This window comes from Panicum virgatum, chromosome 5K (genome assembly GCF_016808335.1).
Source record: "Panicum virgatum strain AP13 chromosome 5K, P.virgatum_v5, whole genome shotgun sequence".
In the NCBI taxonomy this organism is placed as follows: Eukaryota; Viridiplantae; Streptophyta; class Magnoliopsida; order Poales; family Poaceae; genus Panicum; species Panicum virgatum.
Genome location: NC_053140.1, coordinates 35214886 through 35286974, shown reverse-complemented (window position 1 = coordinate 35286974; position 72089 = coordinate 35214886). Strand labels below are relative to the sequence as shown.

At 44.6% G+C, this 72089-nt stretch overlaps 3 protein-coding genes and 1 pseudogene across 5 annotated transcripts; 3 read left to right on the top strand and 1 right to left on the bottom strand.

Annotated features, from left to right (window-relative positions):
* The first annotated feature begins 28863 nt into the window (after positions 1-28863).
* Positions 28864-34602, top strand: LOC120709588 (ELF3-like protein 2). 3 transcript variants are annotated; one of them, XR_005689757.1, is made up of 5 exons: positions 28900-29432; positions 31590-32527; positions 32901-32952; positions 33073-34102; positions 34193-34602. XR_005689757.1 is itself a non-coding variant. In XM_039995251.1 (4 exons), exons 1-4 carry the CDS (start codon positions 29220-29222, stop codon positions 34039-34041), a joined length of 2172 nt encoding a protein of 723 aa, XP_039851185.1. In that variant the 5' UTR covers positions 28864-29219; the 3' UTR covers positions 34042-34602. The 3 variants fall into 3 exon arrangements, 1 of the variants encoding a protein (XP_039851185.1); XR_005689758.1 differs by lacking the exon at positions 28900-29432 and adding an exon at positions 30503-30642; XM_039995251.1 differs by having other exon boundaries at positions 28864-29432; positions 33073-34602.
* A 2010-nt stretch (positions 34603-36612) lies between these two features.
* Positions 36613-48180, top strand: LOC120709587 (annotated as a pseudogene).
* A 2641-nt stretch (positions 48181-50821) lies between these two features.
* On the top strand, positions 50822-53567 carry LOC120709874. The gene is made up of 2 exons (XM_039995510.1): positions 50822-50846; positions 52759-53567. The coding sequence occupies exons 1-2, from the start codon at positions 50822-50824 to the stop codon at positions 53565-53567; spliced, it is 834 nt and encodes a 277-aa protein (XP_039851444.1).
* A 10252-nt stretch (positions 53568-63819) lies between these two features.
* On the bottom strand, positions 63820-66173 carry LOC120709586 (protein PHOTOSYSTEM I ASSEMBLY 2, chloroplastic-like). The gene is made up of 5 exons (XM_039995250.1): positions 66013-66173; positions 65817-65879; positions 65714-65727; positions 64307-64339; positions 63820-64210 (listed from the first exon to the last, which is right to left on the bottom strand). The coding sequence occupies exons 1-5, from the start codon at positions 66163-66165 to the stop codon at positions 64123-64125; spliced, it is 351 nt and encodes a 116-aa protein (XP_039851184.1). The 5' UTR covers positions 66166-66173; the 3' UTR covers positions 63820-64122.
* Positions 66174-72089: the final 5916 nt, after the last annotated feature.

The following is a 72089-nucleotide window of genomic DNA, read 5'->3' as shown; positions in this document are numbered from 1 at the left end:
GGTCAAAGTAGACTTTAAAGATAAATACTTTATGTATCTTCCAATAGGAGCCCTGCCATCCATCCAGTCAGACTGTCATCACCTTTGACTGTCAAACGAGGTGCCCACGTACTGATGACAGACTGATCGGCGCAGCAGGAGGGGCTGCAGGCGGGCGGGTGTCGTGATTTTTTAGGTTTAATTCCGGCGTGTCAGCAAAGTATGCCTGCTTTTTTAGGGTTTAAACGCCCATTATATTACTAAGTAAGCAAAGAATAGGTAGAAACGACAAGGCGCATAAAAAACCAAGCATGCCGGCCGATAGAGCTGGATAGCGTTCGCATGCGACGCGAACGCAGCTGAGAGACTGCAGGTAGATCCGATCCTTTGCGTCTCCGAACTTGTGACGGCGATGGGTGCCCAGGTCGCTCCGCCGTCAGCCAGCAGGGCTGGGCTGCATGCTCGCTGCTATTGGGCTGTGATGAACTTATGGCCTGGCACACGACGCGCACGTACGCAGCAGCCTGGCCCTTGCACGCCCGCATCGCATCCCAGGACAGATCGAGAGGCAGAGTCTAACGGAGGAACCATTTAACGAAGCAGCTGTACCGGTTGCCGACGGCCGTCGATCGAGTCGACTGGTCCCAATGCAAGTCCCACCACCACCACCCCCCTCTCTCTCCCCGTGACTCTTCTCTCCCCTGCTACAGTTGCAGCGGAGGCGAAAAGAGGGCGTGCGTCTCCGGGCGTCGATCTGGCCGGCCCAAATCCTCTGACGTCTTCACCGGCGTTGGGGGAGGCGGGCGGGCTGGCCTCCGGCGGCCTGACTTTGTACAGGGGTAGCTAGGTTTCTAGTTTCGCCTAGATTTTAGCTCGTTGTCAGTTACGGCGGTTGTCAGACCCGGGGCAGCAGGACTGCTCACGGGCGGAGAATATTATAGAGTAGGGGGTACTGCATGGGTACACCCTGCCTCTACTGTAACTACTCGCATAGCAGTAGGACTAGTCGGAGTATAAGAAAACTACCCGACCCACTCGGAATAGGACTCTGAACGTACCCGGCTAGGACTTTCCATGTAACCCTGCTCCCCCGGATCATAAAACGGCGAGCAGGGACCCCTCCAGAACATCGAACAATATCTGAGGGAATACAAACCACCACACAGGACGTAGAGTATTACGCTCCGGCGGCCCGAACCTATCTAAATCCTTGTGTTTCTTGCACCATCGCGTTCTAATCTCGGTGAGTCCCTACTCATAACCACTCTCCTCGGGATACCCCTCGGAGAACCCGACGATAAAACACCGACAGCTGGCGCCCACTGTGGGGCCTCTCGCCAAAGAACAACAGAAGAATTCAATAGCATCCTTCGAATTCAGCTTCCCGGCGAACAACGCCGGAATCACCTTCGTGTTCGGCTCGTGGGTCTGCATCGCCAACGGATCAGGAGATTTTTCGAGCCATCTGATCAACCCCGCGAGCACGGAGACACCCCGGCGAGAACAACTCGGCGAAATCACTTCCACCGAAATCCTTCTCCCCGGATTCGCTAAGGAAATCGAGAACTTGTCCTTATCGGACCCTACACTAACCCGCTTTCCCTTCGGACTGAAGAATTCAGCCACGTCGTACTCCGCACTCCTTCACCAAAGGGACCAGACTAGGACTCGGACTTCTCCCTTGTTCGACTCCTACCCGAACTCAGACGACAACTTCGACTTAGACTCAGATTTACTCGGCTTCCGGAACTTGTCCATACTGGCCACACCGCAAAGCCGGGTTGTCTTCTGGAAGGATTCAGAACTTACCAGCACGACTAATAATACATGGATTGTAGCCTGCCTATAGGATTTACCCTTCCAGTCCGGTAGACCTCTTTCTCCAGTCAGAGGAGAAGAAGTTGGCGATACTGCTTTGGCCGATTACAGCACGACAGACCTCTTTCTCCAGTCAGAGGAGAAGAAGTTGGCGATACTGCTTTGGCCGATTACAGCACGACTCATTCGACCCCAGACAGACATGTCTATGTTTCGCTTCACGGAGAAGGGAGTGTACTTGGTTCTCGGGCTGACCAGTATGCCAACGAAAACCTGGACCAAATACCAGACGATGAGCTATCAGTCAATGCGCCGCAAGATGAATCCCAGCAAGATAGAGAAAGCCGGCGACAACGCAACCGCCGCCGCGCTACTCGCAGAAAAAACGCGACTGCTCGAGCTCAGTGTGCACCAGCTCCACATGGACCGTGAAATCTGCAACAAGACCTAGACGAAGTAGCCGACAATGCTTTTGACAGTCCTCTGATCAACCTGGCTGAAGGCTACATTGATGCAAGCCTTGCCAGACACTCCTCAAATTCGTGAAATTTAGTGCTTGACCAGAGATGCCTTGCGTCAGATTTGGAGACAGAACCCGGCTCCATCTGTTTCCCACAACAGCCGGACCCCTGCTAAACAGAAGGGCCATCAGGAAGCAAATCAAGACAACCACCCGTGTGGCCAGCCCCGGCCTAGGTACCAGGATGAGAGCTGTCATGCTGGTCCTTCGTGAAGCCATGACAGATATCCTAACGACGCATGGGACATCATCAACGCCAAGCGTCATGGACGACCTGTGGATGAAACTGATCGATTCCCAGCCTTCAGCCAGAACATAAATTATGCCGAGTACCCAACTGGTTTCAAGCCAGTAAACATGCAGAATCTGAAGTAGTACGATGGCAAACAGGATCCCAAACAATGGCTACGAATCTACTCGACCGCTATCAAAGTAGCAGGAGGCACAAACTCTACTAAAGTCATATATATTTCCCTATGGCTCTGGAATCCGCCTCCCTGACATGGCTCGGGAGCTTAAGACACGACTCGATCCACTCGTGGGAGGATTTGAAAAAGATCTCCATTGACAACTTTCAAGGCTCAATTCATCGCCCAGCCACTCGCCATGACCTGCGACTGTGCAAACAGGAGCGAGGTGAAGCCCTGAGATCATACATAAAGAGATTTTTCGATACTCGAGCCACCGTCGCCAACATAGCAGACGACGATGTGATTGACTGCTTCTACAATGGCCTCGCTGCGCAACAACTATACCGAGACTTCGGGAGAAACAGACCCCGCTGTAGGGTCGAGATGCCAGACTAGAGGGGGGTGAATAGTCCTTTCTAAAACTAATCGCGTTGCCAGCTAACCGAAACAAATGCGGAATTAAACTAATCGGTCTAGCCAAGACTACACCCCTCTAACTAAAACTTGCACCTTACGAAAAGATTCTAATTGAGCAACTACGGTGCCGAGTTAGGTAGAGCTCACCTACACAATTCGAATTTGCAAGGTCACACAAACCTATGCACTAGTACTTCACACACCGGGGGAGTTTCTACACAATTCTAATGAGCAAAAGCACAAAACCAACCTAAACTCACTAGATGCATAATGGACAAGGATACACAATCCAAATCCAAAGGCTCAAACTTACTTAGCTACACAAACTAGGCACAACAACTAATTAAGCTACACAAGCTAATTAAACACTAGAACGATTACACAAGTATAAGATATATATGAATATAAATACATGGCTTGTGATTTGGAGAATGCAAACCACCGAGAAGAGTAGACAAAGTTGACACGGTGGTTTTTATCCAGAGGTTCACTTGGTTGCCACCAAGCTAATCCCCATTGAGACAAGCTCCAAGGTTGCCGCCAATCCTCTTGCTAGTGGTGACTCTCAAGTCACACTCTCCCACGTGGAGTGCTCACACCGAGCTCTAGCACATGATCCGGCCGGACCACTTGTTGCTCTTCAAGTCTCGCTCAACTAGAGTTGCTCTTCGCGGCTCCCGCAGGATGAGCACAATACCCCTCACAATCACTTCTTCGGAGCACCGCACAATCTTATTGCGGGCTTCACGACGGAGACACGCCACTAAGCCGTCTAGGAGGTGGCAACCTCCAAGAGTAACAAGCACCACGAGCTTGCAACTCGATCACCTAGTGCCAATCTCTTGCAATCTCTCAATGCAACGTACTAGAATCGCGCTCTCACTTAGCGAATTTGATTTGCTCTAATCTCAAGTGAGTTGGAGGGCTCTCAAGCACTCCCCAAGCATTGACACTAAGTCCCAAGGGTGCTCAACACCTCAAATGGCCGGCCACACCCGCTATTTATAGAGGGAGGCCCCAAACTAGCCGTTACACTCAAATCCCGTGAAAACAAAGCTTTAGCGGACTGTCCGCCTCACAGAGACCGGACCGTCCGCCATTCAAAACCAATGGCTAGAAACGCAATTAATACGTGTCAGAGTCGACCGTTACAGCTTCTCGCGGACTATCCGTGCCCTAGAGGCGGACTGTCCGCGGTTCAAACACCCTGAACACTCAGAGAAACAACGTCTCTAACTAAATCTAGAAGTGACTAGCAGACCGTCCGCTCCCCAGGGGTGGAATGTCCGCCGTTCAACCCATGCGCCACACCAGAAACCACAGAGTTTCTGTCCAAGAATTTTCATCAGGTGGCGGACCGTCCGCCCCCAAGGGCCGGACCGTCCGCAGGTGAAAGGCCCTTGTTTGGTTTTGGTAATTGAGTGACAACTTAGGTGGACTAATTAGTGTTTATGTTGAGATACACAGGAGATTAGTCCACACAAAGACACTAGTATGAGCAACATGAGCCATGGAGGAGAAATGGCTAAGGGTTGATGCTATGCTCATATAGTGTGATCGAGGAGCTCATTGCATATGAGACATGACATGGAGTTATGTGACCAAAGTGGAGAAGATCAAGACAAGGCTTTGCTTGATGGACCGGTTGCAATGGAGAAGGGCAAGTCAAGGCTTTGAAGCGAGGGACCGCAAGGCGGTGAAGCTTGGGCAAGATTTGGCGCCGATGGACCGAGGCAACGGTGAAGAGCGAGCAAGTTCAAGATCGATGGACCAAAGAGGTCATGTGATGATATGGAGTGGATCATATCATTTAAGAAAGATCAAGCCAAGTGTTGACTCATGATGATGATCAAAAGGTTTGATGGAGTTTGGTGCTTGTGTGGCATCAACATTTGGGAAGATGAAATGGAATGTGCAAGGCAAAGGTATGACTTGTAGGGCATTTCATTTCACCGGTCAAAGGTTGTGTAGAGAAGTGCATGACTGGATTTAGGATAGATGGCCGTACTATCAAGAGGGGCCAACTTGTTTGCATATCGGTCATCTAGTGCCACTTGAGCGATCTAACATTGCGATGTTGCTAGGATCGAGTGGCGTGGTGAGATCAAGTGAAAGTTCTTTGAAAATGATTGTGAAATGCTAACACACATGCACATGGTGTTGTTCATGTGGTGGTGTTGGCACATTTGCAAAGGAGAAAGAGTTGGAGTTGATGTTTATCAACTTGGGGAAGCAAGAAAGGCTTTTCGGTGTTCTTCGGAGTTTAGGTTGGCTCTTGTAGTGAAATACTGCTTTGATCCATTATGTTTTGGATCCAATATTCAGTTGGGTTGTGTAGCCCTCTGAATAAGCTTTCCATAGAGTCCAAGATCACCAAATTTGGACATTGGAGCTAAGAGTTATGTTAGTTTTACCGAGGTACATTTCTGCTGGAAATAGACCTACGGACAGTCCGCTCCTAAGGGGCGGACGGTCCGCCGTTATCTCAGATGAGCTCAAACAGAACCGTTTTTTGGCTCTGTTGGTGGTCCAAAACGAACTGCGGACCGTCCGGTCCATGGGGACGGACGGTCCGCCTTTAAAAGCTGAAACGGGCGCAGAAACACGGTAGTTCTGTCTTGGGTGTCCAAATTGTACTGTGGACGGTCCGGCCCTTGGGTGCGGACGGTCCGCCTCCTACTGAAATTTCTGGGATAGAAACACTGCGGTTTCTGTGTGTGCTAACTTTTTGAACTGCAGACGGTCCGCCCCTGGGGAGCGGACAGTCCGCCGGTCACTTCCAGATTTAGTCAGAGACGTGTGCAAATCGGTTGGTTCGAAGTTTTGAACCGCGGACGGTCCGCCCCAGGGGTGCGGACAGTCCGCCCGGGGCTCTAACGGTCAACTCTGACACATAATCATTGCAGTTCTAGCTGTTGGTTTTGAATGGCGGACGGTCCGGTCTCTGTGAGGCGGACAGTCCGCGAAAACTATGTTTTCACGTGATTTGAGTGTAACGGCTAGTTTGGGGCCTCCCTCTATAAATAGAGGGTGTGGCCAGCCATTTGAGGGTGCTGAGCACCTTGGGGACTTGGTGTCCATGTGTGAGAGTGCTTGAGAGCCCTCTACTCACTCTAACTTGATAGTAATCATCCGATCGAGTGAGAGAGCGATTCTAGTGCGATTGCTTTGAGAGATTGCATCGAGTGCACTAGGTGATCGTGTTGCAAGCCGGTGTGCTTGCTACTCTTGGAGGTTGCCACCTCCTAGACGGCTTGGTGGCAAGAGGCTCCATTGAAGCCGGCAAGAAGATTGTGCGGTGCTCCGGAGAAGAGATTGTGAGGGGTATTGTGCTCACCCCGCGGGAGCCGCGAAGAGCAACTCTAGTTGAGCGAGACATGAAGAGCAACAAGTGGTCCAGCCGGATCATGTGCTAGAGCTCGGTGTGAGCACTCCACGTGGGAGAGTGTGACTTGAGAGTCACCACTAGCAAGAGGATCGGCGGCAACCTTGGAGCTTATCTCAATGGGGATTAGCTTGGTGGCAACCAAGTGAACCTCGGGATAAAAATCACTGTGTCAATTTTGTCTACTCTTCTCGGTGGTTTGCATTCTCCAAATCATAAGCCTTGTATTTACATTCATCTATATCTTGTGCTTGTGTAGTTGCTCTCTAGTGATTAGTGAGCTTGTGTAGCTTGCTAATCATCTTCTTGCTTGTGTAGCTAGAAGTAGAGATCCTAGTGTAACTAGATAGCTTTGGTAGCTTAATTAGTTGCTCGTGCTTAGATTGTGTAGCTAAGCAAGTTGAGCTCTTGGATTTGGATTGTGTATCCTTGTCCTTGAGCATCTAGTGAGCTTAGGTTTGATTTTGTGCTTTTGCTCATTAGATTTGTGTAGTAGCTCCCCCGGTTTGTGAAGTACTAGTGCTTAGACTTGTGTGACTTGGCATTAGAATTGTTAGGAGAGCTCTTACTAGCTTGGCACTCCATTTGCTTTGTGTAGGATCTTTTTGGAGGTGCCTTAGAGTAATAGTTAGAGGGGTGAAGTCTTGGCTAAGCGAATAGTTTCAATTCCGTATAAGTTTCGGTTAGCTGGCACAATTAGTTTTAGAAAGGAATATTCACCCCCCTCTAGTCCGCCATCTCGACCCTACAGCAGGTCAATTGGAACAACACCCAGTGACCAGAATGGTTCAGTTCGAGCTCAAATCAGGAACCGGCAGACCGTCCGTCCCCCAGTAGCGGACCGTCCACAGGTCTATTTCCAGCAAAACTGACCATCGGTAAAACGCTCATAACTTTTAGCTCCGAACTCCGATTTCGATGATCTTGGACATTTTGGAAAGCTTACTCAGAGGGCTACACAACCCACATGAATACTTGATCCAAAGCACAATGGATCAAAGCAGTATTCCACTCAAAGATTCATCCTAGTGTCCGGAGAACACCGAAACGCCTTTCTTCTTTTCCAAGTTGATCAACATCAACTCCAACACCTTCTCCTTTGCAAATGTGCCAACACCACCAAGTGTACACCACCATGTACATGTCTGTTAGCATTTGCACAAATATTTTTCAAAGGATTTTCACTTGTTCTCACGGCGCCACTCAATCCTAACACATCGCAAAGTTAGATCGCTCAAGAGGCACTGGATGACCGATATGCAAATAAGTTTGCCCCTCTTGATAGGACGGCCATCTATCCTAAATCCGGTCAAGCACTTCTCTACTCAACCTTAGACCGGTGAAATGAAATGCCCTAGGTTATACCTTTGCCTTGCGCATTTCCATTTTATCTCCATTTTTATCTCCATTCTCAAATTGTTGATGCAACCAATGCACCAACACAATCATGAATGATATGATCCACTCCATATCATCACATGACCTCTTTGGTCCATCGATCTTGACCTTGCTCGCTCTTCACCGTTGTCTCGATCCATCGGTGCCAAGTCTTGCCCAAGCTTCACTGCCTCGCGGTCCGTCACTTCAAAGCCTTGACTTGCTCTTCACCATTGCAACCGGTCCATCAAGCCAAGCCTTGTCTTGATCTTCTCCACCTTGGTCACATGACTCCATGTCATGTCTCATATGCAATGAGCTCCTTCTCATCATTAACTGTGGACTAATCACATGTGTATCTCCATATGCCACATTATTAGTCCACCTAATGTTGTCACTCAATTACCAAAACCAAACAAGGACCTTTCAATCTCCCCCTTTTTGGTAATTGATGATAACACTACAAAGATATGGAATTTAAGCAATAATTCCAAGTTAGAACTTCATACAAGTATAAATTGCTAACTTGGTTTGGATTTTATGTCACTTATCCAACACTTATGCTCAATGTTATGATTTGGATAAGCATCACAAAATTTGGCTTGGTAGTGATAACACCCCCTACACGTGTGCTCAAATAGTTTGGTTTCAAGCTTGCACACATGCATAAATATGAAATTTGTAGGAGGGTTAGCACTACTAAGTGATGCTAAGGTATATAGGATAAACCTTTGAAGCGTGATAGCAATTGGAGTTGCATCCTTGAAGTTCATCCTTAGCAGCGATGAGTAACTAGACATGTATCAAAAACTCAAGATACCTCATGAGATCAACATTATTAGCAAGGCTCTTGATCCACTTGTAAAAAACAACATGTCTAGTTACAATCTATGCATGCTAGATATCAAATCATCATTCAAGTTATATGACTAGCATACATCACACAAGCATTGCATATATGAATTTTTTTTAAAAACACTTATGCAAATGCAAGCAAGCACATGAATATGCACAAATCAAATGCAATCAACCAAGTTCATGAGCTTGCTCCCCCTACTTGTGTGCCTCTCTTGTCCAAGAATTTTGATCCTCCTCTATTCTTCAATGTTGCTCCCTCTTGATCCAAGTTCATGCTTGCACTCTCATCTCCCTTATATCTCTTTGTCCAAACAATTCATATCTTTGTCCAAATTTCTCCCACTTTGTCATCAATGACCATAAAAGGCCCAATACCATATGAAATTTGTGCCATGTGAAGATTAATGGATACCGCTTGAAGATTTTGACAATTATAACCAATTCTTGAACTGGATTATTTCCATGAGCTTCTTTCTGTTTGACTTGATCTAGATTACTTGCCTAAGTAATATAACTCGGTTTGATCTAATGACAAGCTTCTTCACACCTTGTTCTAAGGGTTATCTTGACAATGTTGAGTTAAATACTTGAATGCTCATGTTCTAGATCAAATACTGGGTTTACTAGCTCATGAACTATGTCATATGCTACCACTAGATCATATCAAGCATAGAAGCAATAGTGGTACCATATAAACATTAAAAATCATTTTATTTTTTATGAATGATCACTATATATGACTATATGCACTAATCATGTCCGTAGCAATGTATGTATGCATATGTCAATCAATTTTACCTTGCTATGTTGGAGTAGAGGGTAGTCATTAGATTCCAATTTCGCTCTCCAAATAGCAATATGAAGTCCAATTTATAAGCTTGGTGAAGACTAATGAATACCAATATGAATTCCATGCTTCACCCATATGAAATGAGAACCACTTATGATGAAGTGCACTTTTCTTGTTGTGGTTGGCTTGCTTCATCTTTTGATCTTTTTCTTGTATGAGAGAATATCATTTGAATATCACTTGAATTGTCATGAATCTCTCTATTTTGGGTGTTGCTTGCTTTTCTTGATCAACCCATTTGATGTCTTCAACTAAGCATCTCCAATGATCACTAGAACTTAGACCTCATCTGCATCTTGAGCTTGATTTTGATCTTCAACTTGAGTACCCAATGTGTGCCAAATATACACTTCAATCAAATGACCTTGTACCCCTTCATGCCATGTTTCTTTCTCAATTCAAAACCAAACTTATGACTCTCAATCAGTTGCAAACATATTTCCAACTTGAGAGCCTTTCAATCATAGTGACTCCTTATAATTCTAGTGTTTGTCAAATTTCTGGCAGATTCTGTATTTCTGAATATAAAATCCATAACTCCCAAACCATAGATCGAATGACCATGAAATTTGGTGTAAATGTGCTTCACTAAGTCTTCTAGCAGCTTGTAAAATTTGAGATTCATTCGACTTCATATGAACTGCCAGCAATTAAATCTTCCACTCTGCTACATGCTGAAAACTTTGAAGTTCATGATCTGATTTTGATAGAGCTAAAATTGTTTTTGGGCGGATTCAACTTATCTCATGCGGACCGTCCGCGGACTACTGGCGGACTGTCCACGCTTGCCCAGCTGGCACCTCATCGGTGTAACCAAAGCTGACCGGTGTTTCCGATGCCTGGCGGATCGTCCGCGTCATTCGAGCGGACCGTCCGCTATACACTTCTCTTGCTGAATTTGTCTCTACAGAGCCTCTGGTGGAAAAATTTACTGACTGGCAGACCGTCCGCCTCTTACCCACGGACCGTCCGCGCTCCAATTATCAGACTGTCCAGAATTCCAATGAAGTACCACAAATTGAATTTAATTTGGGGACCATTGCTCATAGATATTTCCAAAAATTGTAAAATCAGCATGAAAGTATTCCAAAAGACATTAAAAACATGTGGGATCAAGAAAATAGGATAAAACTTGCAAGATCAAGGGAAAATAAAAAATAACCCAAAAATACACAAAAAATGCTAGAAATGCAAACCAAAAGATGCATAAGAGAGTCAAATAGCAAATGCACTAGATTTCAAGCCACGTTTGAGAAATCAATGACATTTAGCTCATTTCTCAACTTGCAAAACTGATTTTCATCCAAAAGCAAGATTCAACTCAAATAAGTTTGCAAGCCATTAAATATTTCCAATGAATTTCCCACAACTAGAATAAGACACTTGTATGTTGTTGCACTTGGACTTCATTATTTTGACTTGGCATTAGGATGAGAATAGCACTAGGCTTAAATTACTTGACTCAATCACATGATGAACAAGATAAATCCAATTGAATCAAGCCTTCAATACCATGGTACCTAGACACATTCATCCACGTTTTGATGGTACCCAAACAAGTTTGGGTCCTCTTAAGTTAGGAGCAATATACTTAGGCAATGCCTTAGTATGAATAGCGGGATGTTTTGCAATATTAACAAATGAGGTACCATTACCATCCTTTCTAAGTATAATATTTGCATCAATTGAAATTGGCTTAGAATTGTTACCTAGGGAACATGAATTTGCCATGTGTCCCCTTTCCCGGCATAAGTAGCATCTTCTCTTTTGTTGAGCCTTTTCTTATTTGTTCATTTGATTCTTTTTATTGCCTCACTCCTCATTATTTACTTGAACCTTCTTCTCAAGCTTGTTTGGGCAACCCGAAGCTAGGTGACCCAATGTTGCACAACTATGGCACTTGATGTGATCAACCTCAGCCATCTTCTCTTGAATCTTATTCTTGCTCAATATCTTGGCATCTTGGATATGCATTGGATGCCTAGCTCTTTTTCCACCCCTTCTTGTTCTCTTCTTCTTCATCTTCAAGTCATCAATTTGATCTTCATGATTGATCTTGACTTGATCTTGGGGTGTCTTTTCTTTCTCAACTTGTGGCTTTGGTTGAGACTTCTCTTGTTGCTTCACCAATTGCTTGGTTGGGCACATTGAGGTGAGGTGACCCCAAGTGCGACACTTGAAGCATTTCACATGTTTAAGCATCTCTTCTTCTTTCTTCAACTTGAGCTTTTCTTTATTGGGGCAACCATGTGCAAGATGTCCCATCTCATGACATTGGAAGCACATGAAATGAGAGAACTCCATTTCTTCTCACTTTTTTATCTTCCTATTGTATTTCTTCTTGCCCTATTTCTTGCCTTTGATTTTGCTCTTGTTGGAACCAATGCCACTCATGTCACCGAAACTTCTTTGATTTTTTATTATGCTTTCAAGGGTGACTTTTGATTTTGTCCACCTCTCTATCTTGTTGCTCAAATACTTCACTTGACTTTTGAGCTCTTTGTTTTCTTCTACAAGGTTAGTCTCATATTGCATAGTAGAAGAAGAACAAGCATCTATATGTGAAGAACATGGCATAGATAATAAATCATCACATGAGGTGGATACATGCTTCTTGCCTACATCACAAGGGTTAGTAATATTTTGCAATTGATCATTTGACCCATGTGATGAGCTCTCACTAGTTTTAATTTCTTTATTAGAAAGCTTGTTAGTGAGTAAAGCATGGTCTTGTACCAAGTTCTCATGAGCAACACTAAGCTCCTCATAAGTCAATTTTAGCTCCTCACGTGAACAAGTCATAACATAAAGTAGATGCTTTTGTTGTTCACATGTGTCTTTGAGAAAAGAGTTTTTTTTTCCAATTTAGTTGTTTTAGCTAACTCTTTCTCAAATAGTTTGGTCATGCTAGCAAATTTATTCAAGAGCTCTTCATATGAAAGATCAATCACATTGTAATTTGATACCTTTGTGTCACCTTGTGACATGAAGCAATGTGGTGATAGAGATGAGCTTGAAGTAGCAATATCATCCATGCATAAATCAATTTGATCATTATCACCATCAACCTTGTCAAGTGAGCTAGTTGAAGATTGATCATCATCTTCATCACTTGATCATGAGATGGAGCAATCTTCCACAACCACCATGTTGTGGATGTGCTTATCATCCTCATGCACTTCCTCCTTGAGCTCATCCTCATCATTTGGTACCATCCCATATTTGTTGTTGAGATAAATCCAAATCTCATGGGCGGTTTTCATCTCCATAATCTCACCAAGTATGCAATCATGCAAAGATCTAAACAAAATGTTAGTAGCTTGGATGTCTAGATCTAGACATTTCTCTTGTGCTTGAGTTATATTTTTTTTCATCCAACACATGAGAAAAGCTTACATCTACCATCCACCACATTTAAGCGTGAATAAACATAAAATTACATATCATCCAATTTTTCCACCGTGCAAAGTGTGTACCATCAAAAATGTGTGGACACTCAATATCTAGCCCATAAGTGGCCATCCTCTCGGATCGGTGAGGACCACAAATGAGAGACCTCGGCTCTGATACCACTTGTAGGGTCGAGATGGCGGACTAGAGGGGGGTGAATAGTCCTTTCTAAAACTAATCGCGTTGCCGGCTAACCGAAACAAATGCGGAATTAAACTAATCGGTCTAGCCAAGACTACACCCCTCTAACTAAAACTTGCACCTTACAAAAAGATCCTAATTGAGCAACTACGGTGCCGAGCTAGGTAGAGCTCACCTACACAATTCGAATTTGCAAGGTCACACAAACCTATGCACAAGTACTTCACACACCGGGGGTGCTCCTACACAATTCTAATGAGCAAAAGCACAAAACCAACCTAACCTCACTAGATGCACAATGGACAAGGATACACAATCCAAATCCAAAGGCTCAAACTTACTTAGCTACACAAACTAGGCATGGCAACTAATTAAGCTACACAAGCTAATTAAACACTAGAGCGACTACACAAGCACAAGATATATATGAATGTAAATACACGGCTTGTGATTTGGAGAATGCAAACCACCGAGAAGAGTAGACAAAGTTGACACGGTGATTTTTATCCCGAGGTTCACTTGGTTGCCACCAAGCTAATCCCCGTTGAGACAAGCTCCAAGGTTGCCACCGATCCTCTTGCTAATGGTGACTCTCAAGTCACACTCTCCCACGTGGAGTGCTCACACCGAGCTCTAGCATATGATTCAGCCAGACCACTTGTTGCTCTTCAAGTCTCGCTCAACTAGAGTTGCTCTTCGCGGCTCCCGCGGGGTGGGCACAATACCTCTGACAATTACTTCTCCGTAGCACCGCACAATCTTATTGCGGGCTTCACGACGGAGACACGCCACCAAGCCATCTAGGAGGTGGCAACCTCCAAGAGTAACAAGCACCACGAGCTTGCAACTCGATCACCTAGTGCCAATCTCTTGCAATCTCTCAATGCAACGCACTAGAATCGCTCTCTCACTTAGCGAATTTGATTTGCTCTAATCTCAAGTGAGTTGGAGGGCTCTCAAGCACTCCCCAAGAATGGACACTAACTCCCAAAGGTGCTCAACCCCTCAAATGGCCGGCCACACCCTCTATTTATAGTGGGAGGCCACAAACTAGCCGTTACAATCAAATCCCATGAAAACAAAGCTTTCGCGGACTGTCCGCCTCACAGAGACCGGACCGTCCGCCATTCAAAACCAATGGCTAGAAACGCAATTAATACGTGTCAGAGTCGACCGTTACAGCTTCTCGCGGACTATCCCTGCCCTAGGGGCGGACCGTCCGCGGTTCAATCACCCCGAACACTCAGAGAAACAACGTCTCTGACTAAATCTAAAAGTGACCGGTGGACCGTCCGCTCCCCAGGGGCGGACTGTCCGCCGTTCAACCCGTGCGCCACACCAGAAACCGCAGAGTTTCTGTCCAAGAATTTTCATTAGGTTGCGGACCGTCCGCCCCCAAGGGCCGGGCCGTCCGCAGGTCAATTGGAACAACACCCAGTGACCAGAATGGTTCAGTTCGAGCTCAAATCAAGAACCGGCGGGCCATCCGTCCCCCTGTAGTGGACCGTCCACAGGTCTATTTCCAGCAAAACCGACCATCGGTAAAACGCTCATAACTTTTAGCTCCGAACTCCGATTTCGATGATCTTGGACATTTTGGAAAGCTTACTCAGAGGGCTACACAACCCACATGAATACTTGATCCAAAGCACAATGGATCAAAGCAGTATTCCACTCCAAGAGGCATCCTAGTGTCCAGAGAACACTGAAACGCCTTTCTTCTTTTCCAAGTTGATCAACATCAACTCCAACACCTTCTCCTTTGCAAATGTGCTAACACCACCAAGTGTACACCACCATGTACATGTCTATTAGCATTTTCACAAATATTTTTCAAAGGATTTTCATTTGCTCTCACGGCGCCACTCAATCCTAACACATTGCAAAGTTAGATCGCTCAAGAGGCACTAGATGACCGATATGCAAACAAGTTTGCCCCTCTTGATAGTATGACCATCTATCCTAAATCCGGTCAAGCACTTCTCTACTCAACCTTAGACCGGTGAAATGAAATGCCCTAAGTTATACCTTTACCTTGCGCATTTCCATTTCATCTCCATTTTCATCTCAACCTTAGAAGAAACCTTCAACAGTTTGCGAAGCTTAAGGTGGAAATTGAACCCAACTAGTTGTGTTTTCGGCGTACCGTCCTGAAAACTACTAGGCTTTATTGTCAGCCACAGAGGAATTGAAGCAAATCTAGAATAGATCAACGCCATCATAAACATGGAAGCTCCGACCTCTGTCAAAGACATTCAGAAGCTCACCGGATGCATGGCTGTCCTGAACAGATTTCTATCGAGACTCGGCGAAAGAGGACTCCCTTTCTTCAAACTGCTGAAGAAACAAGACAAATTCAAATGGTCACAAGAAGCAGCCGATGCTCTCAAAGACCTGAAAGAGCACCTCCAGTCACTTTCTATACTAACGGCTCCAATGCCGGGAGAAGACATGCTCCTTTACATCGCAGCTACCACACACGTTGTCAGTGCAGCAATTGTGGTGGAACGAAAAGAAGAAGGCCACGCCTACGGCGTCCTAAGACCAGTTTACTTCAAAGGTGAAGTACTTTCTGAATTGAAAGTGAGATACCCACCGATTCAGAAACTACTCTACGCAATACTGATCACAACAAGGAAGCTGCGACATTACTTCGATGAGTACAAGATATCAGTTGTCACGGATTTCCCACTGGGAGATATCTTACACAACCGAGACGCAACTGGTCGAATCTCAAAGTGGGCAGTCGAACTAGGGGCACTCAAGCTGAAATTCACGCCAAGAACAGCAATCAAGTCCCAGGCTCTAGTCGACTTCCTGGCTGAATGGAGAGAAAACCAAGTACCTACTCCACCATCCATATCAGATCACTGGACCATGTACTTCGACAGCTCACTGAAATTGGGTGGAGGAGGAGGAGGCGTACTTTTCATCTCTCCAAAAGGCGAGCAACTCAAATATGTTTTCCAAATTCTCTTTGAAGTATCCAACAACGAAGCCGAATATGAAGCCCTCCTACACAGCCTCCGACTGGCCATCTCACTCGGCATCAAGCAGCTACTTGTCTACGGAGACTCCATCCTGGTGGTCCAACAAGTAAACAAGAAGTGGAACATCAACAAAGAAACCATGGACGCTTACGTTGCAGAAATCAGGAAACTTGAAAACAAGTTTTCAGGACTGGAAATCCACCACGTCGTCCACGACAACAATGTGGCGGCAGATATCCTTTCTAAACTCGGCTCCGACCGACCAGAAGTTCCTCCTAGAATTTTCGTTCATGAGCTTCATCACCCCTCAATCAATATCTCCACCCCAATAGAAGTCGACTCAGTTCCTCATGAAACCAATCGAGAGGTAATGATGATTGAAATCGATTGGCGCACAGAGTTATTCAACTACATCAAGGACAAAGTACTCCCACTGGGAATCAAAAAAGACGACACAGAAGCTGTACGCATCATGCGTCGCAGCAAGAATTACGTCCTTATTGACAACAAACTCTACAAGCGAGGCGCAGGATCAGGAATCCTCATGAAATGCGTCACAACAGAAGAAGGAAAAGGAATCCTACAAGAAGCTCATGAAGGCACATGTGGAAACCACGCGACTTCACGCACGCTGGTCGGCAAAGTCTTCAAATCAGGATTCTACTGGCCCACAACATTATCAGATGCAGTACTAGTCGTCAAGCGATGCCCAGGATGCCAGTACTTCGCCAAACAGAGTCACTTGCCTGCTCACAACTTGATAACCATACCTCCATCGTGGCCGTTCGCTTGCTGGAGCCTTGACATGATAGGACCACTCCCAACACCGCCAGGAAGCTTCACACACGTTCTAGTGGCAGTCGACAAGTCTACCAAATGGATTGAAGTCAAGCCAGTCAAGAAGATCTCATCAGAACGTGCAGTCGAATTCATCAGTGAAATACTCCACAGATTTGGTTTCCCCAACACAATCATAACCGATCTTGGATCAAACTTCACCTCACAAGAATTCTGGGATTACTGCGAGAACTCCAGCATTGAGATCAAGTACGTATCTGTTGCACAACCAAGAGCCAATGGCCAAGTGGAACGCATCAACGAACTAAAAATTGATGGCTTAAAGAAAAGAATCTTCGATTCTACAAACAAGAAGGGAGGTAAATGGCTAGCAGAACTACCAATGGTAATCTGGGGGCTACGCACCCAACCTAGCAAGGCCACAGGTCAAACATCTTTCTTCCTGGTATACGGCTCCGAAGCAATATTGCCAGCAGACATCATGTGGAAATCACCTCGACTAGAGATGTATGATTCAGCACAAGCCGATGGAAGCCGACAGCTAGAACTGGACTCACTCGATGAGATGAGATGCAATACACTGCTACGATCAACTCGATATCTCCAAAACATGTGAAGATATCACGATCGCAACATCCAGACTAGATCTTTCAACGTTGGAGACATGGCCCTCCGCAGAATCCAAGATGAGACAGGCCTCCACAAACTCAACTCAAGATGGAAATGACCTTTCATCGTCACCAAAGTCACAGGACCAGGATCCTATCGACTAATCTACGCGGACGGACTAGAAGTACCCAACTCTTGGAACATCGAGCATCTTCGAAAGTTCTACCCATAAGCTGTCAAGTGGCCACCTCCCGAATTTCAAATTTCAATAAAGAAACATGGTCTTTCGGAGCTCAATTCAAGCACCCAAGACAACTTCGGGAGTCGTAACTCCATCGGCTACCTCGAATACCAACCTTTCTTTGTTCACTCAAAGTCAAAGGCACGGCGAATCGAGTAGTCGGGGCTAAGGGCCATGAGCATTGCGGCCCTAGAGACAAGTTCTCTAACATCTTCAGGAGTCGTAACTCCATCGGCTACCTCGAATACCAACCTTTCTTTGTTCACTCAAAGTCAAAGGCACGGCGAATCGAGTAGTCGGGGCTAAGGGTCATGAGCCTTACGGCCCTAGAGACAAGTTCTCTAACATCTTCAGGAGTCGAAACTCCATCGGCTACCTCGAATACCAACCTTTCTTTGTTCACTCAAAGTCAAAGGCACGGCGGATCGAGTAGTCGGGGCTAAGGGTCATGAGCCTTACGGCCCTAGAGACAAGTTCTCTAACATCTTCAGGAGTCGAAACTCCATCGGCTACCTCGAATACCAACCTTTCTTTGTTCACTCAAAGTCAAAGGCACGGCGGATCGAGTAGTCGGGGCTAAGGGCCATGAGCCTTGTAGCCCTAGAGACAAGCTCTCTACCCTCTTCAGGAGTCGTAACTCCATCGACTACCTCGAATACCAACCTTTCTTTGTTCACTCAAAGTCAAAGGCACGGCGAATCGAGTAGTCGGGGCTAAGGGCCATGAGCCTTGCGGCCCTAGAGACAAGCTCTCTACCCTCTTCAGGAGTCAAAACTCCATTGGCTACCTCGAATACCAACCTTTCTTTATTTTCTCAAAGTCAAAGGCACGGCGAATCGAGTAGTCGGGGCTAAGGGCCATGAGCCTTGTGGCCCTAGAGACAAGTTCTCTACCCTCTTAAGGAGATCGCATCTCCATCAACCTGTCGACTACTCCGGTACTCGACCTTTGGACGAGACAAGTTCCCCATCTCCCAAGAGGATCATATCCTCCATCAGACGACAATTGATCGACTACTCCGGTACTCGACTTTTGGACGGGACAAGTTCCCCATCTCCCAAGAGGGTCACATCGTCCATGAGTCGACAATGGGTCGACTACTCTGGTACTCGACATTTGGACGGGACAAGCTCCCTATATCTCAAAAAGAAATTCTCGTCCACAATACAACATCTCATCGACTACTACGGTACTCGACCTCCGGAGGATAAACCCCCCATCTACAAGATCTACTCGTCCATGAAGACATCAACTAATCGACTACTTCGGTACTCAATCTGAAAAGAGACAACATCTCAAGAAGAGCTACTCATCGACAAGATGGAAGTTAAGGAAGAGACACGATCTCTGCATCCACATGAGACGGTCAACCAAGAAAAGTCCTTACAAAAAACTTACCAATTCATTGACCAAAAAGACATATTTACATGGCAAAGAGAAGATACAGTACACCCTACTGATCTATCAACTTTACAATTTGGTCGGCCACAGGTTCTGCCTCCTCTACAAACTTGACAAACTAGTCATGGTCACAAGTCGAACACATGCCATCGCCAAGGACACCCATCTTAGCCCAAGGACAGTATGATTTGACAAGACCAAGAGCCTGCGCTACACAATTCCTAGAAGCTTCAGCCAAGTACTCGACAAACTTCTGAGGAACCTTCTGCAGCCGATCAGCCAAACTGCCATCAGACTCCTCGGCAGAACCCATGGACTCGACCACAGTCTGAGCCGCTACCTGAAGTTCCTGCAACTCCTTCTGATAATCCTCAGTACCATCTACGAATACAACAAGAGGAGCATGAGCACCTATACAACTCAAAAGAGAACTCCTCAACAAAGGAAATACAGGAAGCTACCTCGATTCTTCTGAATTACTTCCTTCAACATTTTAATCTTCTGCTCAAGGGTGCCGTTATCTTTCTTCAAGGCAGCATTTTCCGCCTCTAGCAGAATGATTTTCTGGCGATCCGCTTCAATCGCCTTCAACTTCTGTGACTTCAAATATGACCGATTGGCCATTTGCTAACAACACAGTGAGTCCACAGATAAATCACACAAAAGGAAAAAAGGAACTCGACAATAGTATTTACCATAGAAAACTTGGTGAATTCCCGCACAACGGCCTGGAACTTCTTCATGTTCTCAGTCGTCAACTGCGGATCATCCTCAAGCTGCTCGCCATGATAGCATTCAAAGGGAGGAGGCGATGCCCTAATATCCTCCAACAGGCTATCACTTGACTCCTCCACCCCCTCAGCATTTAGTGAGACACCTGTTGTCTTATCCACGTGAAGCAGTCGAGTAACTGGAAGAACCTTCGAACCATTGTAAGGAGGAACAATGGGCTCACCAACTGGAATCTCCTCCGGAGATTGCAGCCGCATCCCACCAACCCTCCTTGACGACTTCGCCACATCAGAAGGAGCAGCGGCTGTAAGAACCCCATCCTCAACCACTCGCCTCTACTTAGGCGCAACACCAGGGCTACAAACAAAAGCGAAGATATCAGTCAACAAACACAGAACGTGACAGAAACCACTCGATTGGTCACCTGACATCGTCGCCACCCCTCCTTTTCCGCACAATTGTCCTCGGCTTCTTGGGACAACTAGTGCTAGCTTCGGGTCCCGGACTCCCCTCACGAGCCAAAGGCTCGACTCCTCTTGTCTTACCCTTCATTAGGTCTGCAAGGGTAGCACGATCATCGGAGTCAGAACTGGATAAAGTCTTCGAAGTAGTTGGATCCAAATCCGACCGATAATCATGAGGCTGCAAATGAGCGCTAGGCGTCATATGGCTCAGCCGATGAACCTCTGGCAATGGAGGATCACTCCGATAGATCAACAAATCATCCTACAAAAGACCCAGAGTCAGCCAAAACGCAAAAGGACAGTTCAAAAGCACCCGATGTTACAGAACTTTACCTGTTTTGGTGGATTATTCACATGGAACAGATCTGGAAGCATAGGAATGGAACTAACACCTTCAAAAAGGTTATAAAGAAGCACCATAGCTTCATCTCGACTAGTCTTCTCTGATGAAAATCGAGAGGGATCATACAATCCCGTATACTCGAATCCAAGACGACTGCGGCACTGCAAGGGCTGAACCTGCCTCCTAAGCCAGGATGAGACAACTGTAGCCCCAATCATCCCCTCCCTTCCCTGCTTAGCAATCTGCTCGAGAAGCTCTCCCACCTGATCAGCATTACCAGCAGGCACACACCACTCGTGATGCTGCTTCGGCCAGGAGTCATCTCCGGAAGAGCAGGAGCATGGTTATCGATATAAAACCACTCCGCTTTCCAATCCCCAATCTGACGGCGCAGAGAATACGGGATATACTTCTCCGCCATGCCAGGGCGAAACTGGAGATCAGCACCCCCCACCCTTGCAATATTCCTAAGATTGGGATACGGATTCAGGGAAAAGAGACTTTTGAAAAGATCAAAATGGGGATGAATCCCAAGAAATGCCTCACATAGCTGAACACCCCAGAAGAAAAGAAGACCACTTAAAAAGTCGCAAGCGGGAATGGCAAGGCCATGCTCAACAAGGGCTTTGAAAAGAACAATTTTAGAAGTTTTTTTCAAATGGCCTCCCATGACCCTCGTCCGACTGCCACTGAATCAAAGTTCTGGATTGCAAGAGATGGAGGCTAACAAGAGGTGAGATCGCAGCTTCCGACAACTTACTTTTCTTCCACCCATCAGCCATTGTCGCCTCCTTCTCGGACATTTGGCGCTTGGACTTCTTCGGCCCCATCCGGAAGGTCACCAGCCTCTTCTCATGCATATGCTCGGGGGCTGAGAAATCAAAGGAAGATAGAGGATGAAACCCAACACAGAATGCTAATGGCCAGAGGCTAGAGAAGCTGAAAGCACAGATCGGATCTCCGCTGTTAAATAAATAGGACAATGGCATTTCTGAAAATACCAGGAAAACCAAAGGTCACAAAGAATACCTCGGTTTTAGAACCTTAACCCTAAATTGAGGGATTTCAAGTCAAGGCTCGGGGGCTGCAAAATAGGCATCATAAATGGCGAACCTTTTTCAAAAACAAACCCGAAGACAAAAATGACCCTCAGCTTGATCCTTCGGTTCAACCGAAGGCTCAGGGGCTACTCCATATGGAGCGCGAGTACATCACGCACCATATTAGAAGAAGAGATTCGGGGCCAAAAGCACCTCATAGCCTCGATGCAGCCAGAAAAGTACTCGGAAGACTACTCGAAGCACTCGAAAGACTCCAAGCCTGAACAATGGAATTTGGAAGTATCCGAAAGCACTCGATGATCGTCTTCAGAAGCACTCGATGCCTGCGGAACTCGGCCACGAAGAGCTCGGGGGCTTGTCAGACCCAGGGCAGCAGGACTGCTCACGGGTGGGGAATATTCTAGAGAAGGGAGTACTGAATGGGTACGCCCTGCCTCTACTGTAACTACTCGCATAGCACTAGGACTAGTCTGAGTACAAGGAAACTACCCGACCCACTCGGAGTAGGACTCTGAACGTACCCGGCAAGGACTTTCCATGTAACCCTGCTCTCCCGGATCATAAAAGGGTGGCAGGGACCCCTCCAGAACATCGAATAATACTTGAGGGAATGCAAACCACCACACAGGACGTAGGGTATTACGCTCCGGCGTCCCGAACCTATCTAAATCCTTGTGTGCCTTGCACCATCGCGTTCTGATCTCAGCGAGTCCCTACTCATAACCACTCTCCTCGGGATACCCCTCGGAGAACCCGACGGTCAAACACCGATAGCGGCGGTGCTTAGTTTGACAATGGTTGTTCAGCTGCTGCGCCGGCCAATAATCATCCTCCAGTGCATCTGCGTCCTTGCCGGCGGTGTCGGCATCCATGGCGGCCGCTTCGGCGTCACCAGCAACGGCGGATCTTGGAGGTTTGTTGTTTTTGTCCCTCTGTGCGTAAGGGGGAGTAGATTGGGTCTCCCCGGTGGGGGGTTTCTTGGATGCGGTGCTGGCAGTGCTAGCTCCGGCGTTCCCCTTTTCTGGTCGTCAGCTCTTGGGCCAGTGGCGGTGGATTGGTCTGTGCTGCTCCTGTGTTGGAGGCTACGGCCGGCGACTTGTCATTCTGGTAGGGAGGTAAGTTCGCTGGCATTTTGGCTTGAAGATGGAGCGGTGGCTGTGGGTCTGGCGGATGGTAGGAGAGTGGATCGAGCTCGAGTTTCCCCCGAGGATGGTCGGCGGCGAGCTTTGGTCCAAGGGCATCGGAGCTTGGGGCGCGGCCCCGGTCGATGGGCTATCGGCGATGCCTTTATATCATCCGTTCGGGTGAGTGTCTACTTCAACTCTTCTCAAAGCCTTGTGGCGATGGAGCTCCAGCGGTGCTGGGGAAGACGGCGAGCTGGCGATGGAGTCCAGTTGGTGGCCGGTGAAATCGCGCTCCGGAGGATTCGAGATGCAGAAGGTCCTAGGGGTTTGATTGTATTTTTTTGTTTTCGAGGGACCTGCCTACAATACAGCTGTCCTCTGTATCCTTCCTGAATGTATCTGTATCTATATTTGTACGGGTCCATGTACTGTATCCTTAACTTTAATACAGGTGTGTTCTGATAAAAAAAATCCCACCACCACCCACGCCTGCTAGTAGGTGGTGGCGCCACAGCCCACGGCATTCTCGCAGATCCCCAGCCTCCACCCACCCATGTCAAGATGAGAATGGGCCGGGTCGACCCATTGGGTCGCTAGCCCGACCCACCAATAGCAAGGCCAATGGGCCATCGGGTCGGCCTCAAATGAGAAACGGTCCATTTAGAGCCAAAATCTGTTGATCCGATGGGTGGATAGGGTCGACCCATTGTGGGACACTTCTCCCACGCGACCCCATCGAGGCGCAGAACAGCCAAGAGAGCTCCAAAAACTTGGTGATTTATGAGCACAGACATGGCGCCCAGACAGACATCGAGGATTGTAACTGTAATAACATTTGTCAACTATGGAGATATCTATTGTATAATAATGCCTGAAATGATTATATATACATAGGTTTGATTGGGTCGACTCGTAATGCACATTGGACCATCAAAGACTATAGACAAAATATTGAATTGGATTGGCCATGGCCTCGGAAATTGGCCCCGAGGCCACGGCCAGGTCCAGACCGACCCATTCTCATCCTGACACCCATGATACATCCAACAATAGGAGTTGCGTTTGGGCTCAGGCACTGGAGTGATTATACAAAGATATCTGCAACCGAAACCGTCTTGTGTACTGTACGCTACCAGCCAGTGCATGCATGCAAATGCGATGCATGGGCATGGGGTTGTGCGGCGGCGAGCCGCCAGCAGACATGTGGATGTGGCCTCTTGGCAGCCTCTCCTCCCCTCCTCGATCCCCAGTACTACTACCCTGTATGAGATCCGTGCCGACATCTATCCCGTCCGATCCCTAGCTAGCTCCATCGCTCGCAATCTAATCATGGCACGCATGTGCATATTATTATATCGTACAGATTTATTTCTTTAGCTTATGGGATACACATACATAGATATCTTTTTCCGCAGCGAGGACCCACTATACTATTTCGTGGACCATACATACATATTTCCCTCTCTTTTTTGAGAAATATATAATATTTCCCTCTTGTTTAATACTATTTGATGAAAGGCTCAGGCGAACAGCACCACTGTTGTTGCTCAATAGGCCGGCCGGGCGGTCGTGAGTAAATTATACATATTTCCCTTTTGTTAATACTCTAAATTGTTCCCTTTTTGGTCAATTAATTTAATACTCCATATACTACTCGTTCGTCCAAGAATTTTAGACATATTTGATCTGAAAGAGAAAATATTCCACAATAAATTTAGACATACGATTTCTCTTACAATATGATGTCAATAGCTAATTAAAGACTTAACATAATCTTAAAATCACTTTGAATACACATATATTGATGCAAAATTTATGTACTAAATGTACATAAAATTTTAACAAATTGTTGGTTTACAAATTTTTGACTCCCTTGAGTCAAAATACGTCTTGCATTTAGGGGTGGTAATGGGCCATGTCCCTAGTGGCCTCTTCACAGCCCAACAAAGCCCTTAAATATTTTAGCACAAAATTATATAAAATTAGAGCCCAGCCCTTTTAGGTCCCGGCCCTTAGATTTTCTAGTTCAAAATTTTGGCGGCCCTTTACCGCCCCTACTTGCATTTCTCTGGATGGAGGGAGTATTTGAAATGCTGAATACTACAGTTGCTTTGATCTTTGTTGTATACTTCGTATTCCATTTTCTCTCGTAGTCATATGTGCCCGTTCATTATTGGCAGTTTGGAATGGCAGGCACCGTTCACAAGTTTCAGCTGTTATGCATGCCCCTTGCTTAACATGGAACCATATATGCCACGACAAATTTGCCGCTGCCCGGTGGGCAGGGGCTCTACTGATCCGTGCGCGTATAGACGCACGCTAGTAGTAGACCAACTCGTGCGTATGGTTCTAGAGCTTGATTGGTTGACTTTCAAAATGCTAGCATGCATGCTAAGATATCCGCAAGCTCATAAATTTTAGCACTCATTTGGTTAGATGTTAAAAAAGTAAACCTAGCCAAATGCTATTCTAAACTTTTCAAGGTTTTGGTAAAAAAAATTAGAGCGCCCACATTTTGGCATCCAACACCAAGCAGGCCCCTAATAACTCATCTTCTTCTCTTCATTTTTTAGAAAAATTATCATTGTCCTTCATTTCTAAACCATTACCGGCCAAAAAAATTTATTTCTACAAATTTTGACAAAAAAATTCAATCACAACTTTTCTATAAATTTTTTCTAAAGAAAATTTAAAATACTGATATACGCTCGCATACTCACCTCTATGAATGCACATATGCAAACACTATCATATGAGCATTTTCGAAGGCTGAGCCAAAAAATTCTCGAGATTGATGAAGTCACCACATTTGTCTCACTATCGACGGAAACATCGCTTACCACTGAAAACACAATACTATTAAATTCTATAATACTCGCTTCCACAAGGAGCCGAACCAAAGACCTAAAATACTATTGAGACTCTTGTAACCAAGAGGCTATGAGACGTTTCGCCGAAGGAGGATCAGCTTCATATGGGCCCAGGGTCTATAAAGCAAAGGAATATCATATTTTCTTCAAAGCCCACGGTGTTACATATTGGCCATGGAGATGGAGCTAGCCCGTCTAAACGTCATGCACGGATGGACCCTGCGGGCGGAGGAACCTTCCTAGTGGATAATGCTAACCTCACAACGGGTTGGATCTTAGAAAATGAGTAAATTGGGCTGCTTCAAAAGGATAAAGTTGAATGCGAAAGGAACTGTAGTCTAGTGGTTACAAGAACCTCGCTAGCACCTCAGATTCTGGGTTCGACTTCTCGTGAGAGCGAATATTTTAGAATTTAATAGTGTTGTGCCTTCAGTAGTAGACGTCGTTCCCATCGACAATAAGACGTTTGTGGTGACTTCGTCAATCTCAAAGATTTTCTGACTCAGTCTTCAAAGATACTTAAAGGAGTAGGATTTGTGTGTACCTACATTCATAGGGATGAGTGTGTTAATTTAATCTCAAAAAAGAGAGGATAAAGTCGAATGGGCATATATGCTGCTTATTTACATGCTAGCTGCAGCCAACATGATAATTCGATAAATAAGAAGCTACCGTACTAATAACTAGGCGATACCTCGCGCGCGTTGCTGCAGGATTTTTTGAACAAAAGTTTAAGATAAAATTTGAAAATAGAAACACTAAGGTGATTAAATAGCAAAATTCTTTTGCATGAATGCTATTAGTTTACAGAAAATCGGTGGAAGACATAAATAAATCATGGTCATAATGGATGGTGATGTGGCGTCTAATATAGTGAATTCCTATATGACGTGGTTAGTTTTTATGTTGAGAGAATAGAGTTAATGACTTAGCGAGTGCCATCTATGTAGTATATATAGATTGTTACAGGCACGTAGAGAGGGACGATCCTAGTTATTAATTGCACTAGTTTGCATTTTGAACACGTTATTTTTAGTATTTGCTTTAGCGTTTTTATCCATGAATAATGTTTAGAATTACATTCCAACGCAAATACAGAGTATGCCATAAGTCGTTAGCTTGAATGTAGTGCATAGCCTAGTCCTTTCTCAAGCTAACTTTTGCTATGAAATTCACAACGCCATGACTTGCAAAATATCAATTGATATTAAATCTTAGTGGTATAGAAGTGGATAAGTAAAAGGAGAGAAGCGAGCTGCACATTGCGTAACATCAGTCTTGCCGTTGAATGCGGCGAGAAAGAAGTGACAGAGGCGGCGGCGAGCTACACACACTTGCGCCTCAAAGCACGCCACAGTACATCGTACCGTGCTAACATGCCGGCATTGTTCGCCTAAATAGTCGTTTAGCTCATTTAAACACCATTTAAACGCTACACAGTGGCACACCGTTTCTGTTTAATCGGTTGTTTTCACCGTTTAAACGGTCATTTTCCCGTTTAAACATCTGTTTTGTCCGAATAATGGGCTAAACAGTAAGTGACCGACTGTTTACCGTTTAACGTTTAGGATAACACTACATGCCGGGATTTAATTTGCATCGCCCACCGGGTATATACGTCCCATTTGACCTTTAACGAAGTGAGCGATGATGAATGTGAGTAATGTCTACGAATTCAATTGTTAGTGACGCTACAATGACAAATAGCTTGGTGCACTTTACATTCTCAGGTTTCTCCATGGCAACTCCTAAACTCAGACGAAACATGTTGTCGCCAAACAAATAAAAAAAGAAGAAGAAAAACTAGGAAAGTTGACATGGCTGATCAGTAATTCAAAATTTTGTAATATCCCATTTCAGAGTAGTACAAAATTTTAAACTAAATAAGGTTGGAGGTGCACATAATTAAGGATTACCAATTAATTTGCACCCCTACTGATTAGCACGGTAGCATCACTGCCAAAATTAATAATTAAAGAGGTGTTTGGAAGCACTCTGCTCCACCAAATTTGGCTCCACTTCATGAAAAAAAATACCCAAACAACTCAACCAACACCACTCCACTCCACCAAAAATTGGCCCCACTCCATCTTTTATGGGGAGCTCCTCAAGAGATGATCCACCAATTTTGGGAGCTGGTGGAGTTGAGGAAAAATTACCCACCATGCCATCGGTTACACAGAAAAAAAACGCTTCACTCGATCTATTCTCGTGCTGATCGGTCCTCCCCGCGACCTCGCCCATCACGAAACGCCTCACACCTCATACACACCGCGCTGCTGCCCGGAGGTCCAGCTGCCCCTTGAAGGTCCCGCCGCCGCCTCCATGGAAGTCGATCCAGCCGCCCCTGGAGGTCCGGCCGCCCCTGGAGCTGGAGGTCTGCACCGTCGCCTAGATGTCTGGCCTCCCCTGGAGGTCCCGCCGCCGCCGCCGCCCTGGAAGTCCTGATGGAGGACTCAGGGCAGGGCACCAGCGGCCATATGGCCGAGCCAGGCGTCGCAGTCGGGGCCGGGGCTCGCCACCACCTCAGCCCGCCGAGGCTTGCCGCCGCCGACCGGGACTCGCTTCGGCGCTCGGCCTCCTCCGTATCGCCGCTGCTGCGGAGTCCGTGTTGAAGCTGGCCGAGCGGCAACGCCGGTGGTAGCAAGGAGGCCAGGCACGTGCCCTCGGGTGGAGGGAGGAAGAACAGGAAAGTGGAGAGGGAGGTAGAAGATAATTTACAGTTAGGGCTTGCATGGAAATGAGAGGAGTTTAGATGGGCTGAGCTGGGCCGCTGCTTGCAAATTGGGCTGGTGGGGCAGAGGAAACTAGATTTCTGAGATTTGTGGAGTGGAGCACTCCCAAACATGATGCAATGAAAGTGCTCAAGTAGAGTCTGAGGGTGGAGTGAAGCTCCCAAAACCCATGTGCATTGAGTGGAACTGGAAGCACGAGCACTGTGGTGTGTACAGAGCGTAGCGCCCACTCCAGGCTCCAGCTCTTCACATCTCCCTCTCACCGTGGGCCCCACCTCCGCCTCTACGGGTGATTATCCTCTTCCCTTCTTTCTGGCATCCAGAAACTCCATCAGAAGAGGCCCTGCCCCCAAATGAAAACGACCCCGAATCCCACGAGGGCACACACGCTCCCCCCCTCCTCCCCGCTGCTCCCAATCTTCTCCGCTTCCCAGTTTGATTCGCCTTTCAGTTCTCGAAGCCGCCATGGCCGCGGCAGCAGCTGCGCCCGGAGCGCCGCGCTCTCTCGTTGCAGGCCCTGACAGGGAGGAAGCTGCTGCTCTGTCTGACTGAGCTCGCTCGCTGTCTTCTTCGTTTGCTCTGAGCTGGCTGCCTGATTGATCGATTGATTGATACGGGCGCGCTCTGGCTCCTGGCCGCGGGGAGGATGACGAGGGGAGGTGCAGGAGGAGCAGGGGAAGGTGATGCCTCGCTGTTCCCGCGCCTCCGCGTCAGCGACGCCGGCAGGGGCGGCGGCCCGCGGGCGCCGCCCAGGAACAAGATGGCGCTCTACGAGCAGTTCACCGTGCCACCCAGCCGCTTCAGCTCCTCCGCCCGCGCCGCGGGGGGCAGCTTCGTGCCCTCCACGTCGGCCGGCCAGGTCAGCCGCTCGCTTTGCTTTGCTTTGCTCTCAGGATCGAGTTTCCTGGTTCGAGGAATGCAGAGTTGTCTGCCCGTTGTTTGCCGCTGCGTTGAGCTCATGGCAAATCGGGCATGTTGTGTGTAGCTGCGTGTTTGCGTAGGTGCCAGTAACATGGTACGATTAGAAGCTAGAGGCCACACTGACCAATCGAAGGTAACAAGAGCAAATGGAAACAACAGTTACCACAATCTTTCAAATTAATTCCTGGCATGGACCCAAGCTTTTGGATTGAATTAATTCCTGGCATGGACCCAAGCTTTTGGATTGAGGCTTTCACTCATATGAGCTCATTTCCACAATCTCCCCATTCTAGCCATTTGGTGAAATGTGTGTGACCAAACATTTCAGGAAGTTTCTTCACCGAGATGTGCGCTTTGTAGTACATAAATAAACAGTTCCAGAAGTAAATGGGAAAGCTAGTGCTTGAAACAAACTTATCTGCAGGCTCATTTTTTATGTATGCCGTGTTAATATATATTCTTGATTAATGATTATCGAATTTTTTACATGCTTGTACGACAGGAAAATATTCCGGAGTACAAATGTGTGAGAACCACCCACAATGCATCAATTACTTTGCAAATATGGTGGTGGCAAACTAGTTATGATAGACAATCAGAATCAATGGCAAAAATTCCAAGGCATAGATACTCGATAGGTAGATTCGCATAGAGATAAATAAAGGCAAAAAGGAAAGAAAAGAAAACAGTGGTTGCTTGCAGTCTTTGAATAGCGCAGTCATTTACTCATTAAGTACTTAGTTTCCAGTTGTCACCCTTTCAGGATCAGGTTCCCATTTGAGGAATGCAGAATTGGTCTATCCACCCCCTGTCACCGTATTATTTGTCGCTAGCTGATTTCATAGTAATTGGCAAATTGAGCAAGCTGTACATAGTTGCATACTTGAATAAATACCTGTAAGATTGTATGATTTTAGGTGCTATTCCACTGTGGCCATCAGAGGTAACAGAACAAAAGGAAATAGCACTGACCCAAATGCCTTCAGATAATGAGTGATTCTGTTTTGTGTGTAGGAAAATATTTGAGGAGAGGTAGCTCTGCTGCGTCAATTTGACGATTTCCTAATTGGCTAATTCTGCTAGTGTTATTCAAGCGGGTAGTGTCGTTGGTGCATCTTTCTCAGTACTCTTCTCTCTGGGGCTGAAATGTGAGCCTCCCTTTTGTAGTTGTGTTACACTTTAGGTCCAAATTTTACTGCTTGGCAAGTAGTTCCTTGAAATATATAGAATTAGATAATTAATTCGTGATATTAAGCCTATGAACCTTTCTATACACACATTTGCCCTATCTCCAAGACCACAGTGTATATGTTTGCTAGCACACAAGAGGATGATCTGTGTGTCCACAACAAATTCCCTTGCAGCTCCATTTCCCTTGGGCCAGTTGTGCGGACAGATTCTTATGGCTATCCCAAGCTAGCAGATTTGTAGCCAGGCTTTTGGATTGAGTAGGCTCTCACTCACTTGAGCTCAGCTACCGTCTTACCTTTCTAGCCATTTTGTAACTTGCTTGAGACCAAAATTTGTAGAAAGTTCATTTACAGAGATGTGTACTTTGTTGTACATAAGTGGAAAGGTTTGCTGGTCTTATTTGTTATGATATTCAATGTGTGTACTGCAACAATATGCTTGACTGTCCTATTCTCTACAAGTTTGTTGGACTAGAAGAATATTCCAGTGTAAACATGTAACCACCACCTGCAAGACACCAATTACTTTGCAAATATGGAAGTAGAAAACTAGTTATAGACAAGAAGAATCAATGGCAAAAGTTCAAGCTGTAGGTACTGGCTAGTTAGATTCCCATAGACATAAAGGCAAGTAGGAAAAGGGGAAAAAGAAGGAAAGAACCAAGGATTGCTTCCAGTCTTGTATCTCTGTCTTTATTCCCCCCTTTTATTGGGTAGAGCAGTGAACAATAGAAGAATTGAGATTTTGACCATTGGGTATTCCATTACTCACTTCTAATCTAGTTTACCAGTTTGCATGTAGGGATCCTCACTGGATGGGCCTTGGAAACATGGATAGGAACTTAGCATTCCATAACAAATTTTCATCAAATTTTAAAACGTGCTGACACACTTTCTCCTTCCAGGTTTATAGTTATGACTGGCGTCTGTTCCAGCCCTTTGGTGCACCTTCAAATGAACCTGCTCGTTCATCTGAAAAGTTCAAAGGAAACTCTATCAATGGGCAGTCTAATAGCACAAGAAGAGAATCAGGGAGGATGTCCTCACAGACCAAGAACAATGACGCTTGTGCTTCAAAGTCAATTGCTGAGTGCACCTCACAGCATAGAGTGGGCAACGTCACTAAGAATTCTTCTGCGAAGAAACTGGCCAATAATGATCAATTTATGGTTCCTTCCATCTGTTCTCCCATATTTTCTCCATGTTCTACTCAAGGGAAAGCAGGGGTTAAAGACAAATCAAGGCCACTATCTGCTACAAATCCACACAAAAATCCTTCAATGCCCAAATCATATGCAGAGTGTTATAGTGCTGTGAATAGGCACTTGGAGAGAATCGACAAATCTGATATGAGATCAATGAGCTGTCCAAGGGCTAAGGAGAAAGAACCAGTAGAAGGGTCAAAAAATGTGGAAGTTCAAGAAAAGAGTTCTTCTGTTCAGGCATCCAAAGAAAAATTAAAAAAGAAAGATGCTAAAACATGTCAAATGGGGGGTAATGCGAGCCATATAAATAGTTCTGATAATCCACATCTTGGGAATAGCGAGCGTCAGCCTGCAAGAATGAATGGAAGTTCTATTGAAGCAAAGTCTACAACTAAAAATACAGTGCCCTGTAAACCATTTACTGATTTAAATAACTCTAACCAGAATTCTAATTTACTGGAAAGAAGCTTGCGGGAAGCTGGTGCAAAGAGAAAACGAGGACATCATGATGTAGAGCAAAGTGATCATTTATCTGATGACTCGGTGGAATGCATACCTAGTTGGGAGGTCTCTCCGGATGAAATTGTTGGTGCTATTGGTCCAAAGCACTTCTGGAAGGCTAGAAGAGCTATTCAGAAGTAAGTATACTACTTAAGCAATTGTTTTGTATCACATATTTTTAGCATTCATTAGGAAAGATCCATGTTCGTTTTCACTTTAGTTATTTTCATTTTCTTTTAGTTTTCAGCTGATTGTCTTACAGGAAGAATACATGAAGCTCATTGCCCGTCTATGTTGTTTAAATTCAAAATAAATTGTATATAGTACAAATCATCGATGCCTTTAGTTTTCACTCTCTTTTAAAGTAGAAGCACACAATTTCATCCAAAAAAACACTACATGTGTTCTTGTTAGACTGATACATTGAATATCGTTTTTCTTTCTTTCTAAATTGCTGTATAATGTTCTTTTTTTGTTGTTTCACACTTTGTTATTTTCTAAACTCTACAGTCAGCAGAGGGTTTTTGCTGTCCAAGTATTTGAGCTTCATAAGCTGATAAAAGTGAGTCTTCAGAAAATAGATGATGCTTTCGTCCTTTTCGATTCTTAAGTTGGTTAAATAGCGGATGCAATCTTGTGCAGGATGTAATTATAACCTAGCTTGTAATTTACTTCCAAGCAGGTGCAGAAGTTAATTGCAGCATCTCCACATTTGCTTATTGAAGGCGATCCTGTCCTTGGCAGTGCCTTAGTGGGAAAGAAGACCAAACTGCCTAAAGGAAATTTGAAAGTGCAAGCTGTGGCAGTTGCAAACAAGGATGATATCCAGCTAACTCTAGAGCAACCAGAGTTATCAAATAAAAACACCGATGCAAACCCACCATCCCCTTCTCGTGATGATGGGCTTGGAGGCAACTGTCAGGACCATGCTGCAACAGAGGAAACGTTTACACGCAATCCTCCAGCTATGCCTGCTGCTCCTGATAACAAACAGAATAACTGGTGCATGAATCCACCACAGAACCAATGGCTTGTCCCAGTTATGTCTCCCTCTGAAGGTCTTGTCTATAAGCCTTATGCTGGTCCTTGTCCCCCAGTTGGAAGTTTGCTGACTCCATTTTATGCTAACTGTACTCCATTGAGGCCCTCGTCTACACCATATGGCGTTCCTATGCCTCAACAGCCACAGCATATGGCCCCTCCTGGTGCTCCTGCCATGCATATGAACTACTTCCCGCCTTTCAGTATGCCAGTGATGAACCCAGGGGCACCAGCATCTGCAGTCAAGCAAGGGAGACACCCTGCTGCGCCACAGCCTCATGGGCGCATGGAACAGCAGTCACTGATCTCGTGCAACAAATCGCATCCAAGTGGCATTTGGAGATTTCATGCGTCAAGGGACAGCGAGCCGCAAGCCAGCAGCACCAGTAGCCCTTTTGATAGGATTCAAGTTCAAGCTGATGGAAGTGGCTCGGTGTCAGTTTTTCCCACGGCTACAGCTCGGAATGCCCGGCCTCAGCCCTCATCTGGAAACCGGGACCAACAGAACATTGTGATCAGGGTTGTCCCACATAACGCGCAGACTGCTTCGGAGTCAGCAGCACGGATTTTCCAGTCAATACAGAAGGAGAGGCAACAAAACGACTTGTAGCTGGTGAATGGTGACCATATACTGTTATGTCATCTGATCACAGCTTAAATGAAGTTTACAGGTCTTCCCGAGCTCTATATTGTGGTAGCTCTATATTGTGACCAGTGATTGCTGTTGTTGATTTGATGATATGATCTTCTGTTCACTGTAGAGTTGCAATGAAGGGCCTTGCCAAAGTGAAGGCGTGGAAGTTATGAGCCTTTCATGATTGTGCAGGGACTGGAATTGGTATATATAGGATCCTTCCATTGTGTTCAGCTCACCAGCAGTATTTCTGTAACATGCAATAGACAGTGAGTGGTACAGTAGGAACAAGCAGTCAGAAACGCCTGTACGGGGGATAGACTGGTTGGTGTTTACTGTAGTATAGACTGCTGTACAATTCAGTGTTTTATCTATGTTGCACAGTAACTGTGCAAGCCTGTAACCGTAAGGCATTCTGGGCAATGAATCGGATTGCAAGAATTATCATGCTGGGATTCTGGGAACCATCTTTTGCCCTGTTTCTGTTCTGGACATTGCTTGTGGATTAAACAAAAGTTCTGGATTGTTACATATCCATCACTAGTTTTTCCATTCCTACAATATTGACCTTTCCCGTTTGATAGAACGAAGATTTCTTTTTTTCAGATTATGTATCAGGCCTGATGTGGAAGAGAATAATGGAGCAATTCAGCTGAGACACATTTAAATTGAACGCCACACCTTCCAGAGCTCACAGCGTGCACCCCGCGCGATCGCATCACAGCATTTCTTGCTGTCAAATGCAATACGGCTTACGCGCGCCATTCGGTTTCCTCACAACGGGCCGTTCCGGGGCGCCGTTCCACCCGGAACGGAGCAGCCTGTTTCAAAAACAGGAGCATTCTGGCCCAGGATCGAAACCTGGTCTGCCGCAGCCGAACGAGGTTTTAGGAGGTGTTTGAATCCGAGTGCTCATGTTCAAAAGTTCTAAATTGTAGCACTCGTTCCTCTAAATAGGATGTAACACTCATATTTTCAATTTAAGAACCTAAATAAATTTAATTGGTTTTGTTATAGGATTCAATAAGATTTTATTTAATTTATCTTGAATTTAGAGCATTTATCGTGAACTATAAATAAATTACTTAGCTATAAAAAAATATAAGGAAAATAGGTTCTGACCCCCACCCCGGGCGAGCGGGCTCGCCGGCACCTTCCACCACCGGACCCGTCGCCGCCGCCGCCCCTCCCCTTGCCGGGCCCTCTGCCCACCCGTCGCCGCCGCGCCTCCCCTCCACGACTGCCGCTGCGCCTCCCCTCCCGACTGCCGCCGCGCCTCCAGCACGAAGGAGGAGAGGACACCGACTGCCGCCGCGGCCACCAAGAGGGGAGGCGGGGCGGCACCCTCCTCGTCCTCGTCTGCCACGGCCGCGGCTGCAGACAAGGCGGTGAACGGCGTTGCGCCTCTCAAGCTCTCCGACCACACTGGCATTGGGGTCGTCGCGTCCCACCCTCCCCCCGGCGGCGACACTGCAAGTTCATGCTCAGATCTGTTCAATATGCCACCATTCTTCATCCATACCCAGATCTGCCATTTTTTGTTTTTAAAGTTGATTGTATTGATCAATGCATGCTTGTGCAAATCCCATGCAGTAGTTCCTGTTTGTAATCAACTTGCACGGCAGTGCGTGAGTTTTATTTGATCTTTTCTATAATCTGTAGCAAATTCGCAGAATTGCTTCCAGTTTGGTTTGTGGGTTCAATCATACCTGTAGCACTTGTCCCAATTCATTTCTTTTGCATATTGCCAAACGATTTAAGGAACTACTTCTGCTCCACCGGAGGAGCTACTCCTTCACACTGCTAGAAAATCTAACATTTGTATCGGTCAGCAACCCCCCATTTAGTACCGGGCGGCTGACTGGTACCGCTTGGTCGGTACTAAATGGCATGTCATTTAGTACCGGTCAAAACACCCGGTACTAAAATGACCGTTTAGTACCGGTCCGTGTTACCGACCGGTACTAAACAATTTTGCACCCAAAAATTAAAGAAAAAAAAGGGATGAGCAGCTAGGAGGCCCCGCACAATATGCACGTACGCGGTCCGTGGGAATCGAACTCACGACCTCCAGCCTCGCGCGAGCCTTCCTTGCCATCCCACCTATGCATCACTTGTGATTGAATAAGAGATGCATTCCTTTTGAAGTAACCCCTAGAGGACCATTTAGTACCGGGCCAATCCACCGGCCGGTACTAAATGTCGCATTTACCGGCCGGTACTAAATGGACGCGCCATTTTAGTACTGGCCGGTAACACCGACCGGTACTAAAATGCGACATTTAGTACCGGACGGTAGCTTGGCCCGGTACTAAATTGGCTCTGGCTCTGAGGGCTTTCAAATTGGGACCCGGTATTAAAAGGGCATCGGGGCAAGTTTAGTACCGGCCCAAAGTATGACCGGTACAAACAGCCAGGGACGAATGAGACTTTTTCTGATAGTGTTCAGAGGATTACGAGCAGGAGGTCTACCAAAGGAGCCCTGACTTCAGCTTATGAAATATTAATATTTGACCTTAAATGTTGGCCTCTGATTATTAATAAATAGTAGCACAGTCTGGATTAGCCAGTTTATTCATCAGTTCTCACATTTACTTCTTGTATTTTGCTTGACAGATGCAGGAAGTTTTTGATCCACCAGAAATGGAAAGGAAACAGAAACGGAATTTGATACTTGTACTTCCATGAGGAAGGACGTGGTTTTCGAGCAAGATCCAGGTTCATACCGATTATGTATGTGTCCTGGTCCTTTCCAAAGAAAACCAAATTCTAAATGAGCAAGGTTACGTTGGGCCCGTGTTTATTTTCCAGCCAATTCTGGTTGATTCTGTAGGGGGCAATATGAAGTTTGAAGAAGATGACCACTTGCTATCTCAGGCAAAAAGGGATTTGTCACGTGTGGTACATGCTTTCTCTTGATAACATTCGCCCTTTTCCTTTCTTTTACTTACAGTACTACACCCGTATGATATCTTGTTCAACTACATAATGAACAGATAACCAATTAGAGATTTAAGTGTCAAATAATTCAGTAATAAGACTGAATAAAATATATACCTAATTAGTTCTGAAATGGGTTTGGACATTTCAACTTGTACGCACGAGCTCAAAAGATTATTTTGTCTTATGAAAACATAAACAACTACATTAGCATGTGAAAGTGAAACGCATATGTTCGCTTGTTCAATATGTTGCCTTAATAATTGCATTATCTATGTCATATTGAAAGCGATCGGGTGCTCTAACCTAAGAGGAGGATGGGGTGAATTAAGTACTCTTAAAATCTTAACATATGGCTCCAACTAGTTTGTACAAAATTTAAAATAAAACAAGCTATCTAGAAGTACAACTACGGTTCACCTTAGTGTAAAAACTCTCATCCCAAAAGAGTTTAGCAACCTATAGCCAATCCTATCAAGATACTACTCTATGAAAGTAAATGCTCATAAGTTGCAATATGAAATGCGGAAGCTTAAAGGGAGGGATAAGGGGAAACAAACTCTCAACACGAAGATTTATCCCGTGGTTCGGATTGCCACAAAGGCGCCCCCTACATCCACATTGTTGAAGAACTCACAAAGAGTATCATTTCCCGGCAAGCAAGTCTCTTCCGTGAACACAATCACGGTTACCTTGATTCCGATATCCACTAAGGGAGATTGACCACGAAGGAGGGGTCTCCGTCACCCGCACAATATTGTCGACGCCGCTCCACACCAAGCCGGAGGGTCGTAGACTTGCCGGCGAGCCACCAATTGCTCCAAGGTGCCGGCGCACCGTAATACAAGTGTGGTTCACTCTAGAACCAGCCACAAGGATCTCAACCTTGCTTGTTCACTCACTCAAGAGCTAATCTAGCACTAACACTCACAAAGCTTGTGCTAAAGACTAAGGATTTGATCTTTATGCTCTTGGATGGCTTGGAGGTGTTCTTGGGTGTGGGTATGACTTCCAGCAACTCCAGCAAACTCAAAATGACCGGGGTGAGGCGTATATATATGCCACCAAGCCTTGTAGCCGTTGCTCCAACGGTAAACAGAAAACAGCATACCATCGGATGAACCGATGCCTCTGCATGGGGTGACGTCGGTTCATCCGGTCATTATCAGACCTGAAGTAGCCGTTGAGCTTCTGACGCACTATCTGTAGCACCATCGGTTTAACCGATAACTGGGTGTCGGTTAAACCGGTCACTCACAGCACTCAACTAGCCGTTTGACCTCTTTCTCTCCTGCTGACGTCATTACACCGGTGCTATGCTCCGATGCAGCACCGGTTCAACCGGTGCTGAAGGCGTGGCTCCTGTGCGCTTGACATCGTCTCTGGAACATAGTACATTGAATGCACCGATGCCTCTCTTGACACCGTCGGTTCATCCGGTGCTTTTCTTTCTTCACTTGATCTCCAGAGGCGCACAGGCTTGTGCCAAAGTCAGGGCATCGGATCTTCCGACAACCATCGGATGCACCGATGCTAAGGCATCGGTTCTTCCGGTGCTACTGATTTCTGCAGAACTCGTCCAATTCAGTGTTTCTTTGAGTTCTTTCTTCGTGTTTTGCTTTGCATGGCCTTTTTACTTTATCCCTGGGATCTAGAAATGTTCATTTAACAAAAGATGCCATGTTCGTTACAATCTCCCCTTTTTAGTGATTGATGACAACACAATCAAAGCAAACATAAAATTTACAAAAATTGATAAATTGAACCACTTACACTCGCTTGGATGTTTACAACCATCCAATAATGGCTTGGCCTCCCCCTAAAACCATGATCCCCCTTGGTTTCTCCCCCTATTTGCTACTCCTCTTCTCATATGTTGACTTGATCCACTCGGTATTTCTTCCCTTTTGTTGGGAACATGCCTTGCTTTGATCCACATCTCTCCCCCTTTGGAATCAAATCACCTAAAAGGTCTTGCACCTAAAATGTCTTGCAAAACAATATAACTCAAGAGAAGATTAGTAGCCTAGGGAGTTAGTTTCATGACGGTGAATGATATCAATGAAGATACCAATTGAAAATTTCACTACGGTGAATCACAAAATCACGAAACTAGCATGACATGAGCTAAGCTTTTCAAAAATATATGCACAAAATGATAATGTGAAAATCAAGTGCACAACTAGATGTTATAACTAGAAAGCTTAGGCCATATCATGCACGGAGGTAGCTCTAAAATAATAAGAAAATGACAATGATACCAATTGAATGAGTTTAGAACCTTGCATACCTCCGGGGGTACTTTGTTTACCTTGCATGTACCAAATAAGAGTGACTTGCAATTGAAGTCTTTAGAAGATGAGTACTTGGTACACCAAGGTTAAGCAAATGTATGAGCACATAGCCTATGAACTTAGATATGAGCATTTAAGTTCAATAGAGCATGGCTCAATATGCATGAAAGCACAATTTATATAATCACTTTTATAGAGTTGTTTCTTCACATTGATCGTGAATAACATTCTCTTAGAGTGTTAACTCCACGTGAGACTACAAAAGATAAACTTGCAAACATGTTAGTCTCAAAATCACAAGCCATAGAGTGAACTCCCCCTAAATGTGTGCATTTTAGTGTTTAAATCACCAAGCAAATGTATGCACATTGATTTTGACACAAATTGAGAAGTTTACCCTATAGCTTGTGTTCATGGTACACATATGAAATACATACCTCATGAAGTCCATGTACCATGAAGGGTAATCTTGTGTAGCTTTCTACACACTTATCAAACCATATAGGTTGCTCATGGGTTAGAATCATGACACAAGCAACCCACCATATATAACACTAGGAGATGCAATGTATGCAAACAACCTAGCAAAATCAATGGAGCTACATGATGCTTGAATTGAAATCTAGCTACCATTATCTTATGGGGGACGGGCAACAAATGTCCAAATTGTGAGCTTAGCTTGTTTTGGCTTGAACCTTTACTTCAACTTGTAAGTTAAGCCTCCAAATCCCCCGAAAGCCGTTCTTGGCTTTAAATCTCCTTTGGAACCCACACCATTTGAGGCCCTTTCAAGTTGGTGATTATATCCTTGGGCACCCAAATGGAGCGGTTCCAACTTCTTTCCTTCTTCCCAACCTTGTGAGCAACCACATTGCCATTGGTCTTCTTTTTGATCACATAGGAGGTGCTATTGCTTTTGTTCCTCCTTTTGGGCTTAGTGTAGATGAGAGAACTCTTAATTGTGATCTTCTTCTTGTTCTTCTCATCCGAAAGCTTCTTCTTTGATTGAGGGCACTTGTTGGACTTGTGGCCTTCTTTGTGACACTTTGAGCAAGTCACGGTGGACCCCTTCTCAAGCTTCTTCACCATGTCTTCACGGTTATCTTGAGAAGGTTGGACATTGCTCTTTATGCCTTTGCCCTTCAATCTATACAAGTCCTTCATAAGGCTTTCCACTTTTTCCTTGACCTCATCATTCTCCTTGGCAATGAGATCATCACATAATTCTACAATAACATTCTCATTGCATTTCTCATTGCAAGGGTTAGAGCAAGATTCATTAATTAAATCAAAGTAAGAAGTTGAAACATCTACCCTAGAAATAGGAATTGCACAAGGGTTAGTTTGTTTCATTTTCAAAGAGTCATTAGTATCATTAATGCTCTCAAATTTTAATTTGAGATCTTCATGCTCCTTGCTAAACAATTTGAATTTGCACATCAAATCTTCAAAATTTGTAGCAAGAGAAACATTTAGATCATTGAGAGCATTAAGATTTTTAATTTCTTTTGATTACTTTTTAATGACTTTTTGGTGCTCATGAACAAGGTCAAGAAATTCATCAATTGAAGGAGAGTTGGAGTCATCATCACTTACATCGCTATCTATATCTTTGGCCATAAAGCAAGTGTTGGATGATGATCTCATGCGGGTGGTGAATTGTTTGTTTTATTCATCACTTGAATTCGTGCTTGATTCTTCACCACCGCTTACCCATTCACCAAATATAGCAAATGATTCATGCTTGAGCTTCTTTTCCTTGTTCTTCTTGAACTTCTTCTCAACCTTCATGAGTTGATGGTGAGGCCCATCTTTGAGGAAGACCATATACCCCATTGAGTTGATTTCCTTCAAGCATTTGTTCATCTTCTTTACTTGCTTGTAGAGGTTGGGGTGCATTGTCTCTTTATCATCACTTGAGGAGCTTCTTGCATCATCTTCTTCCTCATCACTTGAGCTATCTTTGATGGCCATCTTCTTCAATTTCTTGAGTTGCTTGCATGCAAGTGTACTATATGTTGGTGAAGAAGATGACGCTTTTGCCTTGATGTCATTGCGTAGCTCATGGGTGATCACCTTGTTGAGGACTTGATTTGGTGTCATTGTGTCGAGCTCTTTCTCATATAGAATTGTGGTCACCAAATCATAGTCCGGCCTTCGGAGTGAGTGAAAGATCTTGCGAATGAGTTCCAAATCTTCAATTTGCTTCACACCTAAGGAATTAATTTCATTCACAAGAGTATTCAATCGTGAGTACATGGATTCGGTATTCTCATCATCAAGTTGCTTAAAGCTATTAAGCTTATCAATGAGAACATGATATCTTCCATTGGCAACATCCTCCGTGCCCTCATGATTCTCAATGATAGTCTTCCATAGCTCTTTAGCATTTTCGTAAGAATAAACACGATTGAAAACATTGTCACCAAGAGAAGACAAAATTATGCATTTAGCGGTGACATCATGTTGCTTCTCTTGTTGACCATTATTTTTTATACCTTCACTCACAACTCTCCAAACGTTTAGTTCCGTCACTTGGAGATGGGCTTGCATCAAAACCTTCCATCGTTGGAAGCCCGTGCCGTCGAACCGTGGAGCGGGTCTAAAAGGATCCATCCTTTCCCCCTAAGAGCTAACTCACTAGGCGGTGAAGCCTACCGATCTAATGAGCCAGTAAACAAAAATTTGCCAATGGAATTGGCTTTTTTGTGAGAGAAGTGAGTCCCGGCTCTGATACCAATTGAAAGCGATCGGGTGCTCTAGCCTAAGAGGGAGAGGGAGTGAATTAGTCACTCTTAAAACCTTAACCTATGGCTCCAACTAGTTTGCACAAAACTTAAACTAAAATAAGCTATCTAGATGTGCAACTACGATTCACCTTTGTGTAAAAACCCTCATCCCAAAAGAGTTTAGCAACCTATAGCCAATCCTATCAAGATACTACTCTATGAAAGTATAGGCTCACAAGTTGCAATATGAAATGTGGAAGCTTAAAGGGAGGGATGAGAGGAAGCAAACTCTCGACATGAAGATTTATTCCGTGGTTCGGATTGCCACAAAGGCGCCTCTACATCCACGTTGTTGAAGCACTCACAAAGAGTATTGCTTCCCGGCAATCAAGTCTCTTCCGTGAACACAATCACGGCCACCTTAATCCCGATATCCACTAAGGGAGATTACCCACGAAGGAGGGGTATCCGTCCCCTGCACAATGTTGTCGATGCCGCTCCACACCAAGCCGGATGCTCGTAGACTTGCCGGCGAGCCACCAATTGCACCAAGGGGCCGACGCACCGTAATACAAGTGTGGTTCACTCTAGAACCAGCCACAAGGATCTCAACCTTGCTTGTTCACTCACTCAAGAGCTAATCTAGCACTAACACTCACAAAGCTTGTGCTAAAGACTAAGGATTTGATCTTTATGCTCTTGGATGGCTTGGAGGTGTTCTTGGGTGTGGGTATGACTTCCAGCAACTCCAGCAAACTCAAAATGACCGGGGTGAGGCGTATATATATGCCACCAAGCCTTGTAGCCGTTGCTCCAACGGTAAGCAGAAAACAGCATACCATCGGATGAACCGATGTCTCTGCATGGGGTGACGTCGGTTCATCCGGTCACTATCAGACCTGAAGTAGCCGTTGAGCTTCTGACGCACTGTCTGCAGCACCATCGGTTTAACCGATGACTGGGTGTCGGTTAAACCGGTCACTCACAGCACTCAACTAGCCGTTGGACCTCTTTCTCTCCTGCTGATGTCATTACACCGGTGCTATGCTCCGATGCACTACCGTTCAACCGGTGCTGAAGGCGTGGCTCCTGTGCGCTTGACATCGTCTCTGGAACATAGTACATTGAATGCACCGATGCCTCTCTTGACACCGTCGGTTCATCCGGTGCTTCGCTTCTTTCTTCACTTGATCTCCAGAGGCGCACAGACTTGTGCCAAAGCCAGGGTATCGAATCTTCCGACAACCATCGGATGCACCGATACTAAGGCATCGGTTCTTCCGGTGCTACTGATTTCTGCAGAACTCGTCCAATTCAGTGTTTCTTTGAGTTCTTTCTTCGTGTTTTGCTTTGCATGGCCTTTTTACTTTATCCCTAGGATCTAGAAATGTTCACTTAACAAAATCATTAGTCCCATTAATTACGTTGTCATACGATCACCAAAATCACTCGAAATGGCATAAAAGATGCCATGTTCGTTACACATATGTCCAGACTACTTGGACGTACCTGTAGTTTAGTTAGATCAGTGAATGAAATTGTTACTTGGGCACTGTGTGTCAAGACATGTACGTTTTTAATTCGATTATGCAATTGGGCCCATATTAAACTCACTTTTACTCTACTTGAACAATTCCCCTTGCAGGATTATCAAACACAGCCTTCGGAGTCCAACTATGTTAGTGACCTTAGATCACATGCATATTCTGAGGATCGTTTGCCACTGGTAAGAGAATGTCATAGGCAGAAGTCACACCTTCCTACTTCAAGCTGTTCTTGGGAAAACTCTTCTGCATTAGAAGCAGCGGCACCACCACCAAGTAGCCCAGACGCATTAAGGCATGCATTCGGGAAAGAGCTTTTATGAACACGGGGTCAGATGCCCACGCAGCGATCCAACCGTTCGTCTGTGGTGTGCGTGGAGATGCGCGCGCGATGAAGTTTTCATTAACACTAACCTTTCAAATATATTACCGCAAACGACATTGGGTGACCGGCGCGGCAGTGGGACTTCATTGTGCTTTTTCACCCACTACGGCTAGTGGCGGCACAGGATGGCATGCATGTGCATGCCCATCCACTTTGCGCTGGTAGTGGAATAATTCAAAAATGAATTTACGGATATTCCACAAGCACATTGGACATATATGGAGTTTATTTTCAAACAAGGTACACATCTTGTTCTATTGACCAAAAATGAAGGTTGGTGTCATTACAAATATGGACATTCCGCGTTTCTTATAGATGTTGAGTCACCATGGCAGCGCAAATCAACCAAGAGAAGCTGCATGAAGAGAACAAATATTCAATTTTCGACCAAAGGCATGAGAGAACAAATATTCATAACAAAATGTTTATTGCTCAAAACATACATGTATCAAGGTTTACTGCCCAAGTGCAAACTCATAACAAAATGTGAAATGCGCCAATACATGATGGCAAATTACAGGCCCGTACTGAACACTTTTCGTTTACCCCAGTTTTCCTGCTCCCAAGGATGCCATGAAGGAGAACAGCTGTTGGTAGATCAGGTATTGATTTGTCGATAAATGAATTCCACTGTACCTTGCCTCCTCATGTTGCGAATGGTCCGCACTTCCCACAAACCAAATACGAGCATTAGTATAGTTCGGCCACGTTTAATTTGGTGCTCGTATAGTTTGGCAACAACGGCGCATAGTGCCACTGCCGACTGGTGGCCACTACAGCCCACTACAAACTGGAAAGCGACTGCAATGCACACCCTACGACGCACTGGTCAAGTAGGTATTATTGCCCTCCTATAGCCAGTACGTGGGTGTAAGCTCCATGGTCGTTAATTTGTGCAGGCTAAACCATATCCACGCGTCGTCCCGCAAAGCCGTGCGCACATGACCCCGTGTCCACGCAATACTTGACGTTCGGCAAAATGAAAACCAAAACCAACACCCTCAGTGCAAGGCCACATTATCGTGCTTCATATCCTGCCACTGCTCCTTACATGACAAAGCATCCAGGAGAAGTTGAACTCGATTATGGTTTAGATCATTCTGATCATTGTTGCAGAAGATCAGACCGATTTACTGACTTGTCAAGCCGCAGTGGTCAATCTGCAGAACATTGCAGTGAGGTATATCCGTTGATCATTCTGACTGTACTAAATGGTGATTTATGTCTGTATTTTCTTAATCCGATGCATGTATAACAGTTAACGTTTTTCTATATGGAAATATTTCATCGTGACAAGTTCTTATTGAAACAGCTGGGCGATTATGCCAGAGCCCCCCGCTATGTAGATGGGATCAATCCTATTTCACGTCAATGGTGCTTTGATGATGGAGGCCCTTCGGTACTAAGAGGGCTGCAGTATGGCAATGAGATCCCTTCTTTGTCTAGTAAGAAGCATAATGGTCTACCTTCACGCTCAAGCCAATGGCACTATGATGCTCAAACCCCATTGTTCTCAAGAAGACAGGAGTATGGTGATGAGATCCCGTCACTGTCTCCAAATTGGCGTTACCGATATAAGATTCCTCTGCACTCTGGTCATTGGTGCCATGATGCTGAGGCACCTGCACCATCAAGGTACCGGCAAGGTGCTTCTCATTGGAATGGTCACTCAAGACAAAATTTTGCCAGGATTAATACCAATGAGCAATCCAAAGTTACCACAAGCAAACATGCTTTTATGAAACATAGGATGGTCAACAGAGTTGTAAACAGTAGTATCCACCACAGTAGGTGCAGAAATCCTGAGGATATAAAAGACCAAGTTCGTGGGCCAAGACCAAGTAAATTGAATAATACTTCAGCTTCATTCAGTGTGGAAGATATCTCAAGTCCATTTGTCTGTAGGGATCAAATTAATAGATCTGACTTTTCAGTTCAGTATAAACAGACAAGTTGTTCATGATAAAATCATATAGGAAGACGATATTCATAAAGGTATCAAATACAACGTTTGGGTAAGTACAGCAAACGGGAACGATAAACTTGATGCTGCTTACCATGAAGCTCAAATTTTAATGAAAGAGAATGGGGAGAATTGTCCTGTGTTCCTATTCTTCTCGGTCAGTATGAATCAAATGTTTACTTCTAATTACTCCCTCCGTTCTTAAATATATGACATTTAGGACAAGCAAATTAGTTCATTTTTGAACTAAATAGGTTGTCCTAAGCGACATATATTTAAAAACGGAGGTAGTATTTATCTTCCTACCTGTTCAAAACAGCATGAGTGAATGAGTTTATTGTTTATACTATCCTACCTTGTATTTTTTTGGGAGGTCAGTGGTCATAATATCTGATAAAAGCAATATTTGAGTGAGATTGTTAAGTGAGACATTACTGCTTTTCTAAGAGGGATTCAAGCGGTTTTGTCTTGAGCTACAAAGTTTTAGTTGAATGGTTGTAAATGACTATAGTGATTGACAACCTTGGATCCAGCTCCAATGGACAAACTGCTGCAGGGTTTTTTTTTCTTCTTCTTTTGAATCTGCACCTTACTAGAGGCTTCTTTAAATAAACATTGTTTCAGCCTCTTTGTTTTAGGATTTATTTTTGCATAAGCATATAACTCAAAAGGTTGTAATGAACATCTCATCATGCACACTAATTCGGTCAAGACATGCATGTATGTAGTTATGCTCGATTCTTTATTACCTATGTAATTTTAGGACTAATTTCCTCAAAAATGTTTTGAGAACTAATTAAAGGAAATGTGATTGTAGTTGGCCATTTGCTACTTCCTAGCATAAAAAAATTGATGCATGCTATATTTTGATGATTTTTCTTGTGATTTCTGCTTTTTACTTGCTTGGTTTCTGAATTAACTAGTTCATTATTTCAAATGTGTAGTTGATTTCCTTTGAGGATCGTTTTAACCTGATTCTGGCCCTGGCCCAGACAGCCTGCCATTAGAATAAGTGATGATCCTTTTAATTAAAAATACACCTATTTAATCCAATGGATGTTATTTTCAAAGAAACTTGAATTTCAATAGGCATGTTCCTCATTATTTCTTTTTCGGGTTAACACCAGCGGACAGTTTGTAGGGTTGGCTGAAATGTTAGGCCCTGTTGATTTCAAGAAGACCATGTATTTCTGGAAAGAAGATAAATGGAATGGCTTTTTCCCTATAATATATGGCATATTATAAAGGACATTCCAAATCGTCTGTTCAGACATATAATTCTTGAACACAATGATAACAGACCAGTTATTTTTATTAGGGACACTCAGGAGGTACCATCCCAAATCTGCTCTAAGAAAAGAATGGGTTACAAAGGAAATTATTTACTTTTATTGACTCATCGTTGTAGGACATAGAAGCTAAGAACATCTGTTTTATTAAAGCTAACAGGTTCAAAATAAATTCGTCTTAAGACCTCAAAATAGACATCAAAAGTTCTCATCGTACGATTTGTTATAGAACAATTTTGAATCATTCTATCCCTTATCATATTTTTCTTGTTATGCAGATTGGGTTGGCACAAGGTGTGCAAAAGTTGAAAATTTCAAGGACACCTTCAGGGAACATCAATTCTGGATGATTTTAATTTTTATGAAGAAAAAGATAATGCACGCCGTGCCCAAAAGGGTGAAAACCCAGAGTCAACACATCAAGCTAGATTTTCTGAAGACTTGGAGCCGATGGTATGTACATTTCTGTTTAGAGCTATGAACTGCAGCTTGGTAATATTTTCAAGAACAGGGACATGCCTTTTATTATATCCGAGTGCCTTTGTTATATGACATTCCATGTAGACGCTGGTAATCTACCCAAAATAAAGAAATTGAGCCTGCAGGTTCAACTCAGCTTGGAATCATAATTACTTAATTAGAGTTGACTGGTGCCAGGAATCTGATTTCTGCTGTGTTTGCATGCCATCTGTGTGTGCCAGCTGCTGTAATATATATATATATATATATATATATATATATATATATATATATATATATATATATATATATATATATATATATATATATATATATTGCTACATGTTAGTTTCTGATATACTTGTTTGTATCTGTAGGGAAATTTGGAGGCACGCATGGACAGCTGGAGTTTGTACGAGAATTGGGACTAATGCACAGATCACTGTACAACTGAAATAAAGAGCACTATTTATGAGTCAGTAAAGTAGCTGAAGGCACTGACGCTCCTTTGGAGAACAATGAGTGTTCTTGCGTAGTTTTATCCTTTCGAGGCATGATCAATATGTTCAATTTTCTAGGCGATTATATACACCTATATTTGTCTCATGTTGCAATTGGTCAGTTAGATTTTCTGCCCACATCTTCGTAAAGGCGTGACTTAAATAGACTCCTCCACATACTAAGGGCAGGTACAACGGAGAGCCGACGCCGTCGACTCACCTCAAACGCAGCAAAATACGTCTTCCTTCGAGCGATTAAATGCGGAGAGAGAGCGGAGCCGGCGCTTGGTTCATCTACGGCGCGAGCCCGTTCTCCCACGCAAAGCGACGACTCAGCGCTCGCGTTGTACGAGTTCCTCCCGTCGTCGCCGGCGATGCGGATCCGATGCGCCCCTTTGCCGCACGGGATTTTGCCGCGCGCCATGGCTGCCGATTCAAGCAAGTCTTGCAGTGACGGATAGAGAGGAGCGGAAGCCGGCGGCAGCGACTAGCGGTGGCGGAGAGCGCGAAGTTCGCCGCTGCGGGAGCAGGATAGGGTGCGCTCGGCGGAGGCGCGCAACAAAAGCTCGGATTTTGATCCGGCGCAGGGTAGACCTGCTGTGGCTGAGGACGCGCGCCGCCGTAGCTGACGTGCCGCAGCGCCGCGCCAGCGCCGGTGCCAACTCCTCCTCCTCTGGGACTGGGAGCCACCAGGTCGGCCACCAGCGCCTGCGCTTGCCGTGCCGATGAGCTTGGTGCCAAGAAGCAGCACCGGCGCCTTGACCTCGAACTCCACCACAAGCTGCTGCTCCTAGTGGTGGCCGCCGCCGTCCCCGCCGGAGGCCGAGGACATGGCCGGCTGCTTGGTTTTGGAGCTCGGCGCGGTGGCAAGGAAGCTATGTCATGCCGGCCGGCTCTGACGATGGATCTGGGATGCGAGTGCCTCGCAGATTTGAGGAGTGATTTTGACCTTGTGTTCTTGGTTTCTTAGATCTCGGTGAAATTAATTTGCTGATGTCTTTGTTTGTCTGATGACGGGTAGATGGATGCTTCTAGCGTGACACAACTGTTTTTACCAAAGCTCCTCTAGTCTAGTTGGTTAGAAGAGCTGAGGTATGGTCGTTCCCACAAGGTCGCGAGTTTGAATCCCAGGTGGGATGAATTTCCGCGAGTTTGAATCTCAGGTGGGACGAATTTCCGCTCGTGGGTAAAAAAATCCCCTCGCTGTGCTCGCCGCAAGGCTTCGCCTTCTCGGGCATGGGCCAGGGTTTGGGAGTTTTTCCGCGGCCGGGAGAAGCCGTGTTGCTTTCTCTTAATGAAAAGCAGTGGGTCCGTTCACCCCTCCGGCCGCGTTTTTTTCTTTTTGACATAACTGTTCTTGGCTGCATATGGACATTGCTTCCACTTTCAATATGTTATTATTCTTCTTTTTTTATTCATTGTGAGAAAAAAGGTTAGATTAATCCTATACTATTTAACTCTGTAGTAACTTGCAAATTGGTTACTGTGTTGTTACAAGAAAAAAATAACCATAACTATATAGGTTTTATGATTCAATATGTTATATATAAGATTTATGTGAATTATTTGAATGTATTGTGTATTATCTAATCTATGCAACAAAATGGCTACAAAGATTAATTATACAGTAGATCACCATGAATTTGTATGTCAAAAAATGAATTAATCACTCTGCAGACAGCCAAACAGACAGCTTATTATACAAGCTGTCTGTTCAGCTGTCTGTTTGTAATAAAAAGACAATAACTGTCTATACTGTTGTACTTGCCCTAAGGACTATGCTCAGTATTCAGTATTGGTGATTTTAAAATTGTACTTGAAGCTTGCATTTAACGTTCTGAGTTCTTGAGATTGCACAAAAAAAGGGAACACTAGAATTTATGGAAAAGAATAGCAAATGATGGCAAGGTGTGAATATGATATTTGGGCACAATCACATGAGAGCCTTCCGAGGCTCATACTTCTCACATGTGCCATTTATTTAGAGAACAATATGTGTTGCAATTGCAGATCATGTGGTGCTGGTGCCCCACTGTTTGAGCCTTTTAGACTTAGCTGCCGCGCCCTCCCTGAATCTGTCCCTGTCGTTGTTTGTAGAATGTCCCAAGGTATAGCAGATTTCATAGGTGGAAAACTAGGTCAACCGTACCTTTAACACATTTCCAAAATGTCAAGCATAGGGCTTGTGCAACAGTGCTGGCATTTTTTTTTCTGTTCTGGATTGCTGCCCAGCCCAAGCTTCGGTCCATGCATTTTCTAACATGGATCGCTAAATTTTCTGGCTTGTGTTGGAAATAAATTTCAGTTAAGATATTTGTGATGTTCATTATTAAAGAAGCATTTAAACCATCTAAACGTGATTAAGGAAACCTAATGATAAAACCCTAATGGGTTGTGATCAGCAGGCTCATTAGGCCTGTTTCCAGAGGCTGGCCCCCAGCCCCACGGTGCATATAAATATAAGGTCGTGGTTAGCACCTTAATCACCCCATTCATCTCAATATAAAACCCTAGCCACCGCTAGTCTGATCGCTAAAGTCACTGGAGGGGTTTGGAAGGCCAAGCACTCCCGTTGGCGCTCGAAGGACGCCGATTCGCTGCTGCATCTCCTACACCGACAAGAACACCTACTTCCTCTACGAATCAGGCGTAAATGGCTGCTGCTACTGCTAATGCTGGTATAATGATTACCATTTATTCCGCATTAGATTGATTTGTCATGAACTAGGTTATGTTAAGATCCTGGATAACGTGCCACTAATATTAAGTTTTGGCAAATCTAACAATTGGTATCAGCGCCATCTTAACCTAGTCATGCACGATCAACTTTAAGCCACGTTTATGCCTTTGTTTTCATCGGTTTAAGATGCATATGAACTGTGCAGATTAGATCTTATTGCACAGTTAAGGTTTGAATCACGGTTTAGATGCAATTAGCTCCTGCAGAATGGCTTTTATGTGTTAATCATGCTTGATTAGATCTAAATCATGGTTAATTAAGTTTCTAATCACGAGATTAGATCTAATCTAATTCAGTTTAGGTCAAGTTTAAGATTAATCTTGATCTGTTAATGCTAAGTGCCTCGGATTATATGCAAATCATTAATGTTTAATGCTAATTTATGTTTGGACCGAGGCTAATTAAGATTTGTTCATGATAAAGTTGAGTAATTAAGGTTAGGATTTAAGATTGCTTACTGTTTTCCCCAATTTATGTCACTGTTAAGTTAATTTCCGCAAATTAGATCCAAATTCATGAGACTAGATGCATCAGTCAGCATTTGAGAAGAAGGGGAATGCAAATTTCAGATCGCATAAGAAATTCCCAATTTTTCATGAACCCTAACCCTAAGATTACCTGGATGGCGACCATGAGTTGGATCGCCGTGCCGCTGGCATGAAGGTATGGTACTCCAGTGGAGCCCCTCGACGGGATGCCGCGCGTCCAGGACGCACGCGCACACCGGCGAGAGGGCCCACGGGAGCACCTTGAAGGCCGGCGGCGCATCAGGAAGACCGGCGCATGAGGACGCGCCCGCGCAGCTCTGAGGCGCACGCACCAGAGGCGGCAGCAGGCCAGAGCCAGTGGCGCACGCGCCGCGGCCTGCACCGCCCACCGCGCACGACGTAAGGGCCCGCGCATGAGGCAGCGCGCGGCCTGCGCGCGTGAGCCGGCGGCTCAGTGGCCAGCAGGCGGCGGCCGGGCCTGCGTCCCGCGGCGTGTGGCACGCCGGGAGGGGCGCCGGCGCTCAGGCGCACGCTGGCCCCACGCAGACGTGCTCGGCGCTCTGCTGCCGCGGATGGGCGCCAGCGGCGGCCTGCAGGTCGAGCGCCCCATTGCGGTCGCCGGCTGATCCTGGCGCCTGTGCCCAGGCGCACGAGCAGGAGGTCACATGAGTTGCGGCGGCTCTAGCTGGAAGCTGAAGTGAAAAGGAAAGTGAGGACCTAGGGTTTGTTCCGACCGGGCTTCCATGTTTTATACTAATGGCATTAAGTTTTCAGCCGTCGGATCGAAACGAACGATCCAGATCCACCCGAGCTTAGGGTTTTCGCGGGATGGGCCAAATGGGCCGAGAGCGCATTTTGGGCCGCGAGCGAAGGGGATGTTTTGGGTTGTTTTTCATGAGTTTTTTAGCTCATTTAATGTTAAAGCCTTATTCTTTTACTGTTTCTTATGATTTAAGTTTAATTTTAATTGCTGTTATGTTAAGGGCTTTAATTATTTCTGTTGCACTTATTATTACCAGCATTATGTTAATTAATTTCCATGAGTTATGTAAATGCTTTTAATCATATTTTAATTGCATTTATTCACTGAAAATTATGTTCATCCACTATAAGCAATTAAGATGCACTCTATTTAAATGGAACCATCAGGAAGTTTAGTTTATTTAGAGCACTTGTAATTAATTCTGACCATCGTTGATTTAATTACGAGTTTTAATGATAAATTTCGTTTGTTTTCCCCATCGGTGATGCAAATTGAAATTTATGTATGATTTTAATCAGATCATCGTAGGGTTAATTTTATACTTCTTATGCGCATCTTAATTGTGAGTTTAATGAAGTTATTGTTCTCATGATTTTCAGTGAACACTGTGACGGGCTACCTGAAATCCATTGAGCCCCTGAATGGTACCAACTATCCAAGCTGGTATAAAGATGTTAATGTTGCCATTGCTGTGTGCGAGTATGATCTCGCCTTACGTCAAGACAAGCCAGCAGAGCCCGCTGATCCCAATGGTGATCGTACTACCATTGAGAAGTGGGAGAGATCAGACAGGATGGACAACATAATCATTAAGAACACGATCACTCCAGCCATCTGTGGTGCTATTCCTGATAAGGACCAGGATGGTAATGATCTGAGCGCCAAGGCATACCTTTCCAAGGTGGAGGAGAACTTTAAGAGTTCTTCCAAGATTTATGCTAGCACCCTGATCATGAAGATGCTGACTTTACAGTATGATGGGCAAAGTGGAATCAGGGAGCACATTATGAGCATGTGTGACATGGCAAATAAGCTGAAGACACTGGATATGGCTATCTCTAATGGTTTTCTAGTGCACTTCATCATGACTTCTCTGCCAGTACAGTACAGTCCCTTCAAAATAAGCTACAACACTCAGAAGGCGACTTGGAGCATGGCTAAGCTCATTAGCTACTGTGTTGAGGAAGAAGAAAGGCTGAAAGCTGAAAGGATGAAGGATGCTGTTAACATGGTCAGCGAGCGCTTTGGGCGTGTTAGCATAAGCAACACTCCTAACCATCAGGCTGAGTCTGGCAGCAGCAGGCAACATAAGAGAAAGTTTAAGGGCCATAAGAGCAAGGCCGTGTCACATAAGAAGACCTCTAATGAGAGGTTGTGCAAGTTCTGCAAGTCACCTAAACATGAGTAGAAGGATTGCCATGGATTTAAGGAGTGGCTTAAGAACAAAGGTACAATTACTGATTATGTATCTTTTATTGATGAATCATTCTTAGTGAATTTTTCTCCTAATACTTGGTGGATTGACTCAGGTGCCACTGTGCACATTTCCAATTTACTGCAAGTATTCAGTTCGATCCGAACTATAAGAGAGGGGGACCGAAGCCTAAGAGTGGCTAATGGCAATGAAGTGAAGATTGAAAGCATTGGGAGCTTCGATTTGGAGTTACCAGGCGGCTTCAACCTTAGTTTGCATGATGTTCTTTATGTTCCTAGTTTGAAGAGAAATCTTATTTCTGTTTCGCGTTTAGATAAGTCGGGACATATTTGTGAGTTTGGCAACTCTGTGTGCAATATTAAATTTCATAATTTAAGTGTGGGCCTTGGTCATTTGCAAGGCGATCTTTATTTGCTCTCTCTTGATAATGTTTATTCTGCAATGAATGTGGATGATGTATCGCATAAACGTAAGCGTGATGATGAGACTTCTTCGAAATTGTGGCATTGTCGTTTGGGCCACATTTCGAGGGGGAGAATTGAGCGTCTCATAAGAGAAGAGATACTCCATTCATTAGATCTCTCAGAATTAGATCAACAATGCGTTGATTGTACTAAGAGGAAATTTGCTAAGACAATTAAGAAAGGAGCTACTTAGAGTTTGGGCCTATTAGAAATAATTCATACTGATATTTGTGTCCCGTTCCCAGTAAAGTCTGTTGATGGTTTTGACTCGTTCATTACTTTCACAAATGACTTCTCTCGTTATGGTTATATTTACCCCATTCATGATCGATCCGAGTCATTAGATAAATTCAAAATATTCAAGGCTGAAGTAGAAAATCAGCATAATGTCACTATTAAATTAGTGAGATCGGATCGAGGTGGTGAATATTATGGGAGACATGCTCCATTCGGCCAAGTACCTAGACCATTCGCTAAGTATCTTGAAGAGAATGGTATAAAGGCCCAGTACAGTATGCCAGGCGAACCACAGCAAAATGGAGTTGCTGAGCATCGTAATCATACACTAATGGACATGGTATGTAGCATACTTAGTTATTCTACTTTGTCTGTGGACCTGTGGATGGAATTATTAAAAATAGCTGCACACATACTTAATCGTGTTCCTTCCAAATCCGTGCCAAAAACACCTTATGAGTTGTGGTTTGGGAAGAAACCATCGCTTAATTATTTGCGTGTGTGGGGCTGTCCAGCCGAAGCTAAGTTATTTAATCCACAGCAAAAGAAATTAGATGATAAGACGGTGAGCTGCTATTTCATCGGATACCCTGATAAGTCTAAGAGATACCGATTCTACTGTCCTGATCGTTTCACTAAGTTCATTGAGACCAGGCAGGCTGTATTCCTAGAGGATGCAGTAATCAGTGGGAGCTTTCCGAGGAGGGAAATTAATCTTGAAGAAATACGGGCTGAGCTTCCCATCCCGGTAATTCAAGAAACAGTAACACCTCAGTTAGTGCCGTTGTTTGTTCCTTCCGTTCAGAGTACACCATCTGTTCAGATTACGCCTCCTGTTCAGAGTACTAGCGCTGCTCCGCCTGTTGAAGTAGCTCCTGAGCCTGCGAGCGAACAACAAGCTGAGCAAATGGCGCCTAATGCTGAAGTTGAGAACCCTGTCGAGGTGCCTCAGACTGCACCTCAACCAGCACCTCAGCCTGTTGAACCATTAAGAAGATCACAACGGGCTAGGAAACAGACAGTTTTCCCTGATTATGAGACATACTTAAGTGAAGACATGTATGATGTTGGAAAAGCTGATGATCCTAACTCGTTTAGAGAGGCAGTATCATGTGAGAACTCTGCCAAATGGGTTGAGGCCATGCAAGAAGAGCTTAAGTCCATGAGTTCCAATGATGTTTGGGATCTAGTAGATATTCCTAATGGAGTCAAACCAGTAGGCTGTAAATGGGTCTACAAGACTAAACGTGATTCTAAAGTGAATGTCCAACGATTCAAAGCAAGGCTTGTAGCCAAAGGTTTTACACAAAAGGAAGGGGTTGATTATAATGAAACTTTCTCCCCTGTGTCTAAGAAAGATTCATTCAGAATCGTTATGGCGCTAGTAGCTCATTATGACTTAGAGCTACATCAGATGGATATCAAAACTATGTTCCTTAATGGTGACTTGGATGAGACCATCTTCATGGCACAACCGAAAGGTTTTGTTGTGAAGGGTAAGGAACATTTAGGATGCAGACTTAAGAAATCTATTTACGGGCTTAAGCAAGCGTCAAGATAGTGGAACCTTAAATTCGATCAAGTGATTAAGAAATTCGGATTTAAGGAGAATGATGTGGATAATTGTATCTACACTAAGATAAAGGGTGGTAAATTTATAATTCTAGTGCTTTATGTGGATGATATCCTATTAGCGAGCAGCGATAAGCGTATGCTGCATTAGACAAAGGGATTTCTTTCATCCAATTTTGATATGAAAGATCTTTGTGAAGCCTCTTATGTTCTGGGCATTGAGATACACCGAGATAGGACCAAAGGAGTACTAGGATTGTCTCAAAAAGCATATATTGAGAAAATGCTTAAGAGATTTAATATGGATAAGAGTAAGGCCACACCTGTTCCATTAGCGAAGGGCGATAAGTTTAGTGAAGCCCAATGTCCTAAGAACCAATTAAAATCAGATGAGATGAAGGACATACCTTATGCTTCAGCTGTCGGAAGCCTGATGTATGCACAAGTCTGTACACGTCCTGACTTGGCATTTGCTACCGGAATGTTTGGAAGATATCAGAAAAAATCCTGGAAAGGTCCACTGGGTTGGTGTCAAGAAGGCATTACGTTACTGCCAATGCACTAAAGACTTCATGCTCACATACAGAAGATCAGATAACCTTGAAATTATGGGTTATACTGATGCTGACTTTGCTGGATGTGTGGATAGTAGGAAATCTACATCAGGATATATCTACACGTTAGCTGGTGGAGCTATATCATGGAAAAGCTCTAAGCAAAGTTTAGTTGCAGCGTCGATGATGCAAGCTGAGTTTGTGGCATGCTATGAAGCAACTTTACAGGTTGTTTGGCTTAAGAATTTTATTCCGAGCCTCAAGGTAATTGACAGCATTACGGAACCTATAATGTTATACTGCGATAATCAGTCTGCAGTATTCTTTTCGAGTAACAACAAGTCAAGTGGTGCTTCCAAACACATTGACCTTAAGTATTGTGTTGTGAAAGAAAGATGCCAGGATCGAACCATTAAGATTGAGCACATAAGAACTAATTCTATGTTAACGGATCTGCTCACTAAAGGCTTACCACCGAACGTGTTTAAGCAGCACGTTACTAATATGGGTTTGGTGGATAGTCTTTAGGTCCTGGTTTAGGGCCATTATGACTCCTAACTAACGAATAAGCGTTCTACCGAGGTGTTTCAGTGAGACTGTGGGTAATGGGGTCCCAGTAGTGCATCAAGCTACTGACGACGCATTGGTCCGGACTTTCTGTTAATACTAAGGGTGAACATTAGTATGATACGAACATTAGCCTTAACTGTTCGATCAAGTGGGAGAATGTTGGAAATAAATTTCAGTTAAGATATTTGTGATCTTCACTATTAAAGAAGCATTTAAACCATCTAAACATAATTAAGGAAACCTAATGATAAAACCCTAATGGGCTGTGATCAGCAGGCCCATTAGGCCTGTTTCCATAGGCTGGCCCCAGCCCCTCAGTGCCTATAAATATAAGGTCGTGGTTAGCATCTTAATCACCCCATTCATCTCAATATAAAACTCTAGCCACCGCTAGTCTGATCGCTAAAGGCACTGGAGGGGTTTGGAAGGCCAAGCACTCTCGTTGGCTCTCGAAGGACGCCGATTCGCCGCTGCATCTCCTACACCGACAAGAATGTCTACTTCCTCTACGGATCAGGCGTAAATGACTGCTGCTACTGCTAACGCTGGTATAATGATTACCATTTATTCCGCATTAGATTGATTTGTCATGAACTAGATTATGTTAAGATCTTGGGTAACGTGCCAGTAATATTAAGTTTTGGCAAATCTAACAGCTTGCAGTAGGCATTTTATGGATATGAGTGGCAACCTTGTGTTGAACTGTTGATGGGCTTATCTGATAACATGCAGGAATTGCAATGCATGAGATCGTTCCTGCTGCATGTTGTGTGGTTATAATCGAGTGGATCTGAAAAAACCTTTTCTTCCTTCCCTAATGCCTCCATACTAGCCCTAAGCATTCCGTCATGTTGGACGAAACCTGAAGTCTATAATAGATATCTTCTATTTAGTTGTTCTGGTGATTAAAGTTTCCCTTTATATAAAAAAGTTGTTTTTGGTGATTGCATGATATGATGGTTGAGATGTTTCCCAGCCTTAATACTAGCATTTTACCACCAAACTCCACAGTTCAAGTTGGGCCGGGGGCTTCTCCTCATTTGGCATGTTTGTCATTGTGCTTGCATTGCACTGGCACCTTGTACAGCTGCTAATGCCTTGTCTCTTTTATTTGCAGGGCCATCTGCACACCTACAGGTTCTGTGACAATGTGTGGACCTTCATCTTGACGGACGCACAGTTCAAGAATGAGGAGACCACCGAGCATGGCGGTTTTTTTATTTCTATATTTTTTATTTTCGTTTTTTACAAAAATATATTTTCGATATGGAAATTTACAGAAATATACTCCGGCCGCCCGGCTGCCGGGCGGCAGGGGCTTATCCGCAAAAAAATATGAAAAATAATTGCAGACAGGTCCCTAGGGCCGGTCGCCCGGCTGCGGGGCGGCCAGCCCCCCTGGCCGCCCGGCAGCCGGGCGGCCGGCCCCCACTGGCCGCCCGGCTGCTGGGCGGCCGGCTCTCCCGCCCTTATATAAGGGTTGGCTGGTCCCCCACCCCTCATTTGCATCACTACAATTCCAGAAACCAAGAAAAAAGAGAGAGGGAGAGAGGCGAAGCCCTTCCGGATTTTCGAGCCGGCGACTGCAGGTAACCAAAATTCTTCTACGCTTTACAAATAACATGATTGTGTGTCCAGATATGTCGAACAATTATTTTTGTTGAAACAGTAGATTAGCAATTAATTTAATATCATGATTCTGTGTCCAGATATGTCGAGCAAGCTTCGTTTTCAAGTTTACTATGGTGATGGATATATTTCTCATGATACGTATGGAGTAGATCTATCAGCTTTTGAACGAAGAGAGTGCGGAATAGATAAACCCTTAGAGATGAGTTTTGGTTTCATACGCAAATGGCTTCACGAGATATTCAATGTTAATCCAAAGACTCATTTACTAACCGTTCAGACTATGACAAATTGGGGAACTGAAGGGGATTTCTGGGAGTTGATGCGTATAGCAAACACCGAAGAATGGCAGACTTACATGCAAGCAGCTCTTGACCACGGGTGGCCTCTTGCAATGCTAATTCAGATTCACCAGAAGGCAGCCCAATTCGGTGAAGGATCAACAAGTACATCATCTCATATGAACCAAGCAGTGGAACAAGAAAATGAAGATCAGAACATGCATGTCACAGAACCTGAGCTGCAAGGTATAGCTGATCAGGTAGGAGAAAAAGAAGATCAGAACGTGCATGTCATTCAACCTGAGCCGCAAGGTTTAGCTGATGAGGGTGAGCGGATACCTGGAATTGTGGAAGCTGTACAGAATGAAGACCAAGAGGCTCGAATGATGGAAGAATGTGGGGACTCATCAGACAATGAGGACTACCCGTTGCTAGGTGAATGGAGAGGCAAGGGTTTTGGAAATCCAGTGATACAGGATATTAGGAGTAATGAGTACGAATACAGAGAGAATGAGGTTGTGCAGGGGTCAAAGTATCCTAGCATTGAAGCTATGAAAGATGCTGTGAAGCTTTGGGCTATATCGTTGAGGAAAGAATTCAGAGTTGTGAAGTCTAGCAGCAAAGAATATGAGGTGAAGTGTGTCAATGGCGATTGTACATGGCGAGTACATGCCTACAAGAGCAAGTACAAGACACACTAGGAGTGTTCAATTGTTACACCACATACATGTAGATTAACTGCTGTTGCTCAAACTCACCGTAACATCACATCCACTTTCGTTGCCAAGAAGATGTATGGGGTGATTCTGGACAAAATTGATTATGAGCCAAAATTGATAATTAGGGACATCGACGATTGTTTCAATACAAAATCAGCTATGCAAAGGCTTGGCGGGCAAAACAAAAGGTGTTTGTGATGAGATTTGGCACATATGAGGCATCATATGATAACTTGCCTCACATGCTGTCAGCAATTGTGCAGAGAAATCCTGGAAGCGCGGCTGATACCTACATTGTACCGAGTTTAGATGGGGGACCTGGGTTTCTGCTTCGTGCTTTCTTCTGCCTTGGTGCATGTGTGAGGGCATTTATGTATTGTCTTCCTGTTCTATGTATTGACGGCACATTCTTGACAGGAAGATATAAGGGGACAATACTGACAGCGATTGGAGTCGATTGCAACAAGCAGGTGGTTCTCATCGCCTTTGCTTTTGTTGAGAATGAGAACACAGAGAGCTGGTACTGGTTCCATGAACGTGTGAAGATTCACGTTGTTGCTGGAAGGCCTGATGTTTGCCTCATCAGTGACAGACATGCTGGTCTTCTAGCAGCAATAAGGCAACTACATGAAGGAAGTCGAGGACAGCCTCCTCTATGGCCAGATGTTGTGAGTAGGTGGTGCATAAGGCATATGGGTGCAAACTTTTATGAGCGCTTCAAGAATAAGGAACTTATGAATTTGTTCAAGAGATTGTGCACTCAGAATCAGCAGCGGAAGTTTGATGCATTGTGGCAGGTGCTAGATAACATGTGCGCCGAGCTGCTAAAGGAACAGGCCTCAACCTCCAGCCGGAGACGTTTCACACAGTGGATTAAGGATGCACCTAAGGAGAAGTGGTCACTTCTATACGACACTGGTGGTCGTCGATATGGGATCGAGACAACCAACCACGCAGAGTGTTACAATATGGTAATGCGTCATGTTCGTGGATTTCCTCTTGTTGGCATAGTTGAATTCATCATATACGGATGCACAAGGTACTTCAGAGAGCGGTATCAGGCAGCTGCTGTCTTACTTAATAATCCAGGTGTGATTTTTTGTAATAGGGTCACTAACTACATGAAAGAAAAGATTGAAAAGGCTCAATATCATAGAGTGGTCTCCATGGGCACAAATGATCAAAGGTTTGAGGTTTCATGCAAGGACAGGGCAGGGTGTCTGCAGACAAAGGGTCGTTCAGGATTGCTTGATAACGCCGGAAGGCAAGGTTTTTTGCAGATGCAAGAAGCCACAGCTTCTTCACTTACCATGCTCCCATGTCATTGCGGCATGTTCAGAATCTGGGTTGGATCCTGGGGTTTTTGTTTCACAATATTACAAAAAAGAAACTGCAGTGCACACTTAGGGCCATGAGATATATGGCATAGGCAGTCTGGGATCATTCACTACACTAAATATCTCTCCAATGTACATTCCCAATCTAGATGCTAGGAGAGGGGTAGGTCGACGGCGGACACTTCGTATCCGTAACGGAATGGATGAGTCTGAGGCAGGAAAGAAGAAAAAAAGATGCAACCTGTGTGGAGCAGATGGTCACACTTACAAGAAGTGCCCTAAAATACAAGAAGATAATGCTGGTGCTGAGGTTGGACCTTCTGGAAATCCCAACGATGGATTGCCTCCGGATTTTGGAGCCCGTCGCATCTAGATTTCGTTATGTGTGCATATGTATTTGAACCAGATGTATGGATATGTATTCCGACCTGTATATCATAATTACATTTCATTATGTATGGATATGTATTTGCACCAGATTGTAGCATATAATATTACGAAGGCATTTGTGTAGTAACATTTCTTGGCTGTAGTTCTAAATGTGTAGGTTGGTTCAATTATATTGCTCGCTTGGGTTTTGAAAGTTTTATTTGAATTGTTCTGTGTTTTGCTTGATGGTCTGTTACTGGTTGACCAGATGGGATTGCAGAGAAGAAAGTCAAGATAAGAGCATCCGTAAAGGAGAAAGGCATACAGTTTTGTAAACAATGGTACGATTACAAAGCAGAGGCCTAAGGCGTTCGTACTACTAGATACTTGAACAATGAAAAGCATGGTATGTGCAACACGATAACCTCGTGTTGTGAGTAAACCTAACATGCCTTAGGAAATGTAAAATGCCGGGATTACATGGTGATGCTTTACTGAGTGCACCGGGGATATTTTCCCTTCCTAATAGCTTCAGACCCTGCTTCCTTAGCACGGCGGGCCCTCTCTCGCTTCCTCTCCCTATCAGCTTCACGTTCTTCTGCCTTCTGACGTTCCACTTCTGCAATCCTCTTCTAAATCTCTTCCTGGTTTTTCTTGCGCTTCTCCTCCATCTGTTCTTCATGCAGCATTCGTTGTCACCTTTGTGCAGCCCACCTTGCTTGACGCTCCACGTGGTCCTTATCCTGCTGAGATTGCTCGGTGTCTAACCACTGCACGAAATCACATAGAGGCGGTGGAGTCTTTCCCCAAATCATGTTAGAAGTCATTACTAGATCTGAAAGTGACAAACTCTGATAGTGTTTTGTAGTACCTTTGCTCGGTCCTTGCCGTAATGCTTGGGCGGGTCGTACTCGTAATTCTCGCACATGAAGAATCTCTTGCCAAAGTCGTCCCCCAAAACCCTTGATTTCATTAGTTTGCACAAGGATCCGCAAAAACACATAGGCACCTGGACTCCTTGGAGGACTGTTTCCGTCACCTTATTCCATGGAATGTAGGTGGATCCTAAGGATGCCATGGTGTTGAGCCCTGGCAATCACAAGTGAGCAATCAGATTGCTAATATACTATATCAACACTAATCATTATCAGTAACTACACCTAAATGTACCACTAATAACTCCTAATAATAATTAAACTGATTGCTAAACTATTTTCTAACCTTTTCTAAAATTTTTCTAACATTTTCTATAATTTTCTACAATTTTCTAACATTTTCTATAATTTTCTAATATTATCTTGCATTTTTTGATTTTCTAATACTTGTCTAACAATTTTCTAGTATTTTCTAATACTAAATCTAACACTAAATGTATTATATCAACGCTAATCACTATAAGTAACTGCACCTAAATGTACCACTAATCACTCCTAACAATAATTGAACTGATTGCTAATCTACTGTTAAAAAATAATTACAACATAATCTATTTATAAAATGTAGAAAATTTTAGTTACCAAAAGTCGCCGGCTTGAAAATCCGACAGGGCTTCGCCGCTTTGCCTCTCCCTCACCCCTCCCTCTCTTTTCTTTTTTTCTGGATTTTTAGTAAGCCAAATGGCAGGTGAGGGGCAGCCAACACCTTTATATATAGGGTGGGAGGCCGGCCGCCCTGCTGCCGGGCGGCAGGGGGGCCGGCCGCCCCTGCCGGGCGGCAGGGGGGGCCGGCCGCCCCTGCCGGGCGACCGGTCCCAGAGACCTGTCTACAATTATTTTTCGTATTTTTTTTGCGGATAAGCCCCTGCCGCCCGGCAGCTGGGCGGCCGGGGTATATTTCTGTAAATTTCCATATCGAAAATATATTTTTGTAAAAATCAGAAATAAAAAATATAGAAATAAAAAAACCGCCCGAGCAGGTGGGCAAGGTGAAAATTGTGGCCTGCGACTCCAAATTGCTGAGCCAATAGAGCCCTATGCTCATGGTGGGGGTGGGCCTTGTCTGGGCACCAGAGTAGCAGTGCTCTCTTCAGCTACTACTGTACCTGGCTCCTGCCCGCATTTGCGTTGCTGTCAGTGATGTATCTACAATCTGCTGTTGTTATACCACCAACCAGAGTATGTCATGGTGTGGTATGACAGCGAGCAGCACTAAACCCTTTTGTTTGAGTTGGTAGTGCATGTAACAATTTTCGTTGTCACATGAATTTGATATGTTGATAATATGGTACTATAATTCATATAATGACTTTGAAAGAATAGTAGTAGCTAGTTAACGTTTAATTTGTGTGGAATCGTCATGCTTTGCTTGCCTACTGAAGAAGAGTTCATTACTTCATTCATTACTTTTGCTTCTACGAGCTTGTCCAACCTTCCTTGTTCAACTCGTCTGTGACAGAAGACGAGATGAGTGACAGGGAGAAAGAAATCGAACCAGATTCAGATTGGTAATCATCGAGCAATGTTTCGCAACTGTCAATCCGGAAGCCTTTGCCAATGACATCCATCAACCACTTCACAAAAGAAGGCACATCTGTACTGCAACCCATATATACTGTACTGCAAGCGGGTTTGCAATATATGCCAAGCGGCTTACAGCTTACAGTAAACAGTTTAACCAAGCTGATTTTGTATTTGCTCATCCTCATCCGATCTGGCTATGAATGACACAGCTACTACTAGTAGTTGATAACGATTATAGACTTGGCCAGATTGTAGTTAAGTGACAGCAGGGTAGAGTATTCACTGTCTGAATGTGCAAGGCTGAATCTGAACGCATGGATGCCTGCTGGCACTTGTATCATCTCTCCCCTCTCTGCTCGGGTGTGAGGCCTCCTTTGCCACAGCTGGGGCAGCACTTGAGCCCAAATCCTTGGCAGTCGAAGCACCTGAAGAAACAAGAGGATAAACACACATGAACCCCAACAAGATAAACAAGAGATATATGCAGTAGAAATGCAGAATGCATAATGGTCGGGACCTACTTCCAATTCTCGAAAATGTTGCCATTCTTCTTGCTCAAAATAAAGATGAATATTCACCGTCAAGTCATCAAAGCCGTCAACTAATTCAGAAGGGCTCGGCTGGCCCGGTCGCCCTACGCTATTGGCGCTTCCAAAGGCGAAGCTCTCGTCTTTGTCGACCAGCAAACGGGAGGGCTAAAACCTTTAGTTTTGAAGCAAGGGATGAGCGCGGAAGCCGTTGCGCTTCCATACACGCACATACGTTTTCTTGCTCCGTCGCACGTTAGTACAATAACGCGCAGCCATTTTCTTGCTAGGGCGGACACGGATCGACTCTCTAAGAAGACTCTGAAGTGGGCGAACACTCGGCCCAGCGGGAGAACATGCCGGCTCCGGCTCCGCGCACTTACTGACACCTTTCGAAGCACTTTCACGTGTGAACCGAAGTCGTCTTGCCGAACTCCTTCCTTTCTCATTTCAGTCCTCGCCTTTTTCATCTTCTGTAGGGGCCTTTAGTCTTTTGATTAGAGTAGAGGTCGCGAGAGAGCAGAGCGTATCGCCCTGCCATAGTCGCGAGGATCTTAATAGTCGGTCGCGACTGTTGTCATAGTCAACGACGGTTGAAACTTCCAGGAAAAAACTGCGAATTGGGAAGGCGATCCTCCCGATGACTGACCGTACCCCATACCGACACAGGTGAACAAGTAGAGTATACTAGGACGCGTCGAGAGAACCATGTCAAAGGAACTCGGCAAAATGACCCCGTAACTTCGGGAGAAGGGGTGCTCTCCTATCTTTTGATTAGGAAAGCAGCACATACCAAGGGGTAGCGTCTATTTATTAAAAACACAAGACTCTGCTAAGTGGTAACATGATGTATAGAGTCTGACACCTGCCCAGTACTGAAGGTCGGAAGGAGAAGTGTGATAAGCTTTGAATGGAAGCCCCGGTAAACGGCGGCAATAACTCTAACTGTCCTAAGGTAGCAAAATTCCTTGTTGCATAAGTAGCGACCTGCACGAATGGTATAACGACTGCCCCGCTGTCTCCAACATGGACCCGTTGAAATTGAATTCTCCGTGAAGATGCGGAGTACTAACGGCTAGACGATAAGACCCCGTGCACCTTGACTATAGCTTCGCAGTGACACCCTTGATCGAATGTGTAGGATAGGTGGGAGGTGGTGACACACAACGACCAACCCCGAAAGACCACTCTTTCGTCTCAGGATGCCTAACTGCCGCACCGATCATTTGGGGGTGGGGGTGGGGGGGGGGACACTGCAAGGTGGGTAGTTTATCTGGGGCGGATGCCTCCTAAAGAGTAACGGAGGTGTGCGAAGGTAGGTTCAAGCGTTGATTCTGCTCGTGAGCGTAATGGTATAAGCCTACCTGACTGTGAGACCGACTGGTCGAACAGAGACGAAAGTTCTTGCCGGTCCCCTGCATCACATCAACCAATTCCGTTTTTGCAATGTCTGAGACGTCAAAAGGAAAATCAACGGCAGCAAAACCATGATATGTAGGAGTACCTTGCACCCTGGGCATTCTACTGCACCCTTTCCTTTGCATGTGTTGCAACCTGCTGCAGATACCTCCAGGGGAAAGAGAGAGAAAATCAGCCTCTGCATCTTCCAATCCAGACAGATGAGGAGAACAAGTGACTTCGAGTAAGTGTATATAGGTAAAGAGCAGGGTTTCGATTGAAGAAAATGATGTCTGTGATACCATCAGCCTGGCAGCACGCCTGGATGCCATCGTCCTCCTGCAAAGCCTGGCAGTGGAGGTCACTCGCCATGCGACAGAAGCAGAACCTGTCATCCTGCACCTCAAGCCGGCGACGACAAAGCTACTGCCGGCAGCGGCAATGGCAAGCTCCATGGTAATTGTTTAGCCTCTCAGTAGAAAGCTCCGATCGCTCCTCTTTGGCCTGTGAAGATTATTGAAAGGACCTTAATCGCGAGAAGTCGCCTAGAGAAGTCGCCTAGAGAGGGGTTCAATAGGTGTTTAAACAAATTCCGCAAATACACAATTTGAAATAGACTATCTGTTCACTTAAACATGGCAGACCGATCAGACCGGTCCAGCACTTAAATTTGACAACAAACTTACCAACCGATCAGACCGGTTCGGGAGATTGGTCAGACCGGTCCTACGCAGAACCTGCACAAAAACAGAGTTACTTCCCCCTTCTCGAATTCTAGCACAATTACAATGTGGGTTAAGCTTCTGTGAGTGATAACAAATGCATTTCACGATCCTGCACACACAAAAACAACACAACCAAATAAATCGAAGTAGAATCACAAATAAACCAAATGAAAATGATGCAATGGAGACACAGCAATTTGTTTCACCGAAGTTCAGATTCACCACGTTCACCATGCGTGAATCATAGTCTCCGTTGAGGAAGCTTATCGTGACCACAAGATCAAGCTATCTCCTCCTTTCCACTATATGACCATGTGCCCTCGTGGCACACAATCGCTACTGCAATAAATTTGCCGCTGTTCACCACAAGCTTGGGAGTTAGCCGGCGATGCCTAGCTGTCTAGGAGGCTTCACCTCCAAGAGTAACAAATGCTTCAACAAGTTGGCCGACCCAACCGCAAGTGATCAAAGCTAGAGATTCTCTTCTTGCTGCTCAAATGATCTCAAGGAGTGGCTTCACTCAACCCAACTCAAGAATTTAACTAGAATCACTCAAATCTCACAAAGAGAGGTTGGGGAGGATTTCTAAGTGCTCACAAGGCTTTCAAAGTGTTCTGAAGTGTAAAGGCATCAGTAACCCCGAAAGGATGAAGTCATGGAGTATAAATACCCCTCTCTCAAAAACTAGGCGTTGTTCTGTCAGTGTCATATCGGTCCCCCATACCGGTTTGAATAAACTAGCCGTTGGACTCCAATCGGTCAGACCGGTCCACTGACCTGGTCAGACTAATCCCAGGTGATTTCTGGTCTAATATTGTTTTCTCTCGGGCTTTTCTCACATGGGATTGCTATGAGCACTTTTAGTAATGTCAAACCACTGATGTTGCATCCCCCTTGATAGTACACCATACCTATACTCAATTTTTCATAGATCAACACATAAATAACACTTGAGCTTCATAATTTGATCGTGCCGAATGTTCTTCAATCAATATATTGAGGTTGTCAACATCTTCAATTCATTGAGCATATCCTCTTTGAGCTAGTGACTTTGAATCTTCCATCACATAAGAATGAAATCCATCTTTAATTCACAAGTCACCTTCTTCATTTAATAATGACACTCATCAACATAGAGCTCTTCATGACTCTAGGATCTCCAGTCTATGACCCGTATCGGTTTTCTTGCTCCCCCCAAGCCTTCGCTTGCATAGCCTCTTGAAACTTGCCTATCCATCATCTCTACCTTCATCCTAGCCGTCCCTTTTGAACTCACATTAATTTATGTCATGCATGAAATCTTCTTTATCAATTTGAATCCACAATTCAATTTTATATGCAAGCTTTCCAATTTGAGACTACATATATGCGTGAACTCTTGTCTCATTCACGTGTTCCTTGCTTGCTTCCTTTGATAATCAATACATCTCATATGACAAGTCTTCCCAATTTGAGACTATGCAAAAGCATACTCATGTCTCACTCTCAAGACATTTGCTTGTCAATTTGAATCCCATCATAAGTCAAACAAGCTTCAATATATATATTAGAGCCTTTGTATCAACCATGAATACCTTGCACTTAACTTTGCTTGTTACACATATAAATAAATGCCAATGGGATATAAACATTTGCTTGCAATACATGAGTCACTTCATTTAATATCACATCTTGAATTAAATCCATGCTCATAATCTCATGTAAACAAGTTAGTCCTTTAATCGTGTTGTCAATCAATACACCAAAACCCACTAGAGGCCTAGATGCTCTTTCAATCACCCCTTTTTGGTGATTGATGACAACTCGATTAAAGCTTACAAAAATATATTCAATAAAGCTTTTGAATTCTCAGATTTAGTTTGATCTCCCCCTCAATTTGTGCAAATGAATGGAATTCATCAAGTTTGGCCTCACATGCCAATTTGCACATATTGAACACAAATGAGACTCCCCCTAAATCTCAGCATCCGTGGGGTGCTAACAGTGTATGTGTGCCTGTAAAATTTCTACATGTGATGCATGTGACAAGATAATTCATTTCAACAAATTGAGAGAAAAAGATGGCTCGATCTGTGGCAAATCGGTTGTTGACGGTCCTTAAGTGCTAAATCCAACCATCAACCAGATTCATAATAAAGGAAAACTATACACCTTACTCACATATTTGTATCACTAACCTTGCTCCACAGTTGTTTTCGAGTTTTGTACATTTCATATGAGCAAGAGCGGAATAAGAAGAAAACACGCAACAGACGCCACACAACTACACAGAAGATCGCATCCGGCGTCACTCACTTACAAAGAGGGCCCATCTGGCAGAGCAAACGGGCGCGCCACGCATAATGCATACAAGGAAAGATACAAGGGCCCACCTATCGGCCTACCAGAGGAGGATAAGGACGAGAGCCTGCCAGGTGGGGTCGGCCGAACCCCAAGTTCGGCCGAACCTAGCTTGGCTCCTGTAATAGAACCGTACAAATTAAACCGGCTTAAGTACGCTAACTATCATTTTAATGGTTAATCAAGTTACCACACATTTAAAACGGTGTAATCCGGTCGTTTGTTGGGTTAAGAATCGAAAAACACTGGAAGTCTCGCACAAAGACGAGCACAGATGATTACAAGTAGACAACAGTTCTCAAAGTTAATTTACAATGCGGAGTTTTACAAACCAGTTTACGTAAAATATCAGAGTTTAAAATGCAGCAAAAATTAAATAGAAGTTAGTTTAGAAAAACAACGATACTATGATGACGTGAGGACGTCACATCGAGCCCACCGATGTGAATCCTGGTTAGCTCCAACCAGCAGCAGTTACCTGAAAACAGGGTGACAACAAACCCTGAGTATACTAATACTCAGCAAGGCTTACCCAACTATGGGTATACTTAGCCCACTATCTAGACATGCAAGGCATCTGGCTCTGGAGTTTATTTGCTGAAAAGCTACTAAAAATTGGATCCTTACTTTCAATATTTTAGCTCGATTTTAGTTTATCAAGTACCAACTAGATTTGCTTGAACATCTAGAGCACGCATGGTTGATCACATTATCTTTTCAGAAAACCACAGACATCTCATATGCTCACCTTTCCATTCTTATCTCAAATCTTTACTACGATGTGATAAAGTGACCAAAGTTCTCTTAACCGAGAGAGACAACGAATCGATCCGATTTAACCTTGCAAGGTGGACCTAACTCACACGACACATGCAGCCACGTCGGACCACATATGTCAACTATTCCCATCATTACCCCGAAGTCTGAACCACGCATGCCAAAACCCGGGTGAATGGGCCCCTCACAGCGAACTCCCAGAGAACCCGAAGACGACATACATTCCATCACCCGCCATCATCCCACTCTCAAAGTAACAGGTCGCAGTTCAATGTATCGTTGCAAATCAGGTAATTAGCTTACCGGTTTCGACTACCTCATACTTCCGGCATGTGGTTAGTACTGTTCAAAGTCGGTCAACACTGCCAACAATGGTACGATCCTCAATCGACATAGGCGGAGGCTTACTTTCCATCCATTCCATATCCATAACCAAAATCATCTCCGCCTGGTCTCCATTTCTCTTTCCTCATTGATTCATTCTCAAGTACTTTGCCAGAAGTAACAATGACCTATAACTCGCGAGTGACAGGAATCACTCGACTTCTACCGAGTCCTAATTAAGCATTGCAATACTAACGACCTGCACACTAGTAGAGTAACTGAGGAAACCTAGGGATCATGCATCTAAGGTTTCAATCAACTCCTAGAAACGTAAATGCACAATAATTATATAAAAAATATTGAATACTGAAATTAAGGGTTATGCTCTGGGGCTTGTCTGGGATAACACTGAGTCAGTGTTAGTACTAACAAGGCTTTGGGCCCTTCTGACTTTGAGCCAGGTCTTCGGTTGCTCCAGCGGGTCCTTTTCTCTTCAGGATGCGTCCACCCAACACCGTCTTGTGGTTCGGTTCCGTCAGCATGTGCTTCACGTCCATGCGTTGTACATCTAGCATACCTAAATGAGATGCAACAATGCTAATGTATGAATGCATGAATGATGCAGCAAAAACACAAGCAAGACAAGCACAAGATCACATCGAGCATTGAAAGAAGGTTAAATAAACATCACACAAGTCTACGGTAGAGTTAGATAGCAAAGCACATCGAGCATGGCACACATTTTCATTTGGTTAATATACTGCAAGACATTAAATTTTGAAGAACTAGCTAGCTCAACACCACACAGCCAGCAGGTTATATATACAAATAAAGTGTTTCACTTTCTAAACTTATTTAGAAAAGCCAAGCAACACTATATAGCAAGAAGGAAAAACAACTAGAAAATTTATTTAACTAACAAGCAAGCATAAGCAAGGTACATAAAAACAAACCACATTCGGGTCCTACAAGAATGAAAACAGGTTACAAACTGAAACAAGTAACTTGCTAGGTTTATTCATGCCGAAAAGAGTTCACCTAGCAACAACACCAAAAGGAAAAACTAAACTAGAAACTAAACATTTGCAAAAACATAACTTGCAGCCCTGATCTAGTAACAAAATTTTATCATCTTGGCAAGCTATTAATAATGCATACAACAATATTTTACCAACATTTATTGATAACATAAAGTATTTATATTATCCTCAACAAGACAAACTGAACCAAAAATAGATTTACACACATGTGCATAGCTTTTGGACATGAAATTTTTACAGAGAACTAAACATGCAAAGAGAAAGTTACTGCATAAATTTCATAATTTTTCGACTTCCAAAACTGCAGATATTAAATAAACAAGCTAAAACAAGCATTACTCATGATTAAATCAATACATCATAAAAATATTAAACAAACAGCAGATTAAATATTTTCCTAAGTTCTACATGCCAAAACAAAACTAACCCACCTGATTTTATATTTTTACCATTTTTCTACTATTTACTATACATTTCAAAGCTTGCAACCACTTAAACTAACATTTAAGCTAGACCAAAAATTATTTAGAAACTGAATATCAGCGTGTAAGGAAAATTGTAGATCTGAGAACAAGGAATCTAACAAATTTTAGTTTGTATTTTTTTTTATTTTTCTACGATTTACTATGATTTTCCAAATTTTGCAGCTAAAATTTCAAAAAGGTCCAGCGCGACACTATTTATTTAAGTCACAGACTTCGCAGCAAACCCCCTGGAATTGTTTCTATTCGAGACGAGGCCCTTGGTCGCATACGGAGCAGGGAACGGCTTAGGGAAACGGCGATTCCGGCAACGGGGTGCTCACCAGCGGCGATGGAGGGGTGGATGAGCACGAGGAGGTCGAGAGCTACCTGTGGGATGGTCTTCGCGCGGTGAAAAGCGGCCGGAGGCGTGCTATCCGTGGCGGCAATGGCCCGACAGCCATGGCGGCGGCGCTCGGCGGCGGTCTGGTGGGACTGGGCGAACGGGGCCGGGTTGGAGACCTTCAGTGGCCCGAGAGGGACCCGTTCCGGGGCTCGGCTCGAGCGGAGGTGGTCCGGAGAAGGGGGCGCGGCTGTGAGCTTCCGTCGGTGGCCATGGCGGGCTCTACTCATTCTTGCACAAAAGGAGGAGAAAATGAGAGCAGAGGGAGAGCCGCAGGTGCTGCTTCGATGGAAGGGAAATCAGAGGAGA

Bases quoted from the DNA above. Each gene is read 5' to 3' on its own strand.
- LOC120709588 (XM_039995251.1), top strand. From the start codon at position 29,220: ATGACGAGGGGAGGTGCAGGAGGAGCAGGGGAAGGTGATGCCTCGCTG. The intron at 29,433-31,589 runs GTCAGCCGCTCG...TTCTCCTTCCAG, and splicing joins CCTCCACGTCGGCCGGCCAG to GTTTATAGTTATGACTGGCG. The intron at 32,528-32,900 runs GTAAGTATACTA...TAAACTCTACAG, and splicing joins GCTAGAAGAGCTATTCAGAA to TCAGCAGAGGGTTTTTGCTG.
- LOC120709586 (XM_039995250.1), bottom strand. From the start codon at position 66,165: ATGGAGCTTGCCATTGCCGCTGCCGGCAGTAGCTTTGTCGTCGCCGGC. The intron at 65,880-66,012 runs GTATCACAGACA...TTTCCCCTGGAG, and splicing joins GGCGTGCTGCCAGGCTGATG to GTATCTGCAGCAGGTTGCAA. The intron at 64,211-64,306 runs GTAGGTCCCGAC...TTGTTTCTTCAG, and splicing joins AACATTTTCGAGAATTGGAA to GTGCTTCGACTGCCAAGGAT.
- LOC120709874 (XM_039995510.1), top strand. From the start codon at position 50,822: ATGGCTGCTGCTACTGCTAATGCTG. The intron at 50,847-52,758 runs GTATAATGATTA...CATGATTTTCAG, and splicing joins TGCTGCTACTGCTAATGCTG to TGAACACTGTGACGGGCTAC.